Source organism: Myotis daubentonii, chromosome 4, assembly GCF_963259705.1.
Source record: "Myotis daubentonii chromosome 4, mMyoDau2.1, whole genome shotgun sequence".
NCBI lineage: Eukaryota > Metazoa > Chordata > Mammalia > Chiroptera > Vespertilionidae > Myotis > Myotis daubentonii.
In genome coordinates this window covers 36,718,613-36,790,701 of record NC_081843.1, presented here as the reverse complement: position 1 = coordinate 36,790,701, position 72,089 = coordinate 36,718,613, and the positions used below count along the sequence as shown (strand labels likewise).

Here is a 72,089-nt window from a genome sequence, read left to right as displayed (position 1 = left end):
TGCCCCAAATGAAAGATTAGGAGAAATCCCCAGAAAAATAATGAAATGAAATGTAGGCAAGTGAGGTATTAGGTACAGAGTACCAAACAATGGTTATAAGGAACTTAATGAGAACGTCAACAAAGAGATAGAAAGCATTAAAAAAATACATAGAAATCATAAAAGAACCAGTCAGAAATAAAGAACACACTAGAAGGAGTCAAAGACAGGCTAGATGAAGCAGAGGATAGAATCAATGATTTAAAAGATAAGGTAGCAGGAAGCACCCAATCAGAGCAGCAAAAAGTAAAGAGAATTTTTTAAAATGAGAATATAAAGGACCTCTGGGACAACATGGACCATAATAACATCCACATCATAGGGCTGCTAGAAGGAGAAGAAGAAATGCAAAGAATCTTGATCCTGTCTGAAAAAAAAATGGCTGAAAACTTCCCTAATCTGGTGAAACACAAAACCACACATGTCCAGGAGGCACAGAGTCCCAAACAAAATGAACCCAAAGAGACCAACACCAAGATATAATTAAATGGCAAAAGTTAAAGACAAAAAGAGAATCTTTAAAAAAAAAATTTTTTATTGAATTCAAAGAGGAAGGGAGAGGGAGAAAGAGATAGAAACATCAATAATGAGAGAGAATCATTGATTGGCTGCCTCCTGCACTCCCCCTACTGCGGATTGAGCCCACAGCCCGGGCATGTCCCCTTGAACGGAATCAAACCTGGGACCCTTCAGTCACAGGCTGGCGCTCTATCCACTGAGCCAAACTGCTAAGGCCAAAAAGAGAATCTTAACAGCAGCAAGAGAAAGACAATTAGTTACCTACAAAGGATCTCCCATAAGACCGTCTGCTGATTTCCCAACAGAAACACTTCAAGTCAGAAGGAACTGGCATAGAATATTCAAAGTGATGAAAAGCAAGGATCTACAATGAAAAGACTACTTTACACAGAAAGGCTATCATTTAAAATTGAAAGTGAAATCAAAAGCTTCTGAGACCAGAAACAGCTACAGAAGTGCATTATTACCAAATCAATATTATAAGAAATGTTAAAGGATCTTCTTTAAGAAAGAAAAAGAAGAGAACATAGTTATAAAGAATAAAATAGCAATAAATACAAACCTATCAACAATCACTTTAAATGTAAATGCATTAAATGCTCCTATCAAAAGACAAAGTATAATTAAATGGTTAGAAATCAAGACCTATATATATTCTGTCTACAAGAAACCCACCTCAGAATGAAAAATGCACATAGACTAAAAGGAAAGGATGAAAAAAGATATTTTATGCAAATGAAAACAAACAAAAAGCTGGGGTACTAATACTTACTAGTATATCAGACAAAATAGACTTTAAAACAAAGGCTACAATAAGAGAAAAAGAAGGACATTACATAATGATAAAAGGATCATTCTAACAAGAGGATATAACACTTATAAACATTTATTTACCCAACATAGGAGCACTTAAATATATGAAACAAATCTTGATGGATATAAAGGGAGAGATCAACAGTAATACAGTCATAGTAGAGGATGTTAACACCCAATTGACATCAATAAATAGATCTTAGACCAAAAAAAATAAACAAAGAAACAGCAGCCTTTAATGAGAAATTAGACCAGATGGACTTAATATTTTCAGAGCATTTCATTCAAAAGCAGCAGAATATATACTTTTCAAGTGCACATGGAACATTTTCTAGAATAGGCCTTATGTTAGGACAAGCCTCAATAAATTTAAGAAGATTAAAATCATATCAGGCATCTTCTCTGACCATAATGGTTTGAAACTAAAAATCAATTACAAGAAACAAATAACTGAAAAACACACAAACACATAGAGGCTATGTTACTACAAAATGAATGTGTTAACAATGAGAGCAAGGAATAAATCAAAGTTACCTTGAGAAAAATAAAATCAGCCACACAACCCAAAATCTATGTGACATAGCAAAAGCAGTACTAAAATGGAAATTCATAGCAATACAGGTCTACTTCAAATGGGCAAAGGGGGAGAGTAGAGGGGCATCTGTAATAGTGTCAAGATTTTTAAAAATAATTTAAACAGAAGCAAGAAAAAGCTCAAATAAACAGGCTAACCTTACACCTAAAGAAACTAGGAAAAGAACAAACAAAACACAAAGTAAGTAGAAGGAAAAAATCATAAAGAACAGAGTGGAAATAAATGACACAGAGACAAAAACAAACAAACAAACAAACCAAACTGACAAACCTTTAACCAGACTCAGCAAGGAAAAAGAGATAGGGCCCAAATAAATAAAATTTAAAAATGAAAGAAAAGAAGTAAAAATTAACACCTCAGAATTATCTACACTAATAAAAGAGAAACATGGTAATTGGCATACAACCCCTACCCTTCCCATTGGCTAATCAGCGAGATATGCAAATTAACTGTCAGCCAAGATGGCTGGTGGCAGCCAGGCAGCTTGAAACTAACATGAGGCTTGCTTGCTTCAGTGACGGAGGAAACCAACGTTCCCCGCCTGCAGCTGCAGGCCTCTGAGCCTGCAGTTTAAGAAACATTGTAACAGATACCACAGGACTTCAGCCAGCAGGATCACAACATTGTAAGCAAAGGCCAGAAACCTCCTTTCAGCAGCGGAGGCCTAAGAGCTGGAGCCAAGCCTCAAGCTAAAGCTGGCCCAGAATAAAAAAAAAAAAGGAGCAGTTGGGAGCTTCAGTTACCCCCAGCCTGAAAACAGCCCTCAGCCCCTCACCCAGACTGGCCAGGCACCCCAGTGGGGACCCCCACCCTGAAAGGTGTGTGACCAGCTGCAAACAGCCATTACCCCCTCACCCAGGCTGGCCAGGCACCCCAGTGGGGCCCCCCACCCTGATCCAGGACACCCTTCAGGGCAAACCAGCCAGCACCCACCCAAGCACCAGGCCTCTACCCTATATAGTAAAAGGGTAATATGCCTCCCAGCACCGGGATCAGCGGAGCCGCGAGGCCTCCCGGCACTGGGATCAGTGTGACAGGGGGCAGCACCCAAACCCCCTGATCGGCCCTGCTCTGTGTGTGACAGGGTGCAGCACCCCAACTCCCCCCCCCCCACGGGCCCTGCCCTGTGTGTGACGGGGTAGAGCCATAACCTCCCCATCGGCCCTGCCCTGAGTGTGAGAGTGGCGGCGCCCCAACCCCCTGATCGGCCCTGCTCTGTGGGTGATAGAGGGCGGCGCCCCAACCCCCGCCCCCCCCACGGGCCCTGCTCTGTGTGTGACTGGGTAGAGCCATAACCTCCCCATTGGCCCTGCCCTGAGTGTGACAGTGGCGGCGCCCCAACCCCCTGATCGGCCCTGCTCTGTGGGTGATAGAGGGCGGCGCCCCAACCCTCTGATCCGCCCTGCTCTGTGCATGACAGGGTATGGAGCCCCAACCCCCCTGATGAGCCCTGCTGTGTGCGTGACAGGGGGCAGCGCCACAACCCCCTTATCAGCCCTGCTCTGTGCATGACAGGGGGTGGTCCCGCAACCTCCCCATCGACCCTGCCTTGCGTGTGACAGGGGGCGGTGCCCCAACCCCCCAATCGGCCCTACCCTGAGTGTGACTGAGGGTGGCATCGCAACCTCCCAATCGGCCCTGCTCTGAGCCCGACCAGGAGCTGCACCTAGGGATTGGGCCTGCCCTCTGCCACCCGGGAGCAGGCCTAAGCCAGCAGGTCGTTATCTCCCGAGGGGTCCCAGACTGCGAGAGGGCACAGGCCGGGCTGAGGGACACCCCCCCCCCCCGCCCCGAGTGCACAAATTTTTGTGCACTGGGCCTCTAGTCTATAATAATAAAAGTATAATATGCTAATTAGACCAGACAGCTGAACTACCTTCTGGATGTCATTCCAGATGTCCTTCCAGATGAAGCCAAGATGGGGGGCCAAGGCAGAGGCAGTTAGGGGCAATCAGGCAGGCAGGTGAGCAGTTGGGAGGATCAGGCAGGCAGGTGAGCAGTTGGGATGATTAGGCAGGCAGGTGAGTAATTAGGGGCAATCAGGCAGGAAGGCAGAGTGTTTAGGGGTGATCAGGTAGGCAGAGGCGGTTAGGGGTGATCAGGCAGGCAGAGGCGGTTAGGGGCGATCAGGCAGGCAGGCAGAAGGGTTAGAGGTGATCAGGCAGGCAGGCAAGTGGTTAGGGGCAATCAGGCAGGCAGGCAGGCGAATGGTTAGGAGCCAGTGGTCCCGTATACGAGAGGGATGTCTGACTGCCAGTTTAGGCCCAATCCTTGCGAGCCTAAACCGGCAGTTGGACATCCCCCAACGGGTCCCAGATTGTGAGAGGGTGCAGGCCGGGCTGAGGGACCCCTCCACCTCACGCCAACCACCCCCGCCCCGCCATGCACGAATTTCGTGCACTGGGCCTCTAGTAAAATATTATAAGAAAATATTACAAAAAACTATATGTCAACAAATTGAACAATCTGAAAGAAATTGATAAATTTCTAGAAACATAAATCTTCCAAAACTGAATCAAGAAGTATTAGAAAATCTAAACAGACTGATTACAACTAATGAAATCAAAGCAGTAATAACAATTTTATAAAAAACTCCTAGCAAAAGAAAAAGCCCTTGAACCAGATGGCTTCACAGGTGAATTTTACAGAACATTCAAAGAAGAACTAACACCTATCCTTCTCAAACTATTTCAAGAAGTTGAAGAGGAGGGAAGCCTCCCAAGTTCATTTTACAAGGCCAACATTACTCTGATCCCAAAACCAAATAAAGACACTACAGTGCAAAAAAATTATAGGCCACTATTCGTGATAAACATAGATGCAAAAATCCTCAACAAAATAGTAGCAATTAAACAATACTTTAAAAAGATAATACACCATGAGAAAGTGGGATTTTTTTCCTTGGATGCAAGGTTGGTACAATATCAGCAGATCAATTAACATGATGCAGCACATAAACAAAATGAAAAATAAAAAATCACAGGATCATATCAATAGATACATAAAAAGCATTTGACAAAATCCAGCCCTTATACTCATTCATGTTAAAAACTTTCAGCAAAGTGGGAATAGAAGGAATATACTTCAAAGTAATAAAAACCATATATGAAAACCTGTAGCCAACATACTTGCAAGCAAAAATTAAAAGCATTTCCTTTAAGATCAGAAACAAGACAGGAATGTCTGCTTTCACCATTCTATTCAACATAGTACTGGAAGTACTACTCACAGCAATCAGACAAGAAGAAGAAATAAGAGGCATCCAAATTGGAAAGGAAAAAGTAAAACTGTCATTATTTGCAGATGACATGATACTGCATGAGGGAACACTAACAACCCTCTCAAAAAACTACTAGATCTGATAAATGAATTCAGTAAAGTGGCAGAATACAAAATTTATATTCAGAAATTTGTTGGATTTTTATACATAAACTAGAGGCCCAGTGCACGAATTTGTGCATGGGTGGATTCCGGCTGGCCCACCCTGATCTCAGGGCCAGGCCGACCAGGCCCAGGCTGGCCAGGGGGAAGGGACATGGGAGGCCGGCCGGGGGGAGGGGCCGCAGTGTGCATCAAAGCAACCAGTCATTCTGGTCGTTGTGGCGTTTTGGTCGCTTGGCTTTTATATATATAGATAATGAGCTATCAAAAAGGGAAACTAGGAAAACAATCCCATTTACAATTGCATCAGAGAAATAAAATACCTAGGAATAAATTTAACCAAGAATCCAAAAGACCTGTATTAGGAAAATTATAAGGAACTGAAGAAAGAAATCAAAGAAAATACAAATAAACGGAAGCATATATTGTGTTCATGGATAAGAAGCATTAACATCATTAAAATGTCGATACAAATCCTATCAAAATACCAATGACATATTTCACAGAATTAGAACAAATAATCCAAAAATGTATATGAAACCACAAAAAATCCTGAATAGCCTCAGCAGTATTGAGCAAGAAGAACAAAGTTGGAGGTATCATGCTCCCTGATATCAAACTATATTACTACAAGACCAGAGTAATCAAAAAAGCATGGTACTGGCATAAAAACAGACATATAGATTAATGGGACAGAATAGAGAGCCCAGATAAACCCATACTTTTATAGTCAATTAATATTTGACAAAGGAGGTAAGAACATACAATGGGGTAAATATAGTCTATTCAATAAATGGTACTGGGAAATTGGACAGATACATGAAAAAAATGAAATTAGACCACCTTCTTACATCATATACAATACAAGAATCAACACAAAATGGATTAAGACTTAAATGTAAAACTCAAAACCATGAAAACCCTAGAAGGAAATATAGACAGTAAAATCTCTGACATTTCCTTAGCAATATTTTTCTGATATATCTCTTTGGTCAAGATAAAGAAAAAAAACAATAAACAAATGGAACTACATCAAACTAGAAATATTTTGTAAAGAAAATCATCAACAAAATGAAGAAACAACCTACTGAACGGGAGAACATATTTGCCAATAATATATCTAATAAGGTGTTAATATTTAAAATATATAAAGAACTTATACTATTCAACACAATAAACAATCCAGTTCAAAATGGGCACAGGACTTCTCTAAAGAGGACACACAGATGGCCAATAGACTTTTGAAAAGATGCTCATTATCACTAACTGTCAGAGAAATGCAAATTAAAACCGCAATGAGATATTACCTCACACCTGTCAGAATTGCTATCATCAATAAACCAACAAACAAGTGTTGGCCAGGATGTGGAGAAAAGAAACTCCTCCTGCACTGTTGATGGGAATGCAGATTGGTGCAGCCCCTATGGAAAACAGTATGGAGTTTCCTCAAAAAATTAAAAGTGGAATTTCCATATGACCCAGCGATCCCACTTCTGAGAATTTATCTGAAGAAACCCAAACCACTAGTTCAAAAGAATATATGTACTCTTCTGTTCATTGCAGGTTACTTACATTAGACAAGATTTGGAAGCAACCCAAGTTTCCATCAGTAAACAAGTGGATATAACATTGGTGGTACGTATATACAATGAAATATTAGTCATAAAAAGGAATGAAATCTTACCGTTTGCCACAGAATGGATGGGCCTAGAGGGTATTATGCTAAGTCAAATAAGTCAGCATAATACCATATGATTTCACTTACATGTGGAATCTAAAGAACAAAATAAATAAGCAAACAAAATTCCAACAGTCTCATAGACACAGAGAGTGGACTCATGGTTGCTAGAGTGGAGGATGGTTCATGGACTGGATGAAAGGGGTAAAGGCATTAGGAAATACAAATTTGTAGTTACAAAATAGTCACAGGGATGTAAAGCATAGGGCCTGGCTGGTGTGGCTCAGTGGTTGAGCATCGACCTATGAACCAGGAGGTCATGGTTCAATTCCCTCAATTACCAGTCAAGGGCATATGCCTGGGTTTCGGCCCAGTCCCCACTGGGGGCATGCAGGAGGCAGTTGATCAATGATTCTCTCTCATCATTGATGTTTCTATCTCTCTTTCCCTCTCCCTTCCTCTCTGAAACCAATAAAAATATTTTTTTAAAAAATAAAGCCTAGGGAATATGATCAATAATATTGAGATAACTACATATGATGCCAGTTGGGCACTGGAAATATCAAGGGGAACACTTTGTAAAGTACATGATTATCTAACTACTAAGCTGTACACCTGAAACCAATATGAAATTGAAAGCAACTATTAAAAAAAGAAATTACTAAACAAAAAAAAAGAAATTACTGTTTTTGAAAAGATTATATGTACTCAAAATAAAATATTAAACTGATATGAAGAGAGGGAGAACCAAGATGGTGGTGTAGGTAAATGCCTATACTTGCTGCCTCCCACAACCACATCAAAATTACAACTAAAATACAGAACAACCATCATTCAGAACCACCTGAATGTAAGTCCTACAATTAGAGAAGTAAAGAAAAAAGCACATTGAGACTAGCAGAGGAGTGGAGCCACTGACCAGCTGGTCCGACACCCATGTGGGAGTTTTTTTAATTGGGAGGGAGATGGTCTTTGTGGAGACCGCCCAAGAGGAGCAAGACTCCAGAGCCAGGGGTGGGCAAACTTTTTGACTCGAGGGCCACAATGGGTTCTTAAACTGGACCGGAGGGCCGGAACAAAAGCATTGATAGAGTGTTTGTGTGAACAAATATAAATTCAAAGTAAACATCATTACATAAAAGGGTACGGTCTTTTTTTTTTTTAGTTTTATTCATTTCAAACTGGCCGGATCTGGCCCGCGGGCCATAGTTTGCCCACGGCTGCTCCAGACCCCCAGCCCAGGGTTCCAGAGCTGGGAAGAGAAGTCCCCATAACGATGGGTTGTAAAAACTAGCAGGGATTGGGGCTCAGTGACACAGAGGCTGCTGGACTCACAAGTGTTCCTCTTAAAGGACCTGTGCACAAACTTACCCAGTCTGCTGCTTCTGAGCTCCAGTGCCGGGGGACCCAGGCACGTACATGGAGGGACTGGATTGTCCGCCATGGGGCAGGAACTCTGGGGCTTTCTCCCAGGTGGAGGTGCTCCCAGGGGTCATGGTTCTTGTACTGGGACCTCCCCTGTTGCAGGACTGCCTTGCAGTCAGATCTGAGTTCCCATCATGGCAGCCCGCACTGTTTGCTCTGCCCTGGGATTCCCTGAGACCCTGCCCCATGCAATTTAGAAACGCACCCAAGCTGTGCACAGAGACTTTTGCATATAAATGGCCTGACCTTTCTCAGGCTAAAAATCTGTCAAACAAACTGCAGCTGGGTCAGGGAGCTCCACACCTTTCAATAAAAGGCCCAAGACCCAGCACCAGCATGGAACAGAGATAAATCTCAGAGGGAAAGGGGGTGGGTGGGAAGAGATTAACCAAAGATCTTACCTAAGGACAGAGTCATAGGGTGATGATGGCCTGGGATGGGGCGGGAACTGGGTGGAGGGCAAAAGGGGACATCTGTAATACTCTCAACAATAAACATGAAAAAAATTAAATTAAAAAATCTTTTAAAATGGGCAGAAGACCTAAATAGACATTTCTTCCAAGGGGACATACAAATGGCCAAGACACATATGAAAAAAATGCTCAAAGTCAATAATCATCAGAGAAATGCAAATTAAAACCACAATGAGGTATCATCTCACACCTGTCAGAATGGCTATCATCAAAAAAATCAACAAACACGTGCTGGTGAGGATGTGGAGAAAAGGGAACCCTAGTTCACTGCTGGTGGGAATGCAGATTGGTGCAGCTACTGTGGAAAACAGTATAGAGTGTCCTCAAAGAATTAAAAATAGAATTTATATTTGACTCAGTGATCCCACTTCTGGGAATATATCCTAAAAAACAAAACACCAATCAGAAAGAATATATGCACCCCTATGTTCATAGCAGCATTATTTACAACACTAAGATTTGGAAACAGCTGAAGTGTCTATCAGTAGATGAATGCATAAAAAAGTTGTGGGGTCCCTAGCTGGTTTGGCTCAGTGGATAGAGCGTCGGACTATAGACTGAGGGTCTTGGGTTCCATTATGGTCACAGGCCTGGGTTGTGGGCTTGATCCCCATTAGGGGTCATGCAGGAGGCAGCCAATTGATTATTCTCTCTCATCATTGATGTTTCTCTCTCTCTCCCTCTCCCTTCCTCTCTTAAGTGAATAAAAAATATATTTTAAAAAGCTGTGGGACATTTACACAATGGAATACTATGCAGCTGTAAAAAAGAGGGATCTCTTACCCTTTGGAACAGCATGGATGGACCTGGAAAATATCATGCTAAGTGAAATAAGCCAATCTGAGAAAAACAAATATCACATGATCTCACTTATTTGTGGAATCTAATGAACAAATGAAGCATGGAGGCATGGAACAGACTGACATACCTCGATGTGCAGTTGGGGGGACCAGTAGAGATAAAGCCAAGAACGTATATACTTCTATGAATAGCCCACGGATATGGGCAATAGGGCAGTGAAGACACGGGGGGAGTAGGGCCTGGGAGGAGAGGAGTAAAGTGTGTGTGTGTGGTGGGGTGGTGTAAATAGGAGATATCTGTAATACAATCAGCAATAAAAACTATATTAAAACAAATAAATAAAATGATATAAAAATAATGTTTTATACTATGAATGATAATGTTTTCTTTAGGGTTTTTGGTAGATGTTTTTATCAGATTAAAGAAATCCCTAGTATGAGTAATTTAAGATTTTTCATATCATAAATGTGAGTTTAGTATCATCAAATAAAAGTATTCAACCCTGGCCAGTTTTGCTCAGTTGATAGAGCATTGGCCTGCGGACTGAAGGTTCCCAGGTTCGATTCCGGTCAAGGGCATATACCTTGGTTGCGGGGCACATCCCCAGTAGAGGGTGTGCTGGAAGCAGCTGATCAATGTTTCTCTCTCATCGATGTTTCTAACTCTCTATCTCTCTCCCTTCCTCTCTGTAAAAAATCAATAAAATATATTTTTAAAAATGTACTGAGATGATATGACTTTTCCCTTTTAATCAGTTAATGTGATCATTGATATTTATATTTTTTCTGTTAACAGCTCTTGAGTTCCAGGGCCAAATCAAACTTGGCCATGGTGTATTATCACTGATGAATTTGGAGTGTGATTTTTTTTTTTTTAGGGTTTTTACATTGAAGTCCTGAGTGTAACTGGCATGCAATATTCATTTCCTGTCCGGTCATATCTGATTTGGGTCAAGTTGGTACTGTCCTCATAGAATGAGCTAGACATGAAGCATTCTTTTATAATTCTCTGGATTGATTTTATGTGACACTTTACATTCTTTTGGTTTCACATCTGTGGGAGTATCCTCTAACATGGTCACCAATGGCCCCTGCCTCCTGTTAGTTACACACCTGTGTTATCCCATCTCCTTGGTTTGGGCTGGATCACACAACTTGGTTCTAAAAGATAATATATGGCAAAAGATATGGTATGCCTCTGCTGAGATAAGGTTACAAAAAGTCTAATCTTTGGCTTTGACTAAAAAGTTGGTCATTAATGCATCCTTTCATTTGATTTATGACCAAAAGGCGGAATTGTGAATTTCAAAAGAGGTTCTATGGGAAATAACCTCACAGGATGATCTGACCATAAATTCCTAACTGGGCAGGTCATGTTCAGTACTCATGCCATATAGCTTTTTAGTAAGAGGTTTATCCTTTTCCTAAGCAAGCCATGTCCATTGTTTAAAATGCCTCAATTTAGACCCCTCCTTCTAATGGATGAACTATCCTTTCAGATCCCCCCCCTTCTAAGATTTACCCACCTTCAAGAGAGCAAATAATTTTAACTATCCTATAATCCAATCCCTGCCTTGTTTTCTCTCACCTTCATGTAATCTTCCTTACATTTCCTCCTTAATTTCAAATGCACAAAAGAAAGTGCAAAACCATTATTCATTGAAGTACTTGAGATCTTGCTCCCCAGCATAAGTTGTCAGTTTGGCTCAAATAAACTCACAAAAAAATTTTTTTTAAACATCTATGGCTTCCGTTTTGGGCACCTGCTCTCACTCACTCATTCTGAAAGAAGCCAGTTGCCATGTTTCGACCTGCCCTATGAAGAAACCCAGGTATGAAAGAACTGAGGGAGGCCTATGGCCAAGAGCCAATGATGAACTCAGGCCATGAGCTTGTGAGGAGCTAACACCTGTGAATAACCACCTAAATTGATCTGAAAGTAAATCATCCCTCACTCAAGTCTTAGGATGGGAGTGTAGACGAGCCTGACAGGAGGACTGTAACCTCATGAGAGAGCTTGAGCCAGAAGTTTCTAGCTAAGCCATACCTGGATCCCTAACCAAGAAACTGACAGAATTAATGTTTGTTGTTTTATTTTTTAAAATATTTTAATTGATTTCAGACAGAGGAAGGGAGAGGGAAAGAGAGTTAGAATCATCAATGATGAGACAGAATCATTGATCAGCTGCCTCATGCATGCTCCCTACTGGGGATCGGGCCTGCAACCTAGGCATGTACTCTGACTGGGAATCAAACGTGACTTCTTGGTTCATGGGCCGATGTTCAACCACTGAGCCATACCCGTCTGGCTACTTGTTGTTTTAAGCTGTTGCATTTGGGGATAACATGTTAGAGTGCATTAATAACTAGTGTCCCAATCCTGGCCTTTGGCTACTTGTTTGGTTTCAGACACTACTGCAGGATACATCCAAACAAGGAAAAGGTCGGGCTCATCTGATAATTATTGACTATTAATCCACTCCCCCAAACACAAAGCCTTTATTATTCTTTTTGGAAACAAAACTTCTTGGAAACTAATATGCTTTATTCTTTCTCTAAAATCAAACATAACTGCCTTGATTTGATAACTAAGCCTAATATAGCCACTCCCTGGCCCTATTCACCTTAGGGACTGGCCCAGCAGGTTGGAATATATCCCAAGACTCAGAGGCTAGTCATTCCTTAGGACTAAAATGTAGCTAGCACCGTGTCCTAAACAATGCAAATGGTCTTGCTCCTCAAGGGGAAACATCCCACAGAAGTAAACATCTAACAAGAAAGGACTTACGTACTAAGAGTTGCATTAAAGTGTGAAAAAATGTGCTATGTGTTGGAAGCACACCCACACAACCCACGCCTCTCATCTACTCGTGCGTGTACTTATGAGCTCATCACCTTCTTCCAGAACTCTGCTCTAAATGCTTACAGTACAAATATGACTAAGACCCAGATATTATTCAAGTTGAATAATTAACAGATAATTTTAGTATAACAAAGTTAAAGTAATTATACAGGTCTGAGAAACATAATGTCCCCATCAACAGAGAATGGCTTATCTGCTTTCTTGGTCTCCTTAGCAAATGGTCAAAGTTGAATCTCAAATAACATTCAAGGAAGCATGAGGCTCAGATATCAGTATGATAGGACAGGCTGTCAGGGACTCAGGGATGTGAGGAGCACCATTAGGCTGATACTCCTGTCCTTTTATAATGTGAGCTCCAGTGGCACCTCTTCTGGGAAGCCCATCCTCACATCCAGTGGCCGAGAGAATTGCTCAGAGCATGAGGAGGCAGAGTTATTCTGAAATTATTTGTGCATTAGATTCAAATTTCACAGGATACAAATGAAAGCAAGATGATGTGTCTGTAACTCAATTCGCAGTAAGGTAAAACTTGATCTTGCCAATTCCCAGCGACAAGTTGGTATCTAAGTTTTGGTGGCTGGGCCTGTGGTTGGTGGAGATGTGGCAAAAAGATGTGGAGGAGGTGGGCAAGTTGTTTGGGCTCAGTCAATTAGGATTAGTTTCTATGTCTGCTGTGTTCAGTCCATGTGCCAACACTGAATATAAGACTCAGGATCCTTGCCCTTGAGGATGGGGACTGTATGGTCTGTAGCCCATAGCCTGGCATGACAACTCCACATAACATTCATGCCCTTGGCCTGAAGTCAATGCACAGATGAGTAAATGTATTCCTGCATTGCACTTTCCAGTGGGAGCTATGGAATTTAACAGGTACCTCTGGGAGAAAACTTTAACCAGAGATGACAAACTATGATGGTAGAAATTTCAAACTTTATAACAAGCTTTCAAATAAATAAAGGGAAGTGGGTGAGTTAGTTGGACTTTCTGCATTTCAGAAGGAAGTACACAAACAGCTTAAATGTCTCCTGTTTCTTTGAGTTTTAAGAACATTTAACGTTTCCTTTGTACATAATCCATGGTTTCTCCAGCCAAGCAGATGCAGAACATGGGTCTGAGAGATGACAGTGAGCTGGTAGAATTTCCAGACCCTCAGTATTTGGATTTCTTGCATCAGGAATGTGGTAGAAAGTACACAGGCGACACTGACAATATTGCAGCCCTACACCTACCAGCTCTTCACAGCCCATTAGAAAACCCCTCCACTAGTCAAAAAACAAGGAAGCCATCTTCTCTAACCCCCCTTGCCTCAGAGAAAAACACATGCCGTTTCTGGAGTCCTTGTGCACTGCGTGCTGCCCAGAGGGACATTTGCCGTGTCAGTGGTGGCTATGGTGTTCAGGATTCCCTTGGCCATCCAGCTGCTGTTCAACTCTTCACACCCATTGTCTTGGACTTGCAATCTTTCCAGAGGGAGGGAGCCATTCTTTGGTCATGAATCTGCCTAACCCTCTGTCTACTGCAGGACCCTCTGAGGGGTGGGACAGGAAGCAGGATGAATTGATAAGCTTGGTGTAGACATCACCATCTTGACCATGTCCTGCCTCTCCTTCGGGGGCACGAATCAGCCTGAATGTGCAGCAATGATGGCTGAGGCATAGCCAGGCCCTCTTGTTGTATTAACCATCTAGTAAGGTGAGTGGTCACCAAAGAGCCACAAGGAAAGGACATGCAGGGAACCCAGCAATATTACTTCCACCAACTCAACTCTGCCAACATTTCTCAATACACACTATACATAAAGTGCTCTGCTAGGCACTAGGGACATAATGGTAAATAATACCCAGGCCCTAACCAGTTTGTCTCAGTGGATAGAGTGTCGGCCTGCAGACTGAAGGGTCCCAGGTTCGATTCCAGTCAAGGGCATGTACCTTGGTTGCGGACACATCCCCAGTAGGGGGTGTGCAGGAGGCAGCTGATCGATGTTTCTAACTCTATCTATCTCCCTTCCTCTCTGTAAAAAAATCAATAAAATATGTTTTTTTTAAAAAAATAGTACCCAGGATGTGCCCTTGAGAAGCTCTTGTTTGGTAAGGGACCTTTGTATAGAGACTAACAGTGATGCTGGACAGTAGAGAGGTGGATATTGAATCCAGGTTCACCTGCCTGCCTCCTGAAAGCCAAGAATGAAGAGACAAGGGCTGGTGCAAGGAAAGTTGATTTATTCAAGAGTTGCCAGCCTGAGAAGACAATGGACTAATGTCACAAAGACCACCTCCACATCTCAGTGCAGGCAGGGTTTTTTATGAGCAGGAAAGGGGAAAGCAGAACAAAGGAAACCAGAGGGAGAGAAGGAGTGAGCTGTGGGCTCTCTGTTGATGGAGTCAACACAGTCTTCTCAATAACCATCTTGGAGCCAGTCAAGTGATGGTCTGGTTTTTGTTATCCTGATTTTAGGGTCCAAAGTGAGCAAATCTGAAACGGAAATGCCTCAAGGCTTCCTTTCCTCCTAGAATCCTTTAAGCAAACAGGCTGTTTATGTAGCTACATGTAAATATACAAGTCAATCATTTACAGAAACAATGAGTTTTTTGTTCGTTTGTTTGTTTGTCTTGTTACTGCTAATCCTCACCAGAGGATATTTTTCCCATTGGTTTTTAGGGAGAATGGAAGGGAGGGGGAGAGACACAGAGAGAGAAACATCAATGTGAGAGAGACACATCCATTGGTTGTCTCCCGCACATACCCCAATTGGGGCCAGGGATCAAGCCTGCAAACTGAGGTACGTGCCCTTGACCAGAATCCAACCCAGAATTGACTGGAGGCCCCTATTCTGCGGGCTGATGCTCTAATCACTTAGCCAAACCGACTTGTGCCAGAAACAATGTTAAAAGAATGGTGGGGTATGTTATAAGGACAATAAAAAAATTCTCTGCAAAGAATAGAATTGCCCAGAGGAGGAAGAGGTTGTATCTGTTCAGGGAAGTTGGTTAGGAAAGACTCCAATAGAAGGGGTTCTGTCTGAGCTGAATTTTGAAGGATGAGTAGGAGCCTTCTAGGTGCACAGAGACATTTCTTAGCAAAGGAAACGTCACGGGTAAAGATCTGTAGATCTAGCTCAGTGGTTCTCAACCTCCTGGCCCTTTAAATACAGTTCCTCATGTTGTGACCCAACCATAAAGTTATTTTCGTTGCTACTTCATAACTGTGATGTTGCTACTGTTGTGAATTATAATGTAAATATCTGATATGCAGGATGGTCTTAGGCGACCCTGTGAAAGGGTCGTTCGACCACCAAAGTGGTCGTGACCCACAGGTTGAGATCCGCTGAAGCTGGTTTACAGGATTTCAAGTATTTTTTTAGTGCAAGCAGCCATGGAGTCAAGGGCAGTTGAAAGATACAATGCCAGTGGCTCTACTTGAGTTGCTGTAACCTTTGGGCTTACTGATAAAATGGAGTTGTTTATTGATTTCCCATAGAATATGAACTCAAGGGAGACAAAAGTGGGAGTATCCATGATGCTTTGCCAACCATCAAGTTGGAGAAGTCATACCAGTTCGTGCACAGATGGCCCTATTGGCTGAAGCTCAAGCCCACCCCCTCTCCCAGTATATAAACATCCAGTCTCACAGACTATCCATGAATTGGGAAGGGAAACTCTCAACACACAGACCTGCTAAGAAGAGCACACACCAACACAAGGAAAACTCAGAGGAGAAAATCTTGGAAGGAAAGTGGCCATGGACCTGATCCCAAGCTTTTCCACAGGAACCTGGGTTCTCCTGGCTACCAGCCTGGTGCTCCTCTATCTGTGAGTTACTGTCCAGGCTCATGGCCACTGTAATCTTGGACTTGGGGAGCTCATCGGGCCTCCCTTCCTCTTATCTATTTTGGAGACCCAACAGTTAACAGAGGGGTAATTGCTTAAGTGTTGGGTGCACACACACCAAAGGAGGTATTACTGATCTTACCCTGATCTCTCAAAGGAGAGACATCTCATGTTCACCCAACTCCCAGCTTCTGTAGTCTGGAAGGTTTGCTGACATTACTTGCTGCTGGGGGCGATTTTCTGATTGACTGACAGTTTGGGGAGGCCAAGACTAATCAACCAGAATTCAGCAGAGGCAGGTCAAATTCAGCTCCCTTTTGTGCAGTGGGGTCCTTGCTCCTTTCCCAGCTCCAGGGTTCCTGGAGGCAGGAGGGAGTGGCCTGGGGTTTTGTCTCATTATCTTCACTTTCCAGTTCGGTGTCTGCTGCTAGAGATGTGTACAAGGAACGGCCCTGTGTCACTAGGCTTGTTCCTGCTTCCTCCCTCCCACTGCCTGGCATAATTGGCACCATGTATGAGGGTGCACCCCAGACTTCGGGGGAGGGGGCAGGGCGGGAGGCCTGGAGACTGTCCCAGCTTCTCTTCACACTCGCTCTTTCCTCTATTCTGTCTCCCCTGACACTCTCCTCATAAGAATTAATTCCAACACTCCCTACAAGGCAGAACTGTTACACCTAAGTGAGAAAACATTAGAGCAGAAGAAACTAAGCAGAAATCTTGAAATTGTATTCTTTTCTTTCACCTTTTTCTTCTAGTCTTTGGGGAGGGTTGGCATCATTATAGAGATTTATTTTCCCCCCAATATGAAATCTGCTAACTGCCTACACAGGCATGAGCTTAAAAGCCAATTTGGATTTAAATATTTTTCCATTAAGTTACAGTACAGGAGGATGAATCAAGCCATCTAGCATCCTTTCAAGCGTGAGATTCCTGGCATCATGAAACAGGTTGGGGGAGGAGTCATTTTGTATATATGGGTAGGGAAGGCTCCCTCCAAGTCCCATTTGATCTCTATCTCAATTTCACTTTCATTAAAAGTAGGAAATCATGATGACATGAATAGAGAAAATAATTACTTTGTTTCAATTCTATGAAAGAAATTTTATAAATAGAGTTTATTGTGGCAACATATATACTGTCTGATGGCATTTTAAAATTAATTGGTAGTGTTTAATTTCATTCTATGCAATCCTAGATTTTTTTAGTGAGATAACACTCTTTCCACCATGTTCTCTCTGAAGGATAAAAAAAGCGCTTTTGGTTCAGAATTTTTGGCTGCAAAAGTGTATAATTAACCCAGGGGTGGGCAAACTTTTTGACTCGAGGGCCACAATGGGTTCTTAAAGTGTACCGGAGGGCCGGAACAAAAGCATGGGTGGAGTGTTTGTGTGAACTAATATAAATTCAAAGTAAACATCATTACATAAAAGGGTACGGTCTTTTTTTTTTAAGTTTTATTCATTTCAAACGGGCCGGATCCGGCCTGCGGGCCGTAATTTACCCACGGCTGAATTAACCTCATACTTCTAGAATAATATCAGGAATATGAGTCCATTGTACAAATATATACGTCTATGACATAGATTGTACATATGTTTTTAAATATATCTTCCCAGCCAGTTATTTTAATGTCACAGTGCAGGTGAGTAAGCGAGACTGTGAGCCAGTGATGACAAGAGAGGCATCCAGGTAGCAGCCTGGATGGGTTGGGAGAATATTTCTACCAGATACTCCTGGTCCTGGTTTCACAGGAGGTCAATAAGAGGGCTTCAGTGCAGGCATCTCATCTGCTTGAAGCCTGGGGATAGGGATACCATCAAAGTCATACTGTGTGGTCTAGGTCTGTCACTAGACACTGGCACCGCTGACTAAACAACATAGTCGTCTTAGAAGACACTGGTACAGCAGCTGCACCATGAGTGAGTAGCTGTAGAGTAGACAATGCCCTCTGTTGGCAACACAATGTAAGTGCAATAAAAATGATTGGCTTTCCTGTTAGCCCCTTTATTTGCACCAAAAGCAGCCTTTCTTTACCAAAAAGAGGAAGCTGGAAAGAAAAGTTAATTTAGCCCCCTTCTGCCTTGCTATGGAACTATGTGGTTTAGACACTAGGCCAGATCACAAGGTGGGATCGATGTTGCTGGCACATTCACTCCATTGCTTGGCCTCCCTTGAGAGTTTATGTAACATGTTGAAAGTTCAGAAGCAGAAGTGGCAATTATTGCTGTGGGAGTTGTTGTTACTACTGATCACCGACATGTTCACTCCCTGTGGCTGTTGCAGTTCTGAGTCAGTGCTGGCCAGCCCCAGGACCTGATCCATAATCTGTAACCGGGCTTTCTCTTTCATTTAATAGATATGGGACCTCTACACATGGACTTTTTAAGAAGTTGGGAATCCCTGGGCCGACACCCCTACCTTTTGTGGGCACTGCCCTGGCCTACCGCCAGGTGAGTGCTATTTGCGCTTCCTCTTTTGCTGCTTATGGTTCCAAATTGCAGCTGAGTTCCCTAGTAAAAGGGCCTTGCTCAGGAGGAAGTTCTGAGGTTTCACACTCTCCAGAAAAGGCACCATAGGCCCCGCCCTGCGCAGGCCAGGTTTACCCCAGGCTCAGTGGCCGCTGTCAGGAGCCTCAGGGGTTGGCTCAGTGGGGCAGCAGAGCTCTCAGCTGATCCAGCTCCAGCCTTGTCCCTGTTTGTGAGCATCGCGAGGAGCATTTTCTTTCTGCGAGGTGCAGGTTCCCAGGAAGACAGACTCACACTTAGGATTAGGAGAGAAGCATGAGGGACGCCTGGGAGTGCCCCATGAAGTCGGATGTGCTAGAGTCAGACTTTCCTGCTCACAGGATATGCTTTCAGTGGTCGGCATACTCATTAGTCAACAGAGCCACATATCAACAGTAGAACGATTGAAATTCCTTTTGAGAGCCAAATTTTTTAAACAAACTATATTAATAGGTACATTGCTATTAACTTAATTAGGGTACTCCTAAGGCTTAGGAAGAGCCACACTCAAGGGGCCAAAGAGCCGCATGTGGCTCACGAGCCGCAGTTTGCCGACTACTGCTAGGTAGCCTTTTCTTGACTCCTCTTGGATAGCTTTGAAACGTCAGTGTATTAGGCAGCCCAAGTTGGAGTTTAAAGAAAAACAACTTAAACCAAAAGCAGAGTTATATGAAATTACTAGAAAAAAGATGATTTGACAAAATTATTTTAAAATTAAATTAACTGAATGGCCCTAGCCAGTTTGGCTCAGTGGATAGGGCGTTGGCCTGGGGACTGAAGTGTCCCGGGTTCGATTCTGGTCAACGGCACATGCCTTGGTTGTGGGCTCTATCCCCAGTAGGGGGCGTGCAGGAGGCAGTCAATCAATGATTCTCTCTCATCATTGATATTTCTCTCTCTCCCTCTCTCTTCCTTTCTGAAATCAATAAAAATATATATTTTAAAAAATTAACTGAATGGAATGTCCTAGGTGACACATGGACTGTTAATTTTGGCAGAGCCTTTGTGATTAATGCAGCCCTAATGCTTTGCCCAGGGCCTAACCCTTAGACGGAAAGCTATGAGCTCATGTTTATTAGGCCAGCGGGCAGAGTCTTCTGTGCAGGCTGCTCTCTGCCTCAGATTTTCTTTCCTGAAAGAGAGGCTTGATTCTCAGATGCTCATTCTCCCAGGTGAGGTCTCAATACCTTTATTAGTCTAAGAACTTTCCCTACTGAAAAGACAGTAATTTCCTGTCTACCTTCCCCAGACCAACTCCTTATGGATGTACCCCAGACCCACATTTCTGGGACCTTCCTTTGCATAATTAAAATATAAAATGTCTGAAACTTAGCAACAGGAAGATGTGATTTTTAAATTACAGAAGTGAAAACACAGAGAAACTGTTTTAATTTGCTCTGTCCTTCTGGAGTGGTGACATTTACCATTCTTTTCTGTGTTGAGGTAGACAACTGGAAAGCGAGTCACTCACTCACTCACTCACTTCTCACTCAGCAAAGATGCCTTAGACGTGTTTAAACCTGCTAGACTAAAAGTGGTCCCTGGTGTCTTAAACTTCCTAATGCTGCTGGGGCTCCTGAGATAAATGAAAAGGATGCTTGACCAGGAGGTCAGAGAGTGTGCAGGGCACTCTTACTCTCCCTCAGCTTCACTTCTGGAGTCTATGGAGGTAATAATTCTGGGGTTATGAGATTCTAGAGACAACACATGCACAACAAAAACCCGTTCAAAAGACAAGGAGTTACTTAGTATCATAGACAAGGGTAAGTCGAGTGTCAACACTACTTGGAGAAAATTCAAGAGTGATTTTAAATTCTGCGTTTCAAACATCTCCATTTTCTCTCTGTTACTCAAGACACCTCTGCAGAAGAGCCTCCTTCTATCTGCCCATGAAAGACAGTAAGCCTAATTTCAAGGGATTTGTGTAATATTGGTCCCAGTTAGAAGTAGAATTCAGTACATTTAGGTTAATAATCTAATTTTGTTTCTCCTTGCAGGGTTTTGGGACTTTTGACATGGACTGTTTTAAAAAGTATGGAAACATGTGGGGGTGAGTATTCGGGAAACTCTCCTTGGATAGACACGGTTTTGACTGGGGACCCCATGGCATGCAGGACAATCTCAGCCCAGAGCCTCTGGGATAAAGCCACCTACGTAAAGCTTTCGGAGGCTTGTCCTCTAGGACCCCAGATGTCACCAGGTGTCCAGGCTGCATTCGGAATCAAGGTGGGGAGTTGCAGGTTATCATTCTCTCAAGACTTTAATGGCCTAGGGACTCCTGGCATCACTTTCTGTCCAGTGTCTCATTATCCTTGTCTCCACTTTTCTTCCCTTAGGTCTCTTTTAATTGAATGAAATGCATTGTTTCAGACACTTCTTCTTTCAGACTTTAAAAAAAATCCTAACCTGAGGATATGTTTTTATTGATTTTAAAGGAGAAAGAGAAAGAGGGTGAGAGAGAAAGAGAGAGAGAGAGAGAGAGAGAGAGAGAGAGAGAGATGTTAGAGAGAAACATTGATTGGTTGTCTCCTGCACATGTCCTGACCAGAAATCAAACCCACAACCTTTTGTTGTAGAGGACAACACTCCAACCAACTGAGTCACCAGGCAAACCAACTGAGCCACCTGGCCAGGGCAGACCCTTCTAAACTATCCTCATAAATGTCTATCATAATCCCTTACCCACATGATTGACTATTAATTAAAATCCAAAATTCTCCATTTTAAATTTGCATTTGTTATATCCTTTTGAAAAAGAGCTGTGGGTAGGAGGTAAACAGAATGGGAAACCATATCTGCTTGGCTTTCTTTTTACTTCCTGCACAAGTTTGGCGTTTGGGTTTTAAAAATGTTTACTCCAAGACTTCTCAATAGAGGTTTAGTTTATACAAGTATTGCGTTACCTACCCTATTCTACTGACTTTGAAGAGATGTAGGATTTTGCAAAGTGGTCTTGGCCAGTTGCAGTGGCTGTTCCCACTCGGAGCTGCTGGAGGTGTGGTGAGAGCCACAGGAGAGGTGTAACGTGGTGTTGTGTCCTAGAAGCAAGAGGGGAAAGGCTTTGCTTCTCAATACTTTCTCATACTCTTCAAATCCTCAGAAACAGTAAGGTTCTACTGAGCTGGCAGGGTCCAGAAAGGCTACATGGAGTACAGGGAACACACAGCACTGGGTCACCACTGGCCCAGCTCCAACTGCCCTTACAACATTGACTATTTGTGAACTCAGCATGGAGTCACTTTCTGTCTTTAGAAAGTGGTTCTTGCGCTTGGGTGTGTATAAGAACCAGCTTGGAGAGTGTGTTAAACATACAGATTCTCGGGGTTTAGTCCCCAGCAGCACCAGATCCGTAGTGTCAGGGCTGGGGCCCAAGAATATGAATGTTGCCTGGTATTGTAACAAACTCTAAGGCTGGTGTGAGGTCATAAATGTAGAGGGTTACCCAAAACCTTGTGTCTCTCCACCCAGGTGTTTTGGAAAAACATGATGGGGAGAAGGGAATCATCCAAGAAATATAGACAATCAATCTGACCAATCTAAATGCCACCGCAATTACTTATATCACTGCTTCAACACTAAATGTACTTGACACCCCCTTACACCTTCTGAGCTTCAGAAGATTTTTTGGAAATGGGCAGCATTAAGTACAGGGGTCCTCATCCATTTTCATATGGATCACAAAACGGTTAGAAAGTCCTCTGAGGAGTCAAAGAAAGAATAGATAAGACTTGTGGGAAACCTCCCATTATATTCTCGTCAATGAAATGATTTATAGTAAAAAATAAAATGCTAGAGGACAGTGTTACTAAACTTATAGCAAACCTCATGTAATTCAACTTATAGTAAACCAGCCAGGAGATGGCAAGGTTGGGAAATATCACAGAAAGAGTCAGATTGTGTGGTGTGTGTGTTAAAAGTGTCCCTGCTGCTGGCTGATGTCTCCTACATGGGGCCCGAGGCCCACTTAGGACCCACAGATAGAATAAATATAATGAAAAGAAAATATTTTTAAATGAATAGTGCATGCTCCTTTATATGTTTTATTCTCTTTGTCCTTTGTTTTAAATATTTCTAAACTTGATTCTACCAACCAAGGACTTCTCTCTAATAGTTAAAATACTTCCTTTAAGCAATTGTAAACCAGTAAACACACTTTAGAATATAGGGCAAAGAAATCACTCATATTTCTACTCTATTTTTTTTTTTACATTCCAAATCTTTTGTATTTGCAGACATATTTTCATGTATTTGTGATCAGTATGTCTATACTTTTCATCTAATACTATGTCATATGCATTTTTAATGTTTTTATATATCTTCAAAAGTATATTTTTAAGTAACTGGGTGTGTATGTTCTTTTTTTCTGTTCTCAGATAATTTACTGGCCTTCATCTATTTACTAACTTAACTTTCTTTTTGATAACTTGATAATGAAATATTTGAAACATACAAAAACTTATAAAGACTGGTATAGGAAATTCCCACAAAAACACCACCTTAATAAACGAATTTGGCAATGAAGCATAATACAAAATTAACACCCAAAAATCTACGACCTTTTTATACACCAATAATGAGCTCACAGAAAGAGAAACTAAAAAAACAATCACATTTACCATTACACCATAAAAATTAAGATACTTAGGAATAAACTTAACTAAGTAGGTAAAAGACCTGTACTCGGAAAACTACAGGACATTGAAAAAAGACATAGAAGAAGACATAAACAACTGGAAGAACATACCATGTTCATGGATTGGTAGAATCAACATCATTAAAATGTTCATACTACCCAAAGCAATCTACAGATTCAATGCAATCCCCATTAAAATACCAATGGTATATTTCAAAGACATAGAACAAACTCTCCAAAAATTCATCTAAAAAAAGACCCCGAATAGCCACAGCAATCCTGAGAAAGAAGAACAAAGTTGGAGGGAGATAAAGATAGAAATATCAATGATGAGAATCACTGAACACAGGCTCCTGCACACACCCTTCTGGGTATTGAGTCCACAACCCGCGCATGTGCTCTAACCAGGAATTGAACCGTGACCTTGTGATTCAGAGGTTGACGCTCAACCACTGAGCCACACCACCTGGGCTGTCCTGTTCATTTTAATCAGCTCTTTTTTCCCAATTTAGGTGCTATGATGGTCGGCAGCCTGTGTTGGCAATCACGGATCCAGACATGATCAAAGCAATCCTAGTGAAAGAATGTTATTCTGTCTTCACAAATCGGCGGGTAGGTATTAATTCCTTTTAAAATTAAATTGTTATTTATATTTAATATTAAAAAAATAATAAACAGGAAGTTGTCAGAAAATATATCCATGTAGGTCCCATGTCATGTACCCTTCATTTTGTTTCTCTCAATAGTGATGTCTTATATAACTATAGCACAACATCAGAGCAGATATTTCTTTCACATTGGTGCTATCCAGAGAGCTTATTCAGATTTCAACAGTTTTATCTGCACTCATTTGTGTGTGTGTTGTTTATAAAATTTTATCATACATATAGATTTGTGTAACTACCACCACAATGAAGACAGAACTGTTCCATCACCATAAGTCTTCCTCTTATTATTCTTTTTCTTAAAAAATATATTTTTTATTGATTAAGACATTACATGTGTCCTTATCCCCACATTACCCATGTGGTATTTATCCGCTCTCCAGTTCCATCCATGCTGTGGCAAATGGTAAGAGTTCCTTTTTCTTCTTCCTCTTCTTAAAGAATACCTTTCAGCATTTCATATAATGCTGGTTTGGTGGTGATGAACTCCTTTAGCTTTTTCTTATCCGTGAAGCTCTTTATCTGACCTTCTATTCTGAATGATAGCTTTGCTGGATAAAGTAATCTTGGTTTCAGGTTCTTGCTATTCATCACTTTGAATATTTCTTGCCATTCCCTTCTGGCCTGCATGGTTTCTGTTGAGAAATCAGCTGACAGTCATATGGGGACTCCCTTGTAGGTAACTGACTGTCTTTCTCTTGCTGCTTTTAAGATTCTCTCTTTGTCTTTTGCTCTTGGAATTTTAATTATGATGTGCCTTGGTGTGGTCCTCTTTGGGTTCCTTTTGTTTGGAGTTCTCTGCGCTTCCTGGACTTGTAAGTCTCTTTCTTTGACCAGGTAGGGGAAGTTTTCTGTCATTATTTCTTTAAATAGGTTTTCAATATCTTGCCCTCTCTCTTCTTCTGGTACCCCTATAATTCTGATGTTGGTACGCTTGAAGTTGTCCCAGAGGCTCCTTACACTATCTTCATATTTTTGGAATCTTTTTTCTTTTTTCTTTTTCAGTTCGGTATTTTTTGTTTCTTTGTATTTCAAATCTTTGACTTGATTCTTGGGATCCTCTTGTCTGCTGTTGGATCTCTGTATATTATTCTTTATTTCAGTCAGTGCATGCTTAATTTCTAGTTGGTCCTTTTTCATGTCCTCGAGGGTCTCACTAGACTTATTGAGGGTCTTACTAAATTTATTGGCGGATTCCATAGAATTCTTGAAAAACCTTATAAACGTGGTTTTGAACTCTATTCCAGTTGTTTGCTTTCCTCCATTTCTGTCATTTGTGACCTGTTTCTTTGTTTCCACATTTTTTATGCTTCCCTGTGTTGGTAGAGTGGTTTTGTGTGCTAGGTGTCCTGTAGGGCCCAGTGGCTCAGCCTCCCCAGTTACCTGAGGTGGACAGTCTTGGTGCACCCCCTTGTGGGCTTTGTGCACAGTCTTGTTGTAGTTATGCCTTGATTGTTGTAGGATCACTGGGAGGAATTGACCTCCAGGCCTATTGGCAGTGAGAATCAGCTGTGTCTGCAGTAGGAGAACTTCTGTGCTGAAGACACCCTTCTGGGGCAAGACTTGCTTCAGTGGGGCTTAGGTGCTCACTGAGTCTGCCCCCTGGGTGTGTCCCTTATGTATCTGAAGAGTTGTAATCCGGATGGTCCCCCTCTGACCACTGGGTACACTGGCTCTTGGAGGTTATCTAGCAGGAGCTATGAAGAGAACTGCAGATTCCCCTTCCTTTTTTGGAGCTTGGAGGTGCCCTGATGAGGCCCAGCTGTGAAGCAATGCAAGCTGCTGTGGGGCCTTGGGCCTTCTCTTGGAAGTTCTGGGTCTGTGGCCCCGCTGCAGTTGTTAGGTAATTTTCAGGTTGCAAAGGGCCATGGCATTCATATGCAAAAGCCTCTGCCGCAGCCTGGGTGGGGCGGGGTCTCAGGGAATCAAAGGGCGGAGCAAGGAGCTATGGCGGATTCTCAGCCCTGCCCTAAAGGGCCTGCGTGTCTCAGTGTCCTGATAATTTAATTGCTGCAAGCACCTCTGAGGGAAAGCTGCCCTCGAGTTCCGAGTTCTGCCCACTGCCAGACAGTCCAGTTTCTCCCCGTATGAGTCCTGGGTCCCCAGAGACTTCCTGGAACCGGAGTTCAGAGCAGTCGGGAGCTTGTGACTCCCTCCCCAGCCGTGTCCTCAGGTACCAGCCCCTTTACGCGTGCGCTCGAGCCTCCGTACCTTTGCACTTTACTTCCGCAGCTCCTGACCCTCAATGTGCTTTTCTCTTTCCTTCTAGTTGTAGAATTTCCACTCCGCCAGTCTTCCTGTAGTTCTGGATGATGACCGTTTTGTCTTTTTATTGCGTTTTGAAGTTGTAGGAGGCAGCAATTTCGGTGTTTCCTTATGCTGCCATCTTAGTTTCTCCCTCATTATTCTTTTATCATCACAGTGTGTAGCTTGCCTTTTCCTTTATGAGAGTCCTTAGCAGTACAAACATTTTTTTTAAATTGATGAAGCCAATTTATCAATTTTTCCTTTTATGGGTTGCCTTTTTGTGCCCTAGTTCAAAAACTTTTCTCATGGCCCTAGGCACCAAAGATTTCCTTCTATTTCTCTAAATATTATATAGGTTTATTTTGTACATTTAAGAATATGATCCATCTTGTTCTAATTCTTGCATAAGGTGTGTACTGTAGGTCGAGGTTCTTTTTCCCCCTATGGATGTCTATTTGTTGCAACACCATTTGTGAAAAGGCTATCCTTCATCCATCACCTGCGCCCCGCTCTCCCCGCCAACACACACACAACTCCGCCTAAGGGAAGGATCCAGGAACCAGCTCATGCCCAGCTCGGGGGAGTGTGTGGCAGACTTGCCCAGAAGATGACTGTCTTGGGCTGCAGAGCGGGAAATGGCAGCGGGAAGGAAAGCAGGGCGGGGAGGCCAGCACAAAAATACAGGCCTCCTCTCTGAATGGCCCTCGTATTGTCTTCCTAAACCACTATATCTGTGCATGTCTCCTTACAGTTAGACTAAAGCAGCCCCACCTGCACACCCACCTGGACCCCAGATCCTCGGGCACATACCTCACATGCTTGTTTATCTGTGAAACAAAGTTAATGTTTCTGGTGGAGGCTTGAACTGGCCCAAAAGACTGTTGTCTGAGCTTGGTGTCATGTGCTAGCAGGTGGGAGGGACAGGTTCTGACCTGCCAAGTCCCCTAGCAATATGTATCTTGAGAAGAAGTGGACTGTAGGACTTGTTGGAAACAAGGGCAGGTCCTATTTAGGAGGGGCTGGGCTGGAGCAGATTACAAGGGAGTTTGGGTTTGTTAATCTCTCCAAAGGTGCATGGTTTGGACCTTCAGGCAGCCACCCTGATACTCAGCACTCCCCGAACAGCTGCAGGGAACTGGGCTGGTACTATGCACAAGCCCAGCCACGTACGCCAGTGTTGGCTGCTGGAGTAGATCCCATGACTCAGGGTGGTAGCACAACTCGGGGCAGCTCTAGTGAGTGTGGAGGGCGGTAAGGAAGGGCTCAGGGTGCTAGAATCTGCCAGTGTGAAAACCTGTGGAACTATCAGCAGCAAAGCCAGCAGGGTGTTCACAGAGGCTGTGCTGGCTATTGGTTTCCTCAGCAGCTGTTGAGGGCTGGTGGGGTCTTCTGCAGAGCAGGACGTGGGAAATCATGACTAGCAGTTCCTACTCTTCTTCTTTGTTCTTTGCTGTCACTAGATTGTTCATCTAAGCCAGCAGAGTGGGCATAGTGAAACTGAAGCAGGCCATTTGTACAGCGCCCTGAAAGGGTAGAGAAAATTGGCACTTACCCTGTTGTTCCTTCCGCAGCAAGGGCAAGTCTCTCAGGCTGCGGAGTTCCCTCCAGGCACCGAGAGGTGCTGGCCTGGGGGGTGACATGATGCAGGCAAAAGGAAGCTATTCTCCCTACCGATTCTGTTCAGTTATTCTCAGGGTTGTTTGTGTGTTTTTTCTCCACTCTGTGGCTGAAGATTCTTGAGTGAACTACTGAACTCTCCTAGACCTATTTTTGTGTGTGGATAGCTGTCTAATTGTTCTTTGTGGGGCAACAGAAGCTGGAGTCTCTGACCTTGCCATCTTAGTGATGTTACTCCAGGCTTTCATTAGTAAATGTGATGTTAGCTGTAGATGCTCTTTATCAAGTTGAGAAACTTTCTCTCTCTTCCTAGTTGGTGAGGGTATTTTTTAATCATGAATGCATAATGGAGATATATATTTTAAAACAAAACAGTGTTAAAAGATGGAAGTAAGTCTCAAGTAGGGTGGCTTGATAGGCCAGTCCCAGCCTGAGAAATAGAATTATCTCTTCCTTGTCCTTCTATCACTGGTGGAAAAATATACAAATTTCCACGTGATTTTGTTATTTTTTAATAATAACAAATAGATTCCTAATCTTTTAAGTAGTAACTACTTTTTTGTAAAGAAAAAATCACCATATCAAGACATTCTTTTTTTCAGGTTGCTTATATTGTATATATAAGTAAAAGAACAACTGGTCTGAGGCAATATACGATTTGCCAAAGCTATCTGGGTATCAGTCAAGAATCCCTTTCTATTCTGCACAGCCCTGGAGGATATATTAGGACGTATTCCTATGTATTCCCCTGAAAAAGCAATTTCCCTAACACATGGGTCATTTGCACTGAAAAATATGATTAGCATAAAGGCTGGAAACCACATCAGGTGGCTGGATGTCTCCTGCACCTTCATGAGATGCTAGACATTTGGGATAAGTATGCACTGAATAGATAGTCACTAAATATTTGTTGAATAATTGATGCCCGTTTCACAAATTTTCTTCAACTGTTGAGAACTCCAAAACTTATGCTGGGCAAAATGTCTTTTTATTTTAACTCTAGCCTATGATTGCAGTGGGATTTATGAAAAGTGCCATCTCTATAGCTGAGGATGAAACTTGGAAGAGAATTCGAACATTGCTATCTCCAACCTTCACCAGTGGAAAGCTCAAGGAGGTAAGAGTATAAGAGGATATTTAATTTGAAACTTAAAGAATGCATCTGGGGACAGGTAGAAAGTAAGATCATTTCTTTCCAAGGGTAGCCTGCTGAATGTGAGCTTCCTAATAACCGTTTTTTATCTTTATGTCCTAGAAGTGACAATATAGGATTAATTATAAGATATCACTTACTGCTCCATGCTTGAGAAAGCTAGGTCTTCTAGTACTTGAGTCTTCCCACTTAACTGTGGGTGTTGTTGTATTTTGTGTCTAGATGTTCCCCATCATTGGCCAATATGCAGATGGGTTGGTCAGCAACCTGAGGAAGGAAGCAGAGAAAGGAAAACCCATCAACTTGAAAGAGTAAGTAGAAGGCCAGCTGCTGGGATTTGGAGCTAGTCCTCAAGACACACTCCGCCCCCCGCCCCCAGCCGCCTGCCAGAGCCCAGTTCCCACTGAATTACTGTAATGACCAGACAGAAGTGGGTGTGTGGTGTTAGAACTCCAATGGGCTACCCAAGAGGATGTGGCTCCTCCAAAAAGCAGGGCAGCCAGGAGAGAAAGATCTTCTCCTGTGTACATGAACCAGGATTAATTTGTCTGTTTACTTGTCACCTTGGATATTCCTGAAGACAAACATACATAGTTTAGAAAGTAGAAACATGATTGTACCAAAGTTTTCAGTGTAGAGGATGTGAAATACTGGCAGGGGAAGGAACTGGTATGTATTAGTGAGCAGTGGGTAGAGCATGGAAGTTACAATGGAGAACTTGGAACAACTTCATGATTTTGGTGAGGATACCAGCAAAATATGAAATATTAAACCTTCCCACCACTTCTCCTTTCTTTAGTCTCAAATTAAAGAATGTCCTGTATAGACTATGGGTAGGGTGAGCATGTCATTTATTGTCTAAATTAAGATATGTTTAACTATGCAGGAACAACACAGGTAAAGTGGGACTGATCTGGGGAAACTGGGGACATATGATCACTTACCTATGGGATTTCCTCAAATTGATTTTGGGGTGATTTTTTAAATTATTTCTTAAACCAGAAACATTCTTAGTTCTTACATTTTACAGATATGAATGTGCCCTAAAGGCAACTTGAGATACTGGACTTGAGGACAGTGGGTCTTTCAGGAGCTTTAGCAGGAGTGCAGAGAAGGAGTGATGGCATTCCTGGCAACTCAGACCAGGGTGCTGCTGTTCTGTCATGTGCTGAAGTGGAATCAGCTCTGAGTATAGACACTGTGGTGAGGCAAGACCCTCGTCAATGTCACCTTTCTTGACTCCTCAGAGAAGAGTCATTACCTACCCTTGGTCCTGCTCAAGCACAGTATGGCTACTATTGTCCAGACTCAAAACACACTACTGTAATTTGCCTGATTATGGGTCTCCTTCCCTCTGACTGACCTCCTATTGCTCACAGGTGGGTCTAACTTGCCTTGGTGTCCCCATAACCCAGCACAGGGCCAGTTGCATGACTGGCATCTAATAAATAGCTCATGATTGACTGTGACAGGAGCATCGCTTCTTTAGATGATCCAGCCGATGGTTTTGACAGTTGTGTGGCTCCTTACCTGTCTCTGCCTGGTCATATGAATTTACATGTCCTTCCTATTGTATGTGTTGGATAAGGATAGTAAAGAGGTGCTGATTTTAATTTTCTATGTCTTTATTTCTCTACTCAGCATGTTTGGGGCCTACAGCATAGATGTGATTGCTGGCACATCTTTTGGAGTGAACATCGATTCCCTGAACAACCCACAAGATCCCTTTGTGGAAAATATCAAGAAGCTCTTAAAACTTAATTTCCTTGACCCATTCATTTTCTGCCTAAGTATGTGGACTACTGTATTTTTTCTTTCTCCCGCATGTCCTCCCTCCTTTCACCACTTCTTCTCTCTTTCTCTCTCTCTCTTTTCTCTCAGCTCATTTGAGATATCATTCACATACGATATAATTCAGCCATTTAAAATGTACAATTCTATCATTTTTACAACCTAGTGTCTGTCAACAGATAAATGAATAAAAAATGTGGCATATATAGATAAATGATAGATAGATAGATGATAGATAGATAGATAGATAGATAGATAGATAGATAATAGATAGATAGAATGGGTATTATTCAGCCATAAAAAGGAAGAAAATCTTGCCATTTGCAACAAGATGGATGGACTTTGAGGGCTTTATGCTAAGTGAAATGAGAAAGACAAATACTGTAGGACCTCACTTATATGTGGGATCTAAAAAAGTATCCAAACTCAGAGAAAAATAAGAAATGATTTGTGTTTATCAGAGGCAGAGTTTGAGGGTGGGAGTTTTAATTGAAGGTGCTCAAAAGATACAAACTCTCAGTTATAAGATAAACAAGAGTCTAGATTCTTAACGTTCTAATCACACAGAAAGAAAAATATTTTTAACTATGTACAGTGATTTATGTTAACTAAACTTATTATGGTCATTATTCCACAATACATGTATATCTAGTCATTATGCTGTATACCTTAAACTATGTCAATTATAACTCAATGAAGTGGAAAAATTGTTTTTAGTACATTCAGAGATATGTGCAGCCATCATTATATTACCTAGAACAATAGAGGCCCGGTGCACGACATTTGTGCACTGGCAGGAGGCCGTCACCCCGGCCTGTGCCCTCTCACAGTCCGGGACCCCTAGGGAGATGTATGCCTGCCACGGAGGTGGGAGAGGCTCCCACCACCACCGCTGCACTCCCCAGCCATGAGCCCAGCTTCTGACTGAGCAGTGCTCCCCCTGTGGGAGCACACTGACCACTAGGGGGGCAGCTCCTGCATTGAGTGTCTGCCCCCTGGTGGTCAGTGCACGTCATAGTGACTGGTGGTTCTGCCATTCGGTCAATTTGCATACAGTAGGTCCTTGGGTTACATCGGAGATCCGTTCCAATGGTGTGAAGTAATGTGATTTTCGCTCTAAGTTGGAACCCACCTACATAAGCACCTATGTCACTCACATACCCAGCAGTAATGAACTGAAACAGTAAAAACAATTTTAAAAGAAAGATAACAATTCCTGACCTTTACTTGTGATAAATAAATAATAAAAAACATAAAGCACATATGTCGAAATGATGGAACATTTTTTTTTTAATAAATAAATGGGAGATGGCAATGTAACCACAAAACAACATATGTCTAGTCCAACATAACCCAAGGACTGTCTGCATTAGGGTTTTCTTATATAGGATTTTTGTCAACTTAGATATATGGTACTTTTTAACATTAACATTCCACTCCCCTTAGCTCAAAGCAACCTCTAATCTACTTTCTGTCTCTGTAAATTTGCCTATGCTGGACACTTCATATAAATAGAATCACATATGTGGGTTTTTGTTGCTGGCTTTTAAAAATTTAGTATAATGTTTTCAAGGTTTATCCATGTTGTAGTATGTATCAGTATTTTATATTTATTATGACCCAATAATATTCCATTGTATGAACATTATGTTTATTCATTCATCAGTTAATGAGCATTTTGGTTGTTTCTACCTTTTGGCTCTTGTGAATAATGTTGCTGTAAACATTCTGTACACTTTTTGGTGATAACCTATTTCAATTTTGAGGGGTTTCATTTGGTTTTAATTCAGGGGTGGAATTGCTAAATACTATATTAATCTGTGTTTACCTTATCAAGGACCTGCTAAACTTTATTCTACAGTAGTGACACCATTTTACATCCCCATCAGTAATGTATGAAGGTTTGAATTTCTCCACACCCTCACCAACACTTGGTTGACATTTTTCTATCTTTTTAATTATAGCCATTCTAGTGGGTATGAAGTGGTATCTCATTGTGGTTTTTATTTGCATTTCTCTAATGACTAACGATGTTGAGGAACTTTTGATATATTTGTTGGCCATCTTTGTATCTTCTTTAGATAAATTTCTATTCAAATGCTTTGCCCATTTACATTTGAGTTGTTTGTCTTTTTGTTGTTGAGCTGTAAGAATTCTTTATATATTCTAGATATAAATTCCTCATCAGAAATAAGTTCAGAATTTTTCTCCTATTCTGTAGGCATCTTTTCTTTTTCTTTGTGCCTTTGAAGCACAAAATTTTCATTTTGATGACCTATAATTTATGTATTTTTTCTTTTATTGCCTGAGGTTTGGGTGTCATGTATAAGATCCATTGTCAAAAAAAAAAAAAAGATTCATTATCAAATAAATAGTTATCACTTGGGCCAGGGATTGAACCTGCAATCAAGGCACATGCCCTTGACCAGGAATCAAACCCATAAGCCTTTGGTCTGAGGGCCCACGCACTAACCACTGAGAAAAACTGGCCAGGGCATATCTATTTCTTTTTGAGTCAGTTTCTATAGTTTTGTCTTTCTAGAAATTTGTCCATTTTATCTAAGTTATCTTATTTATTGGCATACAGTTGTTTATAATATCCCCTTATAGTTTTTTAATTGTTTAATGTCATTAATAATCTCCCCTTTTTCATTTCTGATACCAGAAGTTTGGATCTTTTTTTTCTAGGTCAATTTACCTAAATGCCTTCAAAGAATCATCTTTTGATTTCATTAATCTTCTCTATTGTTTTTTATTCTTTATTGTATTAGTTTCTTTCTTATCTGTATCATTGCTTCCTCCTGCTTGCTTTTGGTTTTGTTTGCTCTTTTTTTCAGTGTGTTAAGGAGAAATGTTTGGTTCTTGATTTGAGATCATTGTTCTCTTTAAATGTAGACATTTATAGCCATAAATTTCTCTCTGAATGCTGCTATTGCTACATCCATAAATTTTGGCATGCTTTCTCTTAATTTTTATTTATCTCAAAGTATTTCCTAATTGTCCTTTTGATTTTTGTAGGACCCATGGATTATTTAGAAGGGTATTTTTAAATTTCCATAGAGCAGTGAGTTTCCAAGTTTTCTTTGTTATTAATTTCTAATTTCATTCCATTATGGTTGCAAGACATACTCTGTATTATTTCTATCCTAGCTACAAATTCATTTTTTCAAAATATACTTTTGTTAATATTTATATTATTATACAATGCACATTTCCTATAAAATTTTCAGAATTGTTTAAAAGACAAAGAAAAAACAAGATTCGCCTATAATTAAACTCTCAGATATAATCATTGTTGACATTTTAGTGTCTAGTGTTCCACTGTGTCCATGCATGTGTATCTGACTACTATTTCTAGAACAGTGTGATTAATTAAATAAATCAAACTCTGCTCTGATTTAGATAAAAGACAAAGCCATTCAGGGATGTAATCATGTTTCTTTAGTCATTCAAAAGATGGGGAAGGGGCCATGATCTCACTGCTATAGTGATGGCCCGTCTGTGTGGACTTGCCCTTGCGCAGCCACGGGCTGGAAGTCTGAGCAAAGGGCAGAGAGGGACTGGCTCCTGGTTGAGAAGCCTGGTGTCTTTTACTCTCCTCATTGGTAGAGAAAATTATAAGTGCTCCCGGTACATTTCGTATTTTCATTGTGCTTTCTTTTTTCTTGCAGTACTCTTTCCATTCCTTGGCCCAGTGTTTGAAGCATTTAATATTTTCCTGTTCCCAAAAAGCGTAACTGATTTTTTAAAAAAATCTGTAAAAAGAATGAAAGAAAATCGCCTCCAAGATAAACAAAAGGTAAAATCTGGTGGTGGTTACATGAGTGTGTTCACGCTTTGATAATTTATTGAGCTGGATACTTATGATTTGTGCACCTCTCTTTTTTTAGGTTGATAGAGAACTCTAGGTTTACAGGAGGAAAGTTCTAACATTTTGGGGGGAATGAAGAAGGTGGAGGTCAGGAAAGCAAATAAAAAATAAGTCAGAGAGACATTGTCTAAAATGTAATATAATAATAGGCACAAAGGTCAGTATATCACTGCATGCATATTATTGAGATGAAAAGTTTTCCACTTCCCTTCAGTAAATTATCAAAGTATAAAAATTGCTGTTTAAAATTTGTTTTCCTGGTATAATTCCCCAGAGTTAAAATTGGCAAAGAATCACATCAATTCCAAGCCTCTTATTTTACACATTCTGCAGTGGAAGTTCCCAGCAGGCCCCTGGGGGAGGGCTCTATGTTAAACTGAAGCCTGCTCAGGGACTGGAGAGGGCAGTAGTCTTCTCTGGGCATTGAGGTTGCAAGCTGGCTAACCCAGCTTTGCCTTCATGGGCCTGGAGGCCAGCACAAGAATATCTGCAGGCCATGGGGATAGCATTAGGTACCCCGGAATGGCACTGAATGTTGTGGAGAGTTTTGAGATGGTGGCACTTGAAGCTGCTCACAGAAAAACTGCCAATGAACTCTTCAAATATCAGGAGATTCATCTATGTGGCCATTCATTAAGAATTAAGTCTAGCCCTGACTTGTTTGGCTCAGTGAATAGAACGTCGGCCTGCGGACTGAGAGGTCCCAGGTTCGATTCTGGTTAAGGGCATGTATCTTGGTTACGGGCACATCCCCAGTGGGGGGTGTGCAGGAGGCAGCTGATCGATGTTTCTGGCTCTCTGTTCCTCTCCCTTCCTCCCTGTAGAAAATCAAAAAAATATATTAAAAAAATAATTAAGTCTAGAGAGAAAGAAAGGTTTGAGGTCAGGGACATTTTTGTGAGCATGTAGGCATGACAGGAGAGGGAGCAAGTAGTTTTTTGGCTATGTTCAAAGTAAAAGAAGCTGAAGATCAGAGAGAGTGAGGACCAAAAAGCAGCTGGGCATGATGGCTGGATCTTCTTCAGGTAAACACCCTGCTCTCCAGGATTTGTAGCTGGATGTTTTTATTCACTGATAACTCAAGCAACACTAGGCACACTTCCGGATTTAAAGGGGCCATCTTATCAGGAAAGAAATTTAGTATTGCACTTTTTTGTTGTTGTTAATCCTCACCTGAGGATATTTTTTCCATTGATTTTTAGGGAGAGAGGGAAGGAGAGGGAAAGACAGAGAAACGTCACTGTGAGAAAAACACATTGATTGGTTGTCTCTTACACAAGCCCGGACCAGGTCCTGGGCCAGGGAGGAGCCTGCAACTAAGTTTTGTGCCCTTGGCCAGAATCAAACTCGGGACCCTTTGATCTACAGGCCGACACTCTATGTACTGAGCCAAACCAGCTAGGGCTACTATTGCAGTCTGGATTTATTTCTAACATTAAAAGTTTTCCTTCTACTTCCAGCACCGAGTGGATTTACTTCAGCTGATGATTAACTCTCAGAATTCCAAAGAAACAGACTCCCATAAAGGTAAACAAGGTGTGCTTTGGAGGGCCAGTGATGGGAGGCTCAGAGGTAGTTGATGACCTCAACCTGGAACACTTCGTTAAAATTGTGTTCACTTTATTTTTCGTTTGTAATTAATAAGGAACTTGTGGGGAAGCCTTTGAGACTAAGTAAATATTCTGTTCCTCTTCAAACTTTCACCTACTAGTTTTATCATCTATGGATGATTTTTGACTAGTCATTATTACTATGATGGTTGCAAAATTATGACATTTTAATTCCATCATTTCTTCTACATTTATGAATTGACTAGAGGCCTGGTGCACAAAATTCATGCATGGGTAGGGTCCCTAGGCCTGGCCGGCGATCAGGCCTGATCGGGGCCTTACTTCCCTGGCTGCTGGCCAGGACCTTCCTTCGTTCCCCGCTGCCCCCTGGTGGTCAGCATATATCATAGCAAGAGGGTGAACTCCTGGTCAGTCGAATTCCTGAGGGGACAATTTGCATTTTAGCTTTTTATTATATAGGATGTTTCATTGTAAAGTTTATTCTGTTCTCTCCCATTTATTATTTATTTATTTATGTCAATATGATCTTATATATTATAAATTTACTCTCTTACATCTTTTTTTGTGTGATCAAATTCTTTTAGGTTTGTTCACTGGAGCTCCTTTAAGTGGGCTCTGGGTTTCTTCTTTCTTTCATTTTAATATTTTATTTTTCCAATATACTTTTTTAGGGTAATTTTAGATTCACATCAAAATTCTACAGAAGGTACAGAGACTTAATATGCCACCTCACTCTACCTATACACAGATTCCTCGACTATCAAAATCCCTCACAGGTGTGGATCATCCTATCTAATAAAAGAGAAACATGGTAATTGGCGTACGACCGCTACCCTTCCCATTGGCTAATCAGGGCAATATGCAAATTAACTGTCAGTCAAGATGGCAGCCGGCAGCCAGGCAGCTTGAAACTAACATGAGGCTTGCTTGCTTCAGTGACGGAGGACTCCAACGTTCCCCGCCTGCCACTGCAGGCCTCTGAGCTGCAACTCTAAGCAACTATGTAACAAATATAGAAGCTAAACAAAACCCCAGAAACCCGCTTTAGTCACCGGGCTTCAGCCAGCAGGATCGCAACATTGTAAGCAAAGGCCAGAAACCTACTTTCAGCAGCGGAGGCCTAAGAGCTGGAGCCAAGCCTCAAAGCTAAAGCTGGCCCAGAATAAATAAAAAAAGAAAAGAAAAAAAGGAGCAGTTGGGAGCTTCAGTCACCCCCAGCCTGAAAACAGCCCTCAGCCCCTCACCCAGACTGGCCAGGCACCCCAGTGGGGACCCCCACCCTGAAGGGTGTGTGACCAGCTGCAAACAGCCATCATTCCCTCACCCAGGCTGGCCATGCACCCCAGTGGGGACCCCCATTCTGATCCAGGACACCCTTCAGGGCAAACCAGCCGGCACCCACCCGTGCACCAGGCCTCTACCCTATATAGTAAAAGGGTAATATGCCTCCCAGCACCGGGATCAGCGGAGCCGCGAGGCCTCCCTGCACCGGGATCAGCGTGACAGGGGGCAGCGCCCAAACCCCTTGATGGCCCTGTGGCTCTGTGTGTGACAGAGAGCGGGGCCACAACCTCCCTATCCACCATGCTCTGTTCGTGACAGGGTGCAGCGCCCCAACCCCCCCTCCCCCACCACAGGCCCTGCTTTGTGTGTGACGGGGTAGAGCCATAACCTCCCCATTGGCCATGCCCTGAGTGTGAGAGTGGCGGCGCCCCAACCCCCTGATTGGCCCTGCTCTGTGGGTGATAGAGGGCGGCACCCCAACCCCCTGATGGGCCCTGCTCTGTGCGTGACAGGGTACAGAGCCCCAACCCCCCTGATGGGCCCTGCTCTGTGACTGACAGGGGGTAATGCCCCAACCCCCTGATTGGCCCTGCTCTGTGCATGACCAGGGGTGGCGCCGCAACCTCCCCATCCACCCTGCCTTGATTGTGACAGGGGACGGTGCCCCAACCTCCCAATCGGCCCTACCCTGAGCATGACTGAGGGTGGCATCACAACCTCCCAATTGCCCTGCTCTGTGTGTGACAGGGTACGGAGCCCCAACCCCCCTGATGGGCCCTGCTCTGAGCCCGACCAGGGGCTGCACCTAGGGATTGGGCCTGCCCTCTGCCACCCGGGAGCAGGCCTAAGCCAGCAGGTCGTTATCTCCTGAGGGGTCCCAGACTGGGAGAGGGCACAGGCCGGGCTGAGGGACCCCCCTCCCCCCCGAGTGCACAAATTTTTGTGCACCGGGCCTCTAGTTTGTTATAATTAGTGAACATATAATAACACATGATTATCACACAAAGTTCATAGTTTACATAAGGGTTCACTCTTGGTATTACACATTCTAGGGTTTTGACAAATGTATAATGGCATATACTAGTATACAGAGTGTCCAGTATCATTTTTACCTATCATTTAAAAAAAAATATGTTCTTATTGATTTCAGAGAGAAGGGAGAGGGAGAGATAAATAGAAACATCAATGATGAGAATCATCTATTGGCTGCTCCCTGCACACCCCCTACTGGGGATCAAGGTCGCAACCCAGGCATGTGTCCTGACCAAAAATTGAACCATGATCTCCTGGTTCATAGGTCAATGCTCAACCATTGAGCCACACCAGCTGGGCTTTACCTATCATTGCTTTTGTGTGCGCTTCCTTGCTTCCTGGTATGAGAAAATTCTAGGTTTCTCTTTATTTCCCCTGATCAAGCCTTGAATCAGTCATTTCTCAAGGAGCTTTGGTCATTTTAGTAAGAAGTGATATTTAGAAACCAACATCTACGATCTGGGAATGCTTATTCCTACTAGGGCTTTTTTTCTTCTAGATCGCCTTAGTAGACAAACCTAATAATATCAAATATATTTATACAGATCTGATAAATATAAGTATTTCTATATATACTCGTAACTAGACCAATGATTCCCCCATCTCTCTCTCTCTCAAAAATCTGATTAATAACGTATTTCCATAATATAAATAATCCCATTATGGTTAATTTTAAACTACCAATAGTCTGACAACCATCTTACAAAATGTCTGAATATTTAACGTTTGGTTCTAGAGAGCAGGGATGAGATGACTCTAATACACCATTATAAATACACTAGAGGTCCGGTGCATGAAATTCTTGCACAGGGGCAGGGGGGATCCCTCAGCCCGGCCTGCACCCTTTCCAATCCGGGACCCCTCGGGGGATATCCTAAGCTGGCAGTCAGACCTCCCTCTGGCAATCTGGGACCTCTGGCTCCTAACCGCTCGCCTGCTTGATTGCCCCTAACCACCTCTGACTGCTGGCCTGATTCCCCTAACTGTTCCCCTGCCTGCCTGATCAACCCTAACAGCTTTAACCTGCTGGCCTGATGCCCCTAACTGCTCCCTTGCCTGCCTGATCACCCCTAACAGCCTCTACCTGCTGGCCTGATTGCCCCTAACCGCCTCTGCCTGCCAGCCTGATAGCCCTTAACTGCTCCCCTGCCTGCTGGCCTGATCACTGCCTAACCACTCCCCCGCTGGCCTGATCACCCCCAACTGCCCTCCCCTGCCAGCCTGATGGTCCCTAAACTGCTTGCTCCCCTGCTGGCCTGATCGCCCCTAATCGCCTCTGCCTCAGCCCCCACCACCGTGGCTTTGTCCAGAAGGAAGTCAGACATCTGGAAGATGTCTGGTCCACCTGGTCTAATTAGCATATTACCCTTTTATTAGTATAGATATTCATTACTCAATACAGTAATTACTAGACACATGTTACTATTGAACATTTGTGTTGTGGCCAGTGCAACTGAAAACAATCTTAAATTGTATTTAATTTTAATTAATTAAGATCTAAAGTTAAATTATCACTTGTGGCTTGTGACTACCATATTGGACAGCACAGCTCTAAACTTTGAATATTATGTGGTATGTGCTAACTGGGGGAAAGAATTTCATAGCTGAATTTATCCTCCAAAAGCATCACAAAAATCGTCATTGAAAAGTCATTTTCAAATCCTCATTGAAAAGTCAGAACTCTGTAGAGTTTTTGTACACTTTTTTGTATTGTTTTTAGTTGTCAATTACATGGTTGGGGTAAGCACATATTTATTTCATGCTCTAAGTATCTAAAAGTTATAGTATACTTCAAACAAATAGATTAGAGCCTGACCATGCTTAGTTTCTCTCAGGAGAAAATATAAAAAGAGACCAATTTTATCACAATGGCTATTTGCTGAGCATAAAATAGAGCAAAGAGAGGGGGCAGGTGCTGAGAAAGATAACATTCAGGTCATGATTGAATGAACATTGCTAATTCCACTTACTGGACCCTACATTTCTGTATTTCATGCTGTCCAATGCCCTTCTATTGGCACATTCTTTTTTCTGCTATTTTAATGCCATTGATTAGACTAAGATCAATCACCAATCTTACACCTTTTTTTAAAATCTCTGCAGTTTTTGCCCATATCTCAGATCATCAATTTTGAAGACATGTGTCCCAAGTCTTTTAATACCTAATATCTCTTAAAGGTATAATCTGTGCTTACCAAGCTAGGTTGTGCACACAAATTACATCTCTCTTTTGCAATAATATGATGCAGTCTTTTCATTTTTCAAGGGCCATCTTACAAAAGAGTGCTTTCTTTATATTAGGTGACTTCCAAAGGCAGAACTAATGCAGCAATAATGGTCAGGAAGGCCTATTTGGGCCCAATATAAGGAAGATATTTACAACTATTAATATTGTATAAAAGTGGAATGATTTCCCTGAAGAGGTAGTGAGCTTTCCATCATTGGTGTTATTTTTAAAAAAATCAAAACACTAGATAAAATGGATAATCCTGGAAAGGGTATTCAGGCATTAGGTTGAAATAAAGTTCATCAATGACTCTAACCCCCCCCAAAATAATAATAAAAATAAATAAATACTATTTTTAAATTAGAGTTTGCATTGAATATTATTTTGTATTAGTTTCAGATGTACATTATAGTGGTTAGACAATCACATATTTGACAAAGTGATCCTCCTAATATTTCAAGCACCCATCTGATACCATACAGAGTTATTACATTATTGACTGTATTTCTTTTATATATGTACTAGAGGCCTGGTGCACGAAATTGGTGCATGGGGGCTGGGGTGTTTATCCCTCAGTCCAGCCTGCACCCTCTCCAATCTGGGACCCCTCGATGGATGTCCTATTGCCCATTTAGGCCCGATCCCACTGGATCCCCACCTGACCCCAGTTTAGGCCCACTAGGATTGAGCCTAAATGGCAGTCGGACATCCCTCTCACAATCAGGGACTGCTGGCTCCCAACCGCTTGCCTGCCTGCCTGTCTGATTGCCCCTAACTATGTCTGCCTGCTAGCCTGATCACCCTCTAACCACTCCCCTGCCAGACTGATTGATGCCTAACTGCTCCACTGCTGGCCCGATTGTCCCTAACTGCCCTCCCCTACCAGCCTGGTCACCCCTAACTTCCCTCCTTTGCCAGCCTGGTCGCCCCAACCACCCTCCCCTGCAGGCCTGATAACCTCTAACTGTCCTCCCCTGCCAACCTGGTTGCCCTCAACTGCCCTCCACTGCTGGCCCAGTCACCCCTAACTTCCCTCCTTTGTCAGCCTGGTTTCCCCTAACTGCCCTACCCTGCCAGCTTGATTGCCCCTAACTGCCCTCCCCTGCCAGCCTGGTTGCCCCCAAATGCCCTCCCCTGCAGGCCTGGTCACCCCCAACTGCCCTCCCCTTCAGGCCTGGTCCCCCTCATCTGCCCTCCCCTGAAGACCTGGGTCCCCCCAACTGTCCTCCCTTGTGGGCCTGATTGCCCCAAACTGCCCTCCCTTTCAGGCCTGGTCCCTCTCAAATGCCCTCCCCTGCTGGCCTGATCACCCACAACTGCCCTCCCCTGCCAGCCATCTTGTGGTGGCTATCTTGTGTCCACATGGGGGTGGCATCTTTGATCACATGGGGGTAGCCATTTTGTGTGTTGGAGTGATGGTCAATTTTCATATTACCTCTTTATTATATAGGATTATTTTATTGATTTCAGAGAGGAAGGGAGAGGGAGAAAGAGATAGAAACATCAATGATGAGAGAGAATCATGGATCAGCTGTCTCCTGCACACCCCCCACTGGGGACCGAGCCCACAACTCAGGCATGTGCCCTTGACCGGAATCAAACCTGGGACCCTTTAGTCCTCAGGCCAACACTTTCCACTGAGCCAAACCAGCTAGAGCTTGTCTTTATTTCTTATGTTGTCCTTTACATCCACATGACAATTTTGTAACTACCAATTTGTACCTCTTAATCCCTTTACCTTTTTCTTCCAGTCCCCTATCCCACTCCCACTGGCAACCATCAGTCTTTTATTTATATCTATGAGTCTGTTTCTATTTTGTTTGTTCATTTATTTTGGTGTTTAGATTCCACCTATAAGTAAAATCATACAATAATTGTCTTTCTCTGTCTGACTTATCTCACTTAGCATAATACCTTCTATCCATTCATACTGTTGCAAATTATAAGATTTTATTCTTTTTCAGTGGCTAAGTAATAATCCATTTGACAGGCACTTGGGTTGCTTCCAAACCTTGGCTATCGTAAATGACATTACAATGAACATAGGGGTGCATATAGTCTTTCAAATTAGTGTTTTGGGATTCTCTGGATATATACCCACAAGTGCAACATGGGGTCATAAGGCAGTTCCATTTTTAATTTTTTGAGGACCCCCCATACTGCTTTCCACAGTGGTTGCACGAATCTGCATTCCCGCCAATAGTGCAGGAGGGTTTCCTTTTCTCCACATCCTTGCCACCACTTGTTGTTTGTTGATTTATTGATGTTAGCCATTCTGACAAGTGTGAGCTAACATCTCATTGTGATTTTAATTTACATTTCTCTGACAATTAGTGATGTTGAGGATCTTTTCATATGTCTATTGGCCATCTTATGTCCTCTTTAAAGAAGTGTCTATGCAGAACCTTTGCCCACTTTTTAAATGGATTATTGGGGGGCTGGGGTTGGTTTGAATTGTATAATTTCTTTATAAATTTGGAGTATTAACACCTCATGGAATGTATCATTGGTGAATATTGTCTCCCATTCAGTAGGTTGTCTTTTTGTTTTGTTGATGGTTTCCTTTGCTGTGTAAACTTTTTAGTTTGATGTAGTCCCATTTATTTATAGTTTCCCTTGCCCAAGCAGATATGTCAGGAAAAAATATTGCCAAGAAAAATGTCAGAGATTTTACTGCCTCTGTTTTCTTCTAGGGTTTTTATGGTTCAAGTCTTACATTTAAGTCTTTAATTCATTTTGAGTTTATTCTTATATACGGTGTAAAAAGATAGTCTAGGCACTGACCAGTAGGGCTCAGTTGGTTGGAGCATCCTCCCATACAATGAAAGGTTGTGGGTTCAGTCTCCAAGTAGGGCACATGTCTGGGCTGCGAGTTTGATCCCCAGTCACAGGCCCTACTCAGGGCACATACGGGCGTGGGGGGCGGGGGATTGATCAATGTTTTTCATCTCTCTCTCTCTCTCTCTCTCTCTCTCTCTCAGCATGTCCTCGGAATAAGCATGTCCTCGGATGAGGATTTAAAAAAAGATGGTCTCGCCCTAACCAATTTGGCTCAGGGGATAGAGTGTCTCCCTGCGGACTCAAAGGTCCCAGGTTCGATTCCGGTCAAGGGCATGTACCTTGCTTGCGGGCACATACCTAGTAGGGAGTGTGCAGGAGGCAGCTGATCGATGTTTCTCTCTCATCAATGTTTCTAATTCTCTATCTCTCTCCCTTCCTCTCTGTAAAAAAATCAATAAAATATATATTTTTAAAAAGATGGTGTAGTTTCATTTTTTGGCTCATATCTGTCCAATTTTCCAGACATTTATTGAATAGACTATTTTTACTTCCTTGTATGTTCTTGTCTCCTTTGTCATATATTAATTGACCATATCGGTATGGGTTCCCTATTCTGTTCCACTGATCTATATTTGTTTTTATGCCAATGCTATGCTGTTTTGATCACTATAGTCCTGTAGTATAATTTGATACAAGGTAGTGTGATATCTCCAACTTTGTTCTTTCCCAAGATTGCTATCTTTTGTGGTTTCATATAAATTTTGTGTTTTTTTGTTCTAGTTATGAAAATCATCTCATATCTTGACAGTTCATACTGTGATTCAGTAGTTTTTGTATGGGATTTAAGATTCTGCATTTCTAATAATCTTCCAGATATTGCTGATGATGCTGGTCTATGGACAATACTTAGAGTAACCATATTTTATCTGTAGCCCAGTATTATTCTCTTAAATTTCTGCAAACATTTTTGAATGAAAGATCCTTTAATTTTCCCTGCATAAGCCTTAGTGGAAAGTCTCTTAAAAATTACCCAGGGCCCTGGCCGGTTTGGCTCAGTGGATAGAGTGTCAGCTTGTAGACTGGGAGAGTCCCGGGTGTGATTCTGGTCAAGGGTGCGTGCCTGGGTTGCAGGCTTGGTCCCCAGTGCGGGGCATGCAGGAGGCAGTGGATTGGTGATTCTCTCATCATTAATGTTTCTATCTCTCTCTCCCTCCCCTTCCTCTCAGAAATCAATAAAAAGATATATATATATACACACTAAAAATTATTCAGGTATATTTTATCTAGAATAATTTAAAATTTTCCTGGGGGAGAAATGTATCCCATATTACTTGTAGCTAAAGTACTTTCAGGATTCTCCAAGGGACAGACTGATAACACTGTGCATGTAACACAAAATGCTATGTCTTAAAATTGCACAGCTATGTTGTGGAGAGAGTGACACAACCAGAAGCAGATGGTGAAGAATAGAATAGACGTTGGGGGGGCGGGGGAGCAGATGAAGACATTTTTGCCTTTTTCTGGCTCTGTAACATACACATCAGAGTGCAAAACACTCCCAATTTAAGCTGAATTGTGTTTTCAATTTTTCCTATAAGGGTTTGGGAATTTCATTTGGATTCCTCATAATCTAAATTGTGATGTTGTACATAGACCTGCTTTATAAAATATCTTTCGTCTCCTTTTAGCTCTGACTGATCTGGAGCTTGTTGCCCAATCTATTATCTTTCTGTTTGCCGGCTATGAGACCACTAGCAATTCTCTTTGTTTCCTTATGTATTTGCTGGCCACTCACCCAGATGTGCAGCAGAAATTGCACAAGGAGATTGATGCAACGTTTCCCAATAAGGTAAGTGGGTGATACTTGGAGAGCGAGGGAGAAAGTAAAGCCTTATCAAGAATGCCTCCTCACCACTTCCTAGGAGAATTTTTACAAAGAATGTAAGCATCAATTATTTTAATTGTGCTATTTAGGAAGGATGTAAAAAGACAAAAACAATCAAAGAATATAGGTAATTTTTGTTATTAGAGGTATATAAGATCTTTGAAAAAGTGTTGGTCCTGTTGTGTCAGTTATCTGTTATCACAATAATGTCAAATGAAAAAAAAATTTTAAAACCTCAGTGGCAATTAACAATAGGAATTTATTGCTCAAGTGTCTAGATGATTACCTGTGTTGCTATTGACTAGACTTGTTGCAGTCTGGCTCTTGGCTGATCTAGGCTGGCCTTGGCTAAGTGGCTGGGTGAATCAGCTCCACACAGGATCCACATATCTCCCATACTCCCGACAACTAGCCTGGGTATGTTCTTCTCAGGCAATGACAGAGGGAATGACCAATAAGCCCAAACATATGGGTGCCTTTCAGAACTCTGCTTGCATTACACTTAACCAACATTCCATTGATTTAAAGCATGCACCATGGCCAACACCAGGATCATAATAGGAGGGCACAAAGTTAGATGACTAAGGGCATGGACACAGGAAGGTGTGGAAAACTGGCACTATTACTGGAATCTACCACCTTGGGTAAACTGTGCAATCTAGGAGAAGCCTGGTATACAGAAAAGAACATAGTGTAGGAAATAGAAGACATGAGTTTGAGTCCAGACTGTGGTTTTGGATAGGTCTTAAGAACTCTCCGTGTCATAGGTCCTTCAAATATAAAATAAAGATACATTTTAGGGTCCAAATAAATTAAAGATTATTTTTCTTCTCTGGGTAAGCCTATATTGGAGATCATTTTATTGCAATAAGATGGAAAGGTCACTAAGAAACAGACTAGCTAAAGCATTATGTCCTCCCCTCTTAATAAGAGTAACAATGACAACAACAACACTAATAGCTAACATATACTTCTCACTATATTTGTCTGTTCTAAATGCCTTATATTTATAAATGAATTTTTAAAAAATTTTGTATTAAAAATAGAAACAGACTCATAGATAGCGAACAGACTATCAGCGGCGAAGGGGGCTTTGGGAGGCTGGGTGAAAAAGGTAAAGAGGTTAAGCAAAAAAACCTAATTGACACAGCCCTAGCCACTTTGGCTCAGTGGATAGAGCTTCGACCCTCAGACTAAAGGGTTCTGGGTTTGATTCCTGTCAAGGGCACATACCTTGGTTGCAGGCTAGACCATGGCTATGATGTGGAAGCAACCAATCCATGTGTCTCTCTCACATTGATGTTTCTCTCTGTGTGTCTTTCCTCCTCCCTTCCACTCTCTCTAAAAATAAATGGAAAAATATCCTTGCGAGAGGATTAACTAAAACAAGAAACTCATAGACACAGTCAACAGCATGATGATTGCCAGAGGAGAATAGGCGTTGGCAGAAGTAGAAGAGAGTATGGGGTGGGGGAGGATAAATGGTGATGAAAGGAGACTTGACTTGGGGTGGTGATCATACAAAACAATATACAGATGGAGTATTATCGTATTGTAACTGAACCTATAGAATTTTCTTAACCAATGTCACCCCAATAAATTCAATTTTAAAAAGTGATACATTAGTCAGAATAGGCTAAATTTGCCACAACTACAGATTAGCCCTCTATTCTCAGTGGATTTACATTGCAAAGGATTATTTCCAACTCACATTAACATGTCCAACATGGATTGTTAATGAAGGATGGGAGTGTGACTTTGTGCTCCATAGTTACTCAGAAATATAAGCTAAAAAGGACCCATTTTCTTGTAGCGGCACTTTCTGGAGCACAAGGCCTTCATGTTGGTTGGGGAATAAAGAAGTAGAGTGTTGCTCACTGGATTTTCAAGAATTTTGACTCTGAACTGACATATGTCACCACAGCTCGGAGCCCATTCTCAAAGCTGGTTCCCCCTAGCTTTAAGTGGGCTGGGAGATGTGGAGACTACATGGATATTGGGTGAGCAGTGATGTCTCTACCAAACAACCCTATGAAGTGTCAACTCTAAATATCTCCATGTAACATATCAGAAAACTGAGAGGTGAAATAATTTTCATACACTAGTCATATAGCTAGTGGTGAAGAAGCCACTAGCCAAACCCTTAACCTCTCCAGTATTGCCTCTTCAATATAACACCAAGTGATACCCACATATTGCCCACACTGTTTTCAGATATCTGACAAAACTGGAACTCTTTGTGGTAGGAAGAGACTGGCCTCTGGGGATGGCGAGGCTTGTATGAGATCTTCACAGCTTACAGTCAAACCCTGAACAACAACTAGGAGACTGTTCCGGCAAGGCAGCATGAGGCTGAGTGGGGTTCCACCTCTTTATAGCTTCTGCTAGAATGAAATTATGCGCCCTGCTTTCATTCTTTTCAGTCACGCCCTTCTTTTGCTATACTTACAGAGTTTTTCATTTATAGAGTTTCTATTTATATGGTGTTTCTCTCCAAATTATATATATAATCTAAAGGCTTAGTAAGCAGGATTTTTCAACTGAACACTGTCAAGTTGGAATTTTGCTCTTTTACACATTCTCTTTCCTTGGCACAGAGGTGTGGCCTATCTTTTGGGAAAAAAAACAGTGACCTTAGCGTATTTCAGTTAAGAATATGGGTCATAGTCTATTACTCACATGAGTTAAAAAAAAATCACTACACAGTAATGTGAGGGATTTGGGGTCCTGTTTAAGGAGTTGTCCCCAACGTCCTCCCATAGTCATAACTACTCCACACATCTCAATGGGCCATTAAGCAGGCCAATGGACATGACAGATATTAAAATGTCTATAAATCCTAAGGTCCTTTACCCAAATAAGTTATTCTTTGGAGCTCCTAACATTTCTATAGAACTACATAGACTGAATTGAAAATAGATATCAAATCTCAGTTTATCAAAATCTGTTTCTTTCTTCCCAGGCAACTCCCACCTATGATGCCCTGGCACAGATGGAGTATCTTGACATGGTGATGAATGAATCCCTCAGACTATTCCCAATTGCTGGTAGACTTGAGAGGTTCTGTAAGAAGGATGTGGAAATCAATGGGGTGTTCATTCCCAAAGGAACACTCGTGATGGTTCCAATCTTTGTTCTTCACCTAGACCCGACGTACTGGCCAGAGCCGGAGGAGTTCCGTCCTGAAAGGTACTGGACCCCTGGGAAAGGGAACCCACCCTCATCCAGGCTGATTGGACATAATCTGATGTCTTTTAGTATAGATGATGTACATGTGGTTGTACAATCATTTATTGTACATTTTTCTGTTTTTACAAGTTTGTTTTTTCTTATTACAAGAGTAATCATTGTTTGTTGACAAAATTTTACAAACTCTAGACTAGCTACAAGAAAATTGTATCTGTCCATAGTACTAATATCTTAAGATAGGCCTCATTAGTAATGCAATGTATGTCATTATTGACATTTTTCTAAGCATATATAGATATTTAAAATTAAAAGAGTAATATATTTTTTATTTTGAACTGCTTACTTTATTTACCAGTAAACTATAAACAGTGTCCTTTTATATATAACCATCATATATAGGTATGCATACTTATAAATATTCATGCAGATGTGACTATATGCTTATGCCATAAATTAGTTAATCATTATCTGATTTTAGGAATGTAGGCTTTTTTACTTCTTTAAATTTTTCTGTGTTGTTCTCATTAGCTCTCTGAATTTACCAGCAACGTTCCCACATTCTGTTTGTTTTTGTTTTTTTCACATTGGTGGCCACATCTTTATCATTATTGGGAGAGTGCATTATGGGAACCTGAGAGGTCCTCATCCCTGATGATTTAAGCGGCCCCTGGAGGACAGAGGAGAACACAAGTCACTGGTCTGTCTTTGGCTACAGTCCTGTGTCAGCTTCCTCCAACTCTCAAAGAAACTGGCGACTTCCAAAGAAAAGTCACCTGCTCTCCAGACACAGAGACACGCCCCCTAGGAGGATCTTTATAGCATGTTCTTCTGGAAATTCAGAGCCAAGGCCTAGCTTTAGGCACAGCTTGAACTCTAGAAAGAGCTGATGTTCCCCATTTATTGTACTGATGAGCAAAACTGGAATTAACTATTGAGGGCACTAGCTGGGACCTAGGCTTTCATTAGCACAACTATATGATCCCTAATGGCAGGGACCTTCTCTCATTTGCCATGGTGTTCTTAGTTCTAGCTTATTGTCTACACATAGTATTTGGTGAAAGAAGAAGTTAGACGTGACCAAATCCTCTGTTTTCTGGACCAAGGGGCCTCTGTGTTTCCTCCAAGCTCAACCGTTTTTTCTCCCCTCACCCCCACACCCAGTAGCTTCATGAACATGAAACCGGAGACCACTGACTGTACTGCTCTTTTGATCATTAAGTCTTCCACAGAGAGTAACTGCTTACCATGTCTGGAAGTGGGTAAGGCAGTGAGAAATCCAAACGTTAAAAAATGCCTATTATGGAGAATTTGACACACAAATATACAAAATCATTTTCTACAGATACGAGTCTACTTTTAATTCATCTATGCATGCCTATCACATGTTTACAGCCATCAAAGTATGTCTGCTGCCCCATTCACACACCATTACTACCATCCTCCTAATTCCCATATTATTTTAAGGCATACCATCTCTAAATATTCCAATGTTCAAGAACCTTTTAAAAATACATAACCCCAATGTCATGATCACTTTCCCAAATCCACATTTTCCCTTAATATAATCAAATATTGAGGGATCAAATTTGAATAAAAATAGGTCTAACCTTCAAGAAATTTACAGCCTAGTGCAACAGATAGACAAGGGAACCACAGATTTTATTAGAGTAGAGGAGCATCATATGCCCATATGCGTCATCTGATTTAAGCTATTCAATGGGAGAGGGACAGAAGAGGTGAGAGGAAGGGAGGAGAGGAAAGTGGGGAGTGGAGGAAGGAAAGGGAAGGGAAGGAGAAAATAACAATGCAACTAATGAGAGATATGATTCCTACTTCCTTCCTCCATGAGCATGTGACCAACATGAGTTTGATGGAGGCAGGGACCTACTTTTTCTTCAATTAGTCTCATTTCCTACTTGCCTTTCAGAGTGTGAACATCTTAATACCCTGAATGTAATTTAGTGTTTAAAGATAAATTTTCCGTTAAACAGCATTCATGTCATCTCTTCAATGATACTGTTAGCTCGTATAGGGTATGTGGAATGGAAAGAACCTGTAGCTTACCATTCTTACAGCCACATAACTATAGCAGGATCTCACTGACTAGCCCAAAGGAGTATTCTGTACACTACTTGTAGAGGAGCCTAAGAAGCCCAAACATGTAGCTCTTGCGGTGTTTATGTTTCATTAATTGTTTGCATCTACTGTTATATAACCAGGTTTAGCAAGGAGAACAAGGACAGCATAAATCCTTACATATACACACCCTTTGGAAGTGGACCCAGAAACTGCATCGGAATGAGGTTCGCTCTCATGAACATGAAAATTGCTCTCGTCAGAGTTCTGCAGAACTTTTCCTTCAAACCCTGCAAAGAAACACAGGTCAGATACTTAACCTGTTACCACTCTGTGTGAATGATGCTTGATTGAGAGTTTTTCATAAACTGAGATACATATGCATGAGTGTGCTCATTCATTGTTTAATACTTTGTTCTGTTGGACAGACAATCTATCTGGAGTCACATGTAACCTTTAAGATCCTGGTAGTCTAGAGTGCTAAGCCTGTGTTTTTATAGGGTGTTCCAAACTTCACGCAAGATTTGCGATTGAATTGAGTTGCAAATCTTGTGTGAATTTTGGGACACCCTATATAAATATCCAAGTATAAAGGCCATCTAGAGTCAATATAGTTAGTGTGACACGATCAGGTAGAGTCATTTGAGAAAAGTTTAAATTTGGTTTTAAATCCACTGGAAGGAAGGGAAAGCGCTGTGCACAGTCCTGAAGTACAATGATAACTGGGTCATGACTTTTGAACACTGCTCTTTTCCACCAGAACTTACAGAAGCTCTTGTGAGAGGGTTCTCAACCACTGGTAATACAATGAAATCAGCAGGGATCTTTTAAAAATCCTATGCTGAGGTCATCTCAGATTCTAAAATAATCCATCCTGTGTGGCTTTAAAAGCACCCCGTTTGGTTTTCATTTGCAGCCAAGGTTGATTAAAGCATTTCTGCCTGATGTAAGAACTCCTACAGTCCATGGCCATCCTGGCTACTTGAAACCTGCTTCTGGGAGCCAGGCTGCAATCAAGTTGGATTCTTTAGATCCTAATATGAACTCTATGATGTTTTTCTCACTCTCTTCCCTATTCTGTTCTCATCTTTCAAGTCCTAGTTCACTCTCAAGCCCCTTCCAGGAGGCTTCTCATCTAGTCCAGAGCCCATTTTTCCTCTGCCATGTTATTGCTACTGCAGGCTGGTATCATCACTATCTTTCCTAACTGAAAACTTTATCATTAAACCATCCAGTTTGGTACTCTGTGTTTTCTTTGTATCTAAGAATATCCTTAAGTCTAGCACCTCATTTTATTCCTTTCATAAATTCCCAATAGTGCCTTGTGGTCATTCAGGAAATGCTTAAAGAGTATTTTGCAGTTGATTTGGAGACCATGAATCCACATTTTAAATGATTTAATTTGAAAAAAATAACAAATAACATTTGTAATGTACGTTTTTTACATGTGTTGGTCTGTGTGCAGGGGAAATATATAAGTGCCATTTGAAATGATAAAATAGAAAGGTTTTACATTAACAGGAAGATCTGGAATCTGTCCTCTGAAGAACATAAGCAATAGCTGTCATTGAGTGGTAGCAAGCAAGGCCCTATAATAAGGCTTATTTCTAGGACTTGTATATTTATTATGCAGCTCCTTTCCTTAAGTAGGCTTTCTCAGAGAAGAGGAGGAGGATGAATATGGTTATCATCTTATTTCTGGCTTTAGGCAGCTATGTAGCAGTCCTGTAAGTGCATACAAAGGGGGTCTTAGCCCTGAGAGGAAGTGGGCCTCTGCACACCTGGGGTGGTGCAGATACTCCATGAAAGCTCCCAGTCATCTCTGGCTTGTGCTTTTCACGCTCCATGGCAATTTTCTTGCCCTTCAGTCAACTGAGGTATGAAGGTTACTGTGTTGGTGGCTCCACAACACTGAGGGAGTGACTGGGTGGGAATAGAGCTAACAAATTATTCAAAACACTATTTAGGTCAAAACGCTATTCAGAAGTTCACTATTTACACTGGGAACCAGGAGATGTTAGAAAATAGGCACAATGCTTGACAAATACCTTTTCCCATCATGAAACTAGAGGCTTCCACTGGGAGAAGTGACTGGACTCCTTAGAAGTGATGGATAATTCAAATAATTAAAATGTATAGTATGTATTCAGGTTACCTTGCAAGTTCCAATATGCACAAAATGAATTCTGTGTGGCTTTTCTAAATAGTTTTTCATAATGCCTAAGAATCTGGTTTAAATTTCAAAAATTCATTCATTTGCTTAAAATTCAAACGAAAAAGAAACACAAACCAATATGAGTTTGTCTCTGGCTAGAGATGACTGGGAGCTTTCAGAGAGTATCTGCACCCACCCCCAGGTGTGCCAGAGGCCCACTTCCTCTCAGGGCTAAGACCCCCTTTGTATGCGCTTACAGGACTGCTACATAGATGCCTAAAGCCACAAATAAGATGGAAACCATCTTCATCCTCCTCCTCTTCTCTGAGAAAGCCTACTTAAGGAAAGGAGCTGCATAATAAATATACAAGTCCTAGAAATAAGCCTTATTATAGGGCCTTGCTTGCTACCACTCAATGACAGCTATTGCTTATGTTCTTCAGAGGACAGATTCCAGATCTTCCTATTAATGTAAAACCTTCCTATTTAGATGCTGTAATTGATATTTTCTTAATGAATGTATTGATGAATGCTTTCACTGACCAGTCTTGGACAGCTTACTGAATAAAGAAACAACGATATATTATGCTAAAAGTAATTTCTATATATTGTAAAGCATTATTGTCCTCAATGTATCTCATCTGCTTTGCTGTTGGTGTTGATAGTGCTTCATTAACTGGTTCTCCTATGCTGTTTAACATTTGCAGATTCCTGTGGAACTAGATTTTCAAGGAATTATTCAACCAAAAAACCCCATTATTTTAAAGGCTGAGTTGAGAGACGGGACTGTAAGTGGAGCCTGACTTTCCCTAAGGACTTACACTTTGTTCTTCAAGGAAGTCATATCCCCTGACACGAGAGATTTCAGTGTACTTTGTGAATTAAAAAAAAACAGAAATGAAGATGGGCTTAACTTACTGCACTTGATGGATGACTAGGGAGTCAGTACATTCACTTATCTTCTCAGTGTCTATATAGAGTATTACATATTGTGTTATTATAAGAGAGGTGACTAAACAAGTAGACCAAGCTTATTGGTTCCTTATAATACTATCTCTATCTATTCCCACTTAGTATCATCTACTTACTTAGTACTAATCATGTATACAAATTTCTCTATAATTTTATCAACAAACTTTAATGAAAACAAGGATCATTGTGGAAATGGCAATAGTGAAATTTATATCACGTTTTATTTTGAATATTCTATATTGCATATTATATTGAGCAACTCAATAAACATCTCTTCATAATAGTATTATCTAATGCTTTCATGCACAGCCAGTGACTAAATGTTTTTAACCATCACAATCACTGGTTGGATGGGACCTTTTCAGAATTCCAATTTGATATATTAAGATAGATGACAGGAAAAAAATGGTGACTGGCTGGAAGGTCGGGAGGGAGAGAGTGTGAGAGCGCAAGGAAGTGATAGAGGAGGGTGTGGACGTGTGTGGTGTGTGTGTATGAGCTAGAGACAGTTAGATTCTGCAGGTCTTCTAAGGGGCTGCTAAAGCGGGCAGTCTTAGGCGGCAGAGCCCCGCTCCCTGCGCAGACACTCCTGGGCGGCCAACATGGGCACAGCAACCACGCCATCTTGGGAAACAGAGCTGCTTGAGGCTAGGATCCTGGCCTCAGCACCATCCAGTCTGATCTCAGACTCATACCAGGACCCTGCAGCCACTGGGGACAGAGACCTGTGACCACAGCTCCAGACCTGCGGACACCAAAAGTTCAGAAATCCCCAGGGCAGATCCCTGAGTAACAGAGCCCATCCCCCTCCCTGCAGGCGTGCAGGCAGCGCCATAATAACTGATAGACCCACTCCTAGCCCGGGCCTCAGTGCTGCCACAGGAACTTTAGCCTGGAAGTGCGCAGGCACCTTGGAACTGTTCCCAGGTAGTGCCCGCTCCAGGAGTCCTGGGCTGGGAGCAAAGGCGCCAACACCGGGAACTGGTCCTGCTCGCACTGCTGCTCCAGGAACCCTGGGCTGGGAGCAATCATGCGAACACAGGGAATTTGTCCCCTGTAGCGTGGGGCCCAGGGACCCCGATTCTCTGGGCAGGAGGCAGCACCAAGCACCAGTGACTTGACTGTGTTTCTTATCACCTGCTCCTGAGATCCCTGACTCCCTGTGCATTCATACTAAGAGCCAGTGACTCCAATTCTTGGTGCAAGGGCACACAGGGACCCTGATTCTCAATGTGAGGTCAAGCAAAGCAACAGAGACTCTGATACTGGATTCTTGGGGAACAGAGACTCCTGGCGCATGCTAGGTGGCGCTGATTTTCAACACGCTCCAGGGGGATATCTGTTTCAGCATGGTGCAGGCAGGGTCCCTGATTCTAAGGGCGCTGGCAACACTGATTCTGAGCAAGCCTAGTTCCCACCAACCCACAACAACAACATATCTTAGTGTCAGAGCTCTTCAGTGACACTAGGGTGGTGGGAGGCTCCCACTGCACACGGCCCAGGCCCACGCAACTTGACGTTTGAACCATCCGGAGATAATCAGAATGAAGAGACAACACAATACCCAGAGGAAAGACAATGAGGAGTCACCAAGAAAGGAAATTAATGAAGTTGAAGCATGCAACATGACAGAAAAAGAATTCAGAATAATGGTTGTACAATTCATTCACCGGATGGATGAGAAAATCAACAACCTATGCAAGAATCAGGAAGAAATGAAAAGTGATATAGCTACAATCAAAAACACCATGGAAAGTTTCAACAGCAGACTAGAAGAAGCAGAGGACTGAGTTAGTGAGTTAGAGAAAAGGCAGAGAAATGAGCTCAATCTGAACAGCAACTGGAGAAAAAAATTAAAAAGCAGGAGTAGAGCCTAAGGGAGCTTTGAGACAACATGAAACGAAGTAACATACGCATAATAGGGCTGCAAGAAGTACAAGAAGAGCAGCAAGGATTAGAAAATCTATTTGAAGAAATAATGACATAAAACTTCCCAGATATGGGGAAGAAAAAAGTTACACAAGTACAGAGAGTCCCAAGCAAGATGAACTCCAAAAGACCCACACCAAGACACGTCATAATAATGATGGCAAATGTACAAGACAAAGAGAGAATCTTAAAGGCTGCAAGTGAGAAACAGAGAGTTACCTACAAAGGAACCCCCATCAGATTATCAAATGATTTCTCAACAGAAACACATCAAGCTAGAATGGAATGGAAGGAGGTATACAAAGTGTTGCAAAGCAAAGGACTGAATCCAAGAATACTAATATCCAGCAAGACTATCAATCAAAATTGAAGGGGAAATCAGGAGCTTTGCAGACAAAAAAAAGGCTAAGGGAGTTTATCACTACCAAGCCAGGACTGCAAGAAATGCTAAAAGGAATGCTTTAAAAAGAAGAAATATAAAGGTAAGAAAGAACACAGGCACGAAAATAGAAATGAATCCAAGCACGTACCTTGCAATAATAACTTTAAATGTAAATGGACTAAACGCTCCAATCAAAAGACATCGAGTGGCTGAATGGATAAAAAGACATGACCCATATATATGCTGTCTACAAGAGACCAACCTCAGAAAAAGGAACTCACACAGACTGAAACTGAAGGGATGGAAACATATCTTTCAGGCAAATGGAAATGAAAAAAAAAAGCTGGGGTAGCAATACTTATATCTGACAAAATAGACCTCAAAGTGAAGGCCATAGCAAGAGATAAGGAAGGCCACTTCATAATATTAAAGGGATCGATACAACAAGAGGTTATAACCCTTATAAACATATATGCACCCAATGCAGGAGCACCCAAATACATAAAAAAATCCTGGAAAATAACAAGGGAGAGATCAACAACAACACAATCATAGTAGGGGACTTAAACACACCACTGACATCACTGGATAAATCCTCTAGACAAAAAATCAGCAAAGAAACAGCAATCCTAAATGACTCACTAGATCAGATGGACTTAATTGACATCTTCAGAACATTTCACCCCAAAGCCACGGAATATACATTCTTCTCAAGTGCACATGGGACATCTTAAAAAATAGACCACATATTGGGTCACAAGCAAAGTCTCCCCAAATATAAGAAGACTGAAATCATACCAAGCATCTTCTCAGATCACAAGGGCATAATATTAGAAATAAACCACAATAAAAACAATCCAAAAAACTCAAACACTTGGAAGCTGAATAGCATGTTACTAAATAATGATTGGGTTACCAGTGAGATCAAAATAAAAATTAAAAACACCCTGGAAACTAATGACAATAACAATACAACAACCCAAAATCTATGGGACACAATGAAAGCAGTCCTGAGAAGGAAGTTTATAGCACTACAGGCCTACCTCAAAAAACAAGAAAAAATGATAGTAAATCATTTAACTCTACAACTCAAAGAATTACAAAGAGAACAACAAACAAAAGCCCAGAGTTAGCAGAAGAAAGGAGATAATAAAGATTAGAGCAGAAATAAATGACATAGAGACCAAAAAAACAATACAAAAGATCAATGAAAGCAAGAGCTGGTTCTTTGAAAGGATAAAAAGATTGATGAGCCTCTAGCCAGGCTCAACAAGAAGCTAAGAGAGAGGACTCAAATAAACAAAATCAGAAATGAAAGAGGCGAAATAACAACAGACCCCTCAGAAATTCAAAGAATTGTTAAAAAATACTATGAACAACTCTAACAAACTAGACAACCTGGAGGAAATAGACATATTCCTAGAAAAATACAATATTCCAAAACTCAATCCAGAGGATTCTAAAAATCTCAACAGGCCAATAACGATGGAAGAAATGGAAGCAGTCATCAAAAAGCTCCCAGCAAACAAAAGCCTGGGGCCAGATAGCTTTGCAGGGGAGTTTTACCCAACATTCAAGGAAGAACTAAAACATAACCTCCTCAGATTATTCCAAAAAATTCAAGAGGAAGGAACACTTCCAAGCTCATTCTATGAAGCCAGCAACACCCCAATACCAAACCCAGATAGAGACAACACAATGAAAGAGAATTATAGGCCAGTATCCCTCATGAACATAGACGCCAAAACACTCAACAAAATTCTAGCAAATCGGATCCAGCAATACATCAGAAAGACCATACACCATGACCAAGTAGGATTCATCCCAGGGATGCAAGGGTGGTACAATATCTGCAAATCAAGAAATGTGATTCATCACATAAACAAATTGAGAGATAAAAACCACATAGTCATATCAATTGATGCAGAAAAAGCTTTCAACAAAATTCAACACACGTTCTTGATAAAAACTCTCAGCAAGGTAGGAATAGAAGGATCATATCTCAACATAATAAAAGCCATATATGACAAACCCACAGCCAACATCACACTCAATGGGCAAAAACTAAAACCATTTCCCCTGAGAACAAGAACAAGACAGAGATGCCCCCTCTCACCACTCCTGTTCAACATAGTACTGGAAGTACTAGCCATTGCGATCAGACAAGAAGAAGAAATAAAAGGCATCCAAATTGGAAAAGAAGAAGTAAAACTGTCCTTATTTGCAGATGACATGATACTGTACATAGAAAACCCTAAAGACTCCATCAAAAAATTATTAGAATTAATAAATGAATTCGGCAATGTAGCAGGATACAAAATTAAGGCAAAGAAATCTAAGGCATTTCTTTACACCAATAGTGAACTTACAGAAAGGGAGACTAAAAAAGCAATCCCATTTGCCATCGCACGAAAAAAATTAAGATACCTAGGAATAAACTTAACTAAGGAGGTAAAAGACTTATATGCGAAAAACTACAGAACACTGAAAAAAGAGATAGAGAAAGACATAAACAAATGGAAGAACATACCGTGTTCATGGATTGGTAGAATCAACATCATCAAAATGTCCATACTACCCAAAGCAATCTTTAGATTCAATGCAATCCCCATTAAAATACCAACGGCATATTTCACAGATCTAGAAAGAACATTCCAAAAATTCATCTGGAATAAAAAAAGACCTCAAATAGCTGCAGCAATCCTGAGAAAGAAGAACAAAGTAGGTGGGATCTCAATACCAGATATCAAACTGTATTACAAAGCCACTGTTCTTAAAACAGCTTGGTACTGGCACAAGAACAGACATATAGATCAATGGAATAGAATAGAGAACCCAGAAATTGACCCAAAGCACTATGCCCAATTAATATTCGACAAAGGAGGCAAGAGCATACAATGGAGTCAAGACAGTCTCTTCAATAAATGGTGTTGGGAAAATTGGACAGATACATGCAAAAATATGAAACTAGACCATCAACTCACACCATACACAAAAATAAACTGAAAATGGATAAAAGGCTTAAAAGTAAGATAGGAAACCATAAAAATACTAGAGGAATCCATAGGCAGCAAAATAGAAAACATGTAGGAGGAATTTCTTCTCTGATAATGCTCCTAGAGCAATGGAAACTAAAGAGAAAATAAACAAATGGGACTACATTAAAATAAAAAGCTTTTGCACAGCAAAGGAAACCATCAACAAAACAACAAGAAGACCCACTACATGGGAGAACATATTTGCCAATGATATCACCGATAAGGGTTTAATCTCCAACATTTACAAGGAACTCATGAAACTTAATAATAGGAACATAAACAATCCAATCAACAAATGGGCAATGGACCTAGATAGACACTTTTTGAAAGAGGACATACAGAGGGCCGAAAGACATATGAAAACATGCTCAAAGTCACTAATTATACGAGAGATGCAAATCAAAACGACTATGCGGTATCACCTCACACCTGTCAGAATGGCTATCATCAACAAATCAACAAACAACAAGTGTTGGAGAGGATGTGGAGAAAAAGGAACACTTCTGCAGTGCTGGTGGGAATGCAGACTGGTGCAGCCACTGTGGAGAACAGTATGGAGCTTCCTCAAAAACTAAAAATGGAACTCCCATTTGACCCAGTGATCCCACTTCTAGGAATATATCCCAAGAAGCCAGAAACACCAATCAGAAAGGATATATGCACCCCTATGTTCATAGCAGCACAATTCACCATAGCTAAGATTTGGAAACAGCCTAAGTGCCCATCAGTAGATGAATGGATTAGAAAACTGTGGTACAACTACCCAATGGAATACTATGCTGCGGTAAAAAAGAAGGAACTCTTGCCTTTTGCAACAGCTTGGATGGAACTGGAGAGCATTATGCTAAGTGAAATAAGCCAGTTAGAGAAAGATAACTAGCACATGATCTCACTCATTTGTGGACTATAGAGAACAACATAGACTGATGAACAGGGACAGATTCAAAGACAGAGAAACAGCACTCAGACTATTAATCCCCAGAGGGAAAGTAGGGGAGGGTGGGGGTAAGGAGAAGAGATCAACCAAAGGACTTGTATGCATACATATCAGCCAAACCAATGGACATGGACAACAGGGGGATGAGAGCATGAGTGGGGGTGGAGAGAGGATGGGGGTTAATAGGGGCGAATGAAGACACATTTGTAATTCCTTAACTAATAAAGTATTTAAAGATAAAAAAAGATAGATGAGAATAAATCCATTGTGATTTCCCCCATTATTTAGAAAGTACATTCATAATTTAATTCCGCCTAATTTGGAGCACATATTTTTTGTAAGACTCAGCTGAGGCACTTCCTATTTTATTATTAGTTTTGATTTAATGTTTTTTTAAATATATTTTATTGATTTTTTACAGAGAGGAAGAGAGAGGGGTAGAGAGTTAGAAACATCGATGAGAGAGAAACATCGATCAGCTGCCTCCTGCACACTCCCCACTGGGGATGTGCCCCCAACCAAGGTATATGCCCTTGACTGTAATCGAACCTGGGACCCTTGAGTCCGCAGGCCGATGCTCTATCCACTGAGCAAAACCGGTTAGGGCTGATTTAATGTTTTATCTCATCTCCCCTGATAACTCTAGAAGTAAGAAAACATGTTTTCTTATATTCTTTGTATGTCATCCTCAAGTCCCAACCCTCTTAACACAATGAACATGGAATAAAAGATAGTGGATTGGTCATTTGATTGGGTAGAAAGGCTACAAGCATTCGTCAGTTTCAGAAGTGCACAGGTTTCTTCCTTTTCCATTTCTATCTCTCTCCTGCCGTTTCCTTCCCCTCACTTTACTTCCTTCTTCTCCCTTTCCTTCCCTTTCCTCCCCTTCCCTGTCCTTTTTTTCCTTTCTGGATAATTTGGTCCAAAAGCCAAAAGGTTCAGCACAGCATTATTGGCAGACACACATTGCAGGGCAGGGGCGGGGCAGGGGCAGGGAAGGGAGTCACAGTGGCTCTAACTAGGAGGCTGAGTAGAATGGAAGGGTATCCACATGGAGGGAATCCTGGTATGGGTGTGGGAACCCAAACAAAGTGGGAAATGTGTCCATGCAGAGAGGTATCCTGGCGAAAGCATCCAGAGCCTAAATAGGGTGTGGAGAATCTAAATAGGATGAAGAGAGCATCCATTAGTGCAAAGGGATGGAGCAAGGATTTAGTATATCAAGGAGGATTGATCAGACAAATAAACATCTACTTATATAAAAACCATGCTGGTGCTCATCACGACCATCAGAACCGCTGTGACCAACCAGAAGGAAGTCAGTCCTGCAGGGGTTGTCTTGGCAACAGTTGGGCCCTCCCCCAAGCTGTTTCCCGGAGCTGTTTCCTGTAAGGGCGGGGTTTGAGGCAGGAACCTACCCTTGGAACATGGAGGCAGATCTTTCTAAAGTGTGCCGCGCACCAGCACGGCCAGGGATGAACCTGAGTTGGGGCGGTTGAAAAGCTTAGAAAAGGCAGACAAGAGAATGAAAGCCAGGTCTTGGTGGGATGCTGCTTCTCTGAGAGACAGCGACCATGCCCACAGCCATGCCTTTATTTTATAGCAGATGCTACGAGGCAAAGTAAGGGGTGACCAAGATGTTTACAACATTCTCCTGGGTTTCAATCCTACTCAACTACATACACCTGAACTCTGTCAAGCCCACATCACTCAGGCATGTGGGGCCAAGTGTTCAGACCAAAGGTTCAAGCTTACAACTACAGCTGTTGGCTATAATTGTGCTGGGAGGGCCCTGCCCTCCAAGCTTGGACTTGCACTTGGCAATGAGAGGACTGTGCCATCTTACCAGTCCAAGGCTTGAACCTGTCCAAAACACTGTAGTGGCTACCCACAATAAGGTTTTAATTCTGTTTCTTTGTTACTAATGTTGTGGCCCCACCCCATAACAAAGAAACAAAGGAAAATTTTCCCATCGAATTTCTGAACAGTATTACTCCTTCAGGAATGCCATGCCATAAATTAAAATCAAAAGTGGGTGCATCATCATGCTATTGAGAAATCTCAATAGTAAATGGGGTCTTTGTAATGGTACCAGATTTATTATCAAAAGATTACGACCTAACATTATCGAAGCTGAAGTATTAACAGGATCTGCAGAGGGAGAGGCTGTTCTGATTCCAAGAATTAATTTGTCCTCATCTGACACTGGCCTCCCATTTAAATTGATTCGATGACAGTTTCCCGTGATGCCAGCATTTGTGATGACTATTAATAAATCACAAGGACAAACTCTAGACAGAGTAGGCATATTCCTACCTGAACCCGTTTTTGCACATGGTCAGTTATATGTTGCTTTCTCTCGAGTTTGAAGAGCATGTGATGTTACAGTTAAAGTTCTAAGTACTTCATCACAAGGGAAATTAGTCAAGCACTCTGAAAGTGTTTTCACTCTTAATGTGGTGTACAGGAAGATGCTAGAATAAGTTTAATCACTTTATCAGTCATTGTTTGCATCACTGTTGTTTTTATACCATGTTTTTGTTGTTTTCATATCATGTTTTTGTCGTTTTTATATCATGCCTTTGTTGTTGTTATATCCTTTTGTTGCTGTTAATTTATTAATAAATTTATATATTCTTTTCTTTTCTTTTTTTAAATTAAGTCTTTATTGTTCAGATTATTACACTTCTTCCTCTTTTTCCCCCCCATAACTCCCCTCCTCCCAGTTCCCACCCCACCCTCGGCCCTCACTCCCCACCCTCTGTCCTCATCCATAGGTGCACGATTTTTGTCCAGTCTCTTCCCGAATCTCCCACACCCCTTTCCCCCCCAAGAATAGTCAGTCCATTCCCTTTCTATGTCCCTGATTCTATTGTGATCACCAGATTATTTATTCACTTGATTCTTAGATTCACTTGTTGATAGATGCGTATTTGTTGTTCATAAATTGTATCTTTACCTTTGTCTTCTTCTTCCTCTTCTTAAAGGATACCTTTCAGCATTTCATATAATACTGGTTTGGTGGTGATGAACTCCTTTAGCTTTTCCTTATCTGTGAAGCTCTTTATCTGACCTTCTATTCTGAATGATAGCTTTGCTGGATAAAGTAATCTTGGTTGTAGGTTCTTGGTATTCATCACTTTGAATATTTCTTGCCATTCCCTTCTGGCCTGCAAAGTTTCTGTTGAGAAATCCGCTGACAGTCGTATGGGTACTCCCTTGTAGGTAACTGAGTTTCTTTCTCTTGCTGCTTTTAAGATTCTCTCTTTGTCTTTTGCTCTTGGCATTTTAATTATGATGTGTCTTGGTGTGGTCCTCTTTGGATTCCCTTTGTTTGGGGTTCTCTGTGCTTCCTGGACTTGTAAGTCTATTTCTTTGACCAGGTGGGGGAAGTTTTCTGTCATTATTTCTTCAAATAGGTTTTCAATATCTTGCTCTCTCTCATCTTCTGGTACCCCTATAATTCTGATGTTGGTATGCTTGAAGCTGTCCCAGATGCTCCTTACACTATCTTCGTATTTTCAGATTCTTTTTTCATTTTGCTTTTCCGGTTGGGTGTTTTTTGCTTCTTCGCATTTCAAATCTTTGACTTGATTCTTGCGCTCCTCTGGTCTGCTGTTGGGAGTCTGTATAATATTCTTTATTTCAGTCAGTGTATGCTTAATTTCAAGTTGGTTCTTTATCACAACATCGAGGGTCTCATTAGATTTCTTGAGGATCTCACTACAGTTATCGGCGGCTTCTCGACAGTTCTTGAGAGACCTTAAAAGTGTGGTTTTGAGCTCTATAGCTTCCATTTCTGACATTTGCGTCCTGTTTCTTTGTCTCCGCATTTTTTTTATCTTTTCTTGGTGCACCCCGTAGTGGTCTTTGTGCGCAGTCTTGTTGTAGTTAAGCCTTAATTGTTGTCGGCAATACCGGGGGTGATTTGACCTCCAGGCTAACTGGATATGAGAGTCCACTGTGTCTGCAGTAGGAGAGCTTCTGTGCTGGATCTCTAGGGCAGTGCTAATCTAGCGTTTGCCTGAGGCTATCCGGCAAATGGCTCTGTGCAGGGCTTGGGTGGGGCGGGTCCCAGGGGATCTACATTGCGGGCGGAGCAAGCAGTTATGGCTGCTCTCAGTTCCGTCCCTAGGGGCTCTGTCTCACAGAGTCCCAGCAACTGCTGCAAACCTCAGAGAGAAAGCTGCCTTCGAGTTCCGACCGAAGCCAGACAGTCCCGCTTCTCCTGTTTGAGTCTGGGTCCCTAGAGACTCGCCCGGATCTGGAGCTCAGAGTCTGAAACTCCCTCCTGATTGAAAACAAAAACCGCGCCCTCCGCCGCCAGCCCGCTCCGCGCGCACTCTGCACCGTAGTATTTCACTTCAGCACTGCGCCTCCTCTGAGTCTGGGTATGATATTCTCTTTCCTCCTAGTTGTAGAATTTCCACTCAGCCAGCCTTCCTGTGGTTCTGGATGATGTCCGTTCCGTCTTTTAGTTGTTTTTTGAAGTGGTTGTTCGAGGCAGCAATCTCCGGCGTTAACCTATGCTGCCATCTTGGTTTCTCTATTATTTTCATATACATTTTACTAATTTCCTTTCATCACTCACATTTCTATTATAGAGAAAGGGCAAATAGCAATATTAAAATATCTCTGCTAATTAATTGCCTTTTTAAAAAAATATATTTTATTGATTTTTTACAGAGAGGAAGAGAGAGGGATAGACAGTTAGAAACATCGATGAGAGAGAAACATCGATCAGCTGCCTCCTGCACACTCCCCACTGGAGATGTGCCCGCAACCAAGGTACATGCCCTTGACCAGAATCGAAGCCAGGACTCTTGAGTTGCAGGCCTATGTTCTATCCACTGAGCCAAACCAGTTAAGGCAATTAATTCCCTTTTAATGTGCGCAAATTTCGTGCACCGGGCTACTAGTATTAACGATAATGAAATCCACATTTCTCACTGTTAGAGAAGAGAGTCACTGATTCAGAAGGAGAAAAAAACAGAATGTACCCTGTGAACTCAGAGATTGAAACTGAATTATTATGTAAGTGTGTACTTTTCTATATACACTAGAGCAGTGGTTCTCAACCTGTGGGTTGCGACCCATTTGGGGGTCGAATGACCCTTTCACAGGGGTCACCTAAGACCATCGGAAAACACAGATGTAATTACATATTTTTTGTGATTAATCACTATGCTTTAATTATGTTCTATTTGTTACAATGAAATTGGGGGTCACCACAACATGAGGAACTATATTAAAGGATCAGGGCACTAGGAAGTTTGAGAACCACTGATCTACAGCATAAGGCCACTCTGCCAAGACTGGGAGCATAGCAGGCCTACCTAATACACAGAAACAAACACAGAGAAGCAGCCAAAATGGGAAGCAAAAGACACATGGCCCCAATGAAAGAACAAGAGAAATCTCCAGGAAAAATAATGAAATGAAACTGAGACAAGCAGTCCACCAAATACAGAGTCCAAAGCAACAGTTATAAGAATGTTGAATGAACTTAGGGGAAGAGTAGATGAACTCACTGAGACCTTAAAAATGAGAGAGTAAGCATAAAATGCCATAAAGAAAGTGTAAAAAAGAAGCAGTCAGAAACGAAGACTATCATATTTGAAATGATGAGTAAGTACACTAGAAGGAATCAAAAGCAGGTTAGATGGAGCAGAGGATCAAATCAGCAAGTTGGAAGACAAGGTAGCACAAAACACCCAATCAGAACAGCAAATAGAAAAAAAATTAGAAATAGTTTAAGGCATCTCTGGGACAACATTAACCATAACAATATCCACCTCATTGGGGTATTGAAGGAAAAGAGAGAGAGCAAAGGGCTGAGAAACTATTTGAAGAAATAATGACTGAAACGTGTTTAACTTGGAATTCCAGCCCATCCCTACTTTGCAATAATCAGCCAATGGTCTCTGTTCCAGTCTCAGATCCCCTTCCCTTGTCTCCCTTAGATCAGGCAGGGGGAGACTTCCATATCCTACCCAGGGCAGGCGAAGGGGGGCTACAGCCATTGGCAGCAGGAAACAGTTACTGAAAATAGATCATCCTCCCTCATCAACCCTAAAAGATTTTAGGGATAGAAGTCTCTGAGGAGGGAATATGGCAGGATAGTAAAAAACTAGGAAAATTACTGGACAAGCAGAATGGGGAAACGGAGACAAGAAAATTAGGCAAGGCCAAAGAGTTTGGGCAATTTACAGCCAGCTTGTCAGTCTCAAGACCTTCCCTTCCCTTCCCTTCCCTAACCAAGGGCACTGGAGAGCAAATGATTCACACCCTCCTCCCTAACCAGAAAATACATAGCTTAAATCACCCTGAAGTGGGAAAAGAGAACAGAGACCCAATTAATGCCATATGTGCCAGCTAAACAGGTGAAGTTGGGGAACAAATAACAAAACCCTCATTAAAGCCAGCCAGACCTGATTTAAAAGTAGAACAGTAAACAGACCAAAGAATTATGAAGAAACTCCTCTATACACTCATTTTAATGCATCAGTATATTAAAAATGCACCTGGAAAGATGACGACTATTTAACTGAAACCCTCCCCTAAGATTCTCACCTGCAAAACACACACACACACACACACACACACACACACACACACACACGAATAAAAAGCTCTCAGGACAAAGCCTCAATGTGGCTTGCTCTGGAGCACACCCATGCCCCTTCTGGGCATGAACTTTTTATTTCTAAGGGTCCCATGAGACTTACAACCAGGGGAGCAATGGGCAGCATCAACCGGACTCACCCCCTGATCTGTCTCTAAAGCCTCCTTTTTCTCTGACTTCCCAGTGAGCTACAGGGGACCCACCTTAGCTCACTTCCATCACTGTGACCTTCCCTTCCCAGTGAGCTGACAGCAGCCCCGCCTTGGCTCACTTCTTTTCCTGTAACTTTTCTAGAGAGCCAAGTAGATCACTGCCTAGCCTCCCCCCCTCCCCCAACCATTCCCCCCCACACCCCCTCCCCCCGGCTGTTTCTTCTACCCTCATTTCTTCCTTTGTTTCACTGTCCCCAGCATTAATAAAAATACTCTCAAACCCACCGGAACTTGTGTTGTGAAATCTTTCTAACACAAAATCAAGAACCCACACACTGCACAGGCTGAGGCAAACCCGCTCAGGGCCAGTCCCTTTCCAGTAACAATGGTACCTTGCACACGTGACTTAAACTTTCTGTGCGTGTTTGCTCATTTGTAATGTGGGCTGATTTAAATAAGAGTAGCCACTGCATACAGCTATTTTGAGGAGTAAGGGGAGTGCTTAGAATGGTGTCTGGCATGAAGAGCTTGTGATGACTCCTATTCTACTTCTAGGTTCCAACATTTACTTCTGGTTTCCTTTGTCCCCATGGACTTGTGGCTTTTAAGAAAAACCCTTTCTTGCATATTATGGGGTTTCTGGAGGCTTCAGAAGTAAATGCATGTGTTCAACCACCATGTTCAAGTTTCTGAGAGGAATCTTAAAGATGAGGCAATTGGGAGAGAATAAGACAGGAAAAGCAGCATGAGCAAAAACCCATGGGAAGGGGTTGGGTAGTAGGGGTTGCTCATGGACCTGCAAAGACTCCAGTCTGAGGCAGTGTGAGGTCTGAGGAGAGGCACTGGGAACACAACTGGGATGGTCACCTCTCACCCGGATGAGGCACTGGCAGTGCCCGATTTGAGAGAGTCAATCCTGGGCACAGCCTGATTAGATGTGCAAAGGTTGCCCTCTGAAAGAACATCAGCCAGGAGCCTCTGGTTCTAATCTGGGTCAGAGATTATGAGAATCTGATTAGGGTAAGGGTGTTGGACGTGAGAGGGCAAGTTTGAAAGACGTTTAAACTCTTTTTTTAAATATATTTTTATTGATTTCAGGGAGGAAGGAAGACGGAGAGAGATAGAAACATTAATGATGAGAGAGATTCATTGGTTGGCTGCCTCCTACAAGCCCCCTACTAGGGATCGAGCCTGCAACCCATGTATGTGCCCTGACCAGGAATCAAACCATAATCTCCTGGTACATAGGATGTTGCTCAACCAGTTAGTCACACTGGCCAGGCATATGATTAGAATTTCTTAATTTGGTTTAACACCTATTTATCCATCTCTTTACTAACCCATCAACTCATTTCATTTTTGATGCTTTTCACGTTAAATTGCAGAATGAGAACACTTGGTCCCTGTAGCAGGTATGTAATGAACTAAATGAATCTTGGTGTGTAAATAAAATTAACCTACTGACTCAGCCTTTATTTTAAAATTTGATATTTTGTTTCTCATTTTTTGGCATCACTATTGATTTTTTACATATTGCATTAGGATGTACAAGTATCACTGTGATATTTGACAAATTTGAACTGAAGTAGCCTCTCCCTCTCCTCCCTCTCATTCTGAGCCTGCCTTGAAGTTCCACTGAACTTTATAAATTCCTTGTGCTGGTGAGAAGAGAATGAGCTCTCCCTGCTCCTTTTTGGTTCCTTTGGGTTTGGGGAACTCTTTAGAGACAAATTCTGCCCCACCTGAGGAGGAGGGTGAAAGGGATTTCAACCGATGGGGGCTTTAAGATCCCACCAGGGTGGGGAAAGGTGGGTGTGGTGGGCCTGCTCCGGGTCCTGTGCTGTCACAGCTGGGCAGACTCCACCAGCCCTAATAAGAAATCCAGGAAGTTAAGGCTCTAAACATTTATGGGTTCAGTGGCTCCTCACAAAGCAATTATTAAAAAGAGCCATTTACTTTATTTATTTTTCAAATTAAATTTATTGGGGGTAAAATTGATTGATAACATTGCATAATATTCATGTGTACAAGATTATAATTGAACATCTGTGCACTCTGTTGCATACTTTGCACCTGAAGTCTAGTTTCATTCCATTGCCAAATATTTGAAATCCTCTATCCTCACTCTTTCCCCTCTTTTCACCACCATGCTATGAGTCTGGTTTGGACTGTTTTGACATTTTGTTGCTTTTTGTTTTATGTCTCACATGTAAATAAAACTTTATGGTTTTTGTCCTTTTCCATCTAACTTGTTTCACTTGGCATATGCCCTTCCAGGTCCATTCACATTGTCACAAATGACAATACTTTATCTTCCTTATGGCTGAGTAGTAATCCACTGTATATATGTACCACTACTTACTTTTTTGATTTTCCATTAATGGATAGTCAGGTTGTTTCCATGTCTTGGCTTGGGAAATAATATTGCAGTTAGTAGGGGGAACATTCATCTCTACAAGTAAGTGTTTTCACATTTTGTGGGTAAATACCCAGAAAAGGAATTGTTGGAGCATATGATAAAAATGCTTAATTTTTTGAGAAACCTTTATAAATCTTTTCATATATCTGTTGGATCACCTGTATGCTTTCCTTGGAAAAGTATCTAGTCAGGTCCTCTGCCCATTGTTTAAATCGAGTTGTTTGTTTTCTTGTTGTTGAGATGTGTAAGATACATGTTTTGGATATTAGCCATTTATTGTAGATATGTCTCACAAATATCTTTTCCCATTCAGATGGTTGCCTTTCTGTTTTGTTGATGGTTTCTTTTGCTGTGTAGTAGCTTTTTTTTTTTTTTGTAGCCCTATTCATTTATTTTTGCTTTTATTTCCCTTGCTTTTGGAGTGAAGTTTGCAAAAACCCCTCTGAGACCAAGGTCCATAAGTTTAGTACCTAGGATTTCTTCTTTGTATTTTATTGTTTCAGGTCTTGTCTTTAATCCATTTGGAGTTCATTTTTGTATGGTTTATTCTTTTGCATGTGGCTTTTATTTTTCCCAACTTCATCTATTTCTGAGACTTTCCTTTCTCTGCTGAATATTCTTGACTTGCTTGTCAAAAATTTGTTGTCCATATAGGTGTGGGTTTATTTCTGTGCTATCAATTCTGTTCCATTGGTCTGTGTGTCTATTTTTCTTCCAATAACACACTGTTTTGATTATTGTAGCTTTGTAGTATATTTTGAAGTCAAGGAGTATGATACCTCTAGGTTTGTTCTTTTTTCGGAGGATTGCTTTGGCTCTTTATGGTCTTTTGTGGTTCCATACAAATTTAGGAACATTTGTTCTATTTGCCATTGGGATTGTGATAGGAATTGCAATAAGTATATAGCTTGCTTTAGTTAATATGGACATTCAAACAATTTTAATTCTTTTCAGTCCATGAACATGGAATATCTTCCATTTCTTGTATCTTCTTCCATTTCTTTCAACAATGTCTTGTAGTTTTTAGTGTACATATCATTTATGTCCTTGTAAAGTTTATTCTTAGGTATTTTATTATTTTTCTTGTATTATAAGTGGGATTGTTTTCCTTGTTTCTCTTTCTGATAATTTGTTGTTAGTATATAGAAATGCAACAGATTTTTATATATTGATTTTATATCCCGAAACTCTACTGCATTTCTTAACTATTTCTAACATTTTTTGGTAGAGTCTTTTGGGTTTTCTGTATGTGGAATCATGTCATCTATAAATAGTGACAATCTTTCACTTCTTCCTTCCCAATTTGAATGCATTTTATTTTCTTACCTGATTTCTCTGGCTAGATCTTCCAATATTATGTTGAGTAACAGTGGTGACAGTGGGCATCCTTGTATTGTTCCTGATCTTAGAGAAAAAGCTTTCAGTTTTTCTCTGTTGCATATGATGTTAGCTGAGGGACTGTTGCCTATGGCCTTTGTTATGTTGAGGTACTTTTTTCCATACCCATTTTATTGAGCATTTTTTGTCAAACATTAATGTTGTATCTTGTCAAATACTTCTTCTGCATCTATTAAGATGAGTATATGATTTGTGACTTTATTTTAATTTATGTTTTCTTAGAGTTAACCTACAATATTATATTAGTTTTCATTGTACAACCTAGTGGTTAGACATTTATGTAACTTACCAAATGATCACCCCAATAACTATTGGTATCACCCATCTGACATCATACATAGTTATTTAAATATTATTAGCAGACCATCCAACCTTGGGGAGAAGGCCAGGGAGGGGGGTTCAGAGACCAACCAAAGGACTTGTATGCATACGTATTAGCATGACCAATGGACACTGGGGTGGTGGGGCCTTGCCTCCGGGGTGGGAGTGGCCAGGGGGGGGTTAATTGGGGGAAAAAGGAGACATGTAATACTTTAAACAATAATATATATATATTGGTGGCCAATGCAAGGAACTCGGCGGGGTCCCGCCACCACCCCGGCTGCCTCAGCCCCCCACTACCTTGGCTTCGTCCAGAAGGTCATCCAGTCTAATTAGCATATTATGCTTTTATTAGTATAGATTACTGACTATATTCCCTGTGCTGTCCTTTACTTCCCTATGACTGTTTTCATAAGTGTCAATTTGTACTTATTAATCACTTACTTGTTTTAACCCACACCACCGAAACCCCACCCACTTGGAAGCCATCAAAATATTCTCAGGCCCTGGCTGGAGTGGCTCAGCTGGCTGAGCATCACCCTGTGCATCGAAAGCCTGCTGGCTTGGTTCCCGATCAGCACACTTGCCCAGGTTGTGGGCTCAATCTCCGGTTGTGGTGCGTGCGGGAGGTAGCCCTTTGATATTTCTCTTTCTTCCTGTCTTTCCAGAATCCATAAAAACATAGTTTAAAAATATTCTCCATATCTATGAGTTTGTTTCTGATTTTTTCATTTATTTTTATATTCCACATATTAAAAAATCATATGGTATTTGTTTCTCTGTCTGACGTATGTCACTTAGCATAATGTGCTATAGGTCCAT

At 41.6% G+C, this 72,089-nt stretch overlaps 1 protein-coding gene across 1 annotated transcript; it reads left to right on the top strand.

Moving 5' to 3' along the window:
- The first annotated feature begins 16,200 nt into the window (after positions 1 to 16,200).
- Positions 16,201 to 54,352, top strand: LOC132232296 (cytochrome P450 3A12-like). The gene is made up of 13 exons (XM_059691753.1): positions 16,201 to 16,395; positions 18,770 to 18,863; positions 20,915 to 20,967; positions 24,063 to 24,162; positions 29,083 to 29,196; positions 29,455 to 29,543; positions 30,874 to 31,022; positions 34,695 to 34,822; positions 36,355 to 36,421; positions 45,478 to 45,638; positions 48,637 to 48,863; positions 51,083 to 51,245; positions 53,802 to 54,352. The coding sequence occupies exons 1-13, from the start codon at positions 16,325 to 16,327 to the stop codon at positions 53,895 to 53,897; spliced, it is 1,512 nt and encodes a 503-aa protein (XP_059547736.1). The 5' UTR covers positions 16,201 to 16,324; the 3' UTR covers positions 53,898 to 54,352.
- Positions 54,353 to 72,089: the final 17,737 nt, after the last annotated feature.

What these genes read in the sequence shown, in the direction of transcription:
- LOC132232296 (XM_059691753.1), top strand. Translation starts at nt 16,325, where the DNA reads ATGGACCTGATCCCAAGCTTTTCCACAGGAACCTGGGTTCTCCTGGCT. An exon ending in CCAGTGGAAAGCTCAAGGAG is followed by an intron (nt 29,197 to 29,454) that starts GTAAGAGTATAA and finishes TTTTGTGTCTAG; the next exon opens with ATGTTCCCCATCATTGGCCA. An exon ending in ATGCAACGTTTCCCAATAAG is followed by an intron (nt 45,639 to 48,636) that starts GTAAGTGGGTGA and finishes CTTTCTTCCCAG; the next exon opens with GCAACTCCCACCTATGATGC.